At 37.4% G+C, this 72,089-nt stretch overlaps 1 protein-coding gene and 1 long non-coding RNA gene across 4 annotated transcripts; both read left to right on the top strand.

Annotated features, from left to right (window-relative positions):
* Positions 1 to 38,113: 38,113 nt before the first annotated feature.
* On the top strand, positions 38,114 to 41,746 carry LOC149241222 (uncharacterized). 2 transcript variants are annotated; one of them, XR_016245601.1, is made up of 4 exons: positions 38,114 to 38,314; positions 38,736 to 38,889; positions 41,179 to 41,322; positions 41,406 to 41,746. It is a non-coding gene; the product is annotated as an uncharacterized LOC149241222 (long non-coding RNA). The 2 variants fall into 2 exon arrangements; XR_016245602.1 differs by lacking the exon at positions 38,736 to 38,889.
* A 2,388-nt stretch (positions 41,747 to 44,134) lies between these two features.
* On the top strand, positions 44,135 to 46,050 carry LOC149241221 (ABC transporter B family member 25-like). 2 transcript variants are annotated; one of them, XM_089367465.1, is made up of 3 exons: positions 44,135 to 45,216; positions 45,393 to 45,588; positions 45,698 to 46,050. In XM_089367465.1, exons 1-3 carry the CDS (start codon positions 45,209 to 45,211, stop codon positions 45,899 to 45,901), a joined length of 408 nt encoding a protein of 135 aa, XP_089223591.1. In that variant the 5' UTR covers positions 44,135 to 45,208; the 3' UTR covers positions 45,902 to 46,050. The 2 variants fall into 2 exon arrangements, with proteins under 2 accessions (XP_089223591.1, XP_089223592.1); XM_089367466.1 differs by having other exon boundaries at positions 44,135 to 45,588.
* Positions 46,051 to 72,089: the final 26,039 nt, after the last annotated feature.

Genomic DNA, 72,089 nt, shown 5'->3' with positions numbered 1-72,089 from the left:
TATAAGGAAAAAGTCGAACAACAACATCTTCATTGGTAACTCCATTGAGATTTATGGATAGCATAAAGTTATTTATATGTTCTTCTGCTAGCATGCCTGCCTCAGGATTAAACTTAGGCAGCCATTTTTTAGGATGGGTCGGTATCTGACTCAAGGGTGCAGGCATTAAGACTACCCCTGGGTTATTCCATGGAGTTTGGGCCATTGCTGAACTACTAACAGGGGAAAGTGCATAAGATGATCCTTGTGGTTGAGAAGATGAGTATATTATGACTCCAGATGGTTGAGAAGGAGTTGAGGAAGTTGCAATAGGCTAATGGACGATGATTTAAAGTGGAGGAGTGGATGCTTGACTTCACGGTGAAGAGGTTGAGATGGATGATGATGATAAAAGAGTCTCACTATCATATCCTTTAGGAGACTTTCTTGCTCTCTTCCTAGTAGGTAGAGGTAATTCGGTTGGCTAAACACCAAACTTTTCACTCTTTAACCTAGTAAAAGGATAAGCAGGATTATATTGCGAAGTCACGCTGCCTTGAGATTTATCAGACTTTTGAGGAGATATTGAAAATTGCTGAAGTTTGTGAATCAAAGATTCAACTTCAAGAGGTTCAATAGTAGATTGTTCTGAAATGTCAAGGTTTGTAGCAGTGGCTGTTGATCCAGCGACTTATAACTCCGGAGTTAAGGTTTCTGAATGCAATGGAGAAATCAGAGGAGAGGGTGAGGGCGATTTACTCTCAGAATGGTATTTAGATTTAGATTTGTTTGCCATTCATAGTTCGGGCCCTCCTTCTAGCGCCAAATATGTTGAAGCCCCGAAAATCGGGTCTACAACAAGGGGGATACCCGCCCGGTCTGGACCTTGGTTGGTAGCTCCTTTTCTGTTTGGTATAGCGGGTCCGACTGGGGATATGGGACCAGTTTCCCAATTTCAGTGTGTGTGTGTGGGAAAGATTGATATTTCTGTTTCTAACAATTTCTAAATGGAATACTTCTACTCTAATTCTAATCTAATAATTATATTCTAATAAACAGGAATATGTAAATCTACACTAACCGGGTTTGTAACCTTTCCTCTATGCGATCTAAAATGATTTCAAATAACAACTGGTAATAAAGATCATTCAGCTATTATGAGAAAAGAATTCAATAAAGATGAAATACTTTGTATAAAAAGTTAGACGAAACAGTTTTTAAAAACATATCGCATAATGAGTTTTTCATACACTAAGCATAAATAAATAGCTATCACCGTACAAAAGTGCCAAATGATAACTCAGGCATTCATACATTAATATATAAATAACTGAACTGGAAATCACTCTAACACAAGGCAGAAATAATTAAGAGATAGAAATACCATTTATAACTAGTCCACTCATGAGCTTCAAGCGATAACGATTTATCTCCTCTTGATCTAACATCCACTAAGAGTAAAAAAGTGCAACATCATTAGCAGATATCAAATGCAAACATCAATAAGTCCTGTTCCATTCATTCATCAAAACCTCCTTAGAGGGTACAAAAGTGCATGTTCTGGGGATAAGTTTTTGATAAATTTCAGGACCCTTCTCTAAATGCATGAGAAGGGTTTAAATACTACTAACTAATTCTAAAAATAAATTATTACAAAAATACAGGATGCGGTTTAAATGATCGTCCTCTTTTCAGGCAAATAAAACAAAATTAAAGCTAAAATTGAATCTAAAATTAAACTACTTCTGTATTTGGTCCTTGAAATCGTACGCATGCAGCATCTGTTTGAGAAGAGTTGGCTGGCTGAATTCCTCTTTTAGCTGAGCTGAGAAAACCAAATCGACAAGAGCTGGCACCATCTTTTCGGCCGAATTAATGATACACTTAATAGTCATCCACTGGCTATGTGGCTTTACCAAGTATGCCCAGCAATAATCCCAGTTTAACTTGGTTAATCCTTGGATTGCTTTTGCCTTTTCTTGAGCTCTCTACTTCCAATCTATCTGTATCGTTACTTTCTTGCGATTTTCGGGGCTTGCAGGTGACTAGGCAACTAGTAGCTTCCCTTTTCTAGAATTTTTTCTCAGCGATGTGCAATTAGCACTAGGCGCTAATCGCGCATCCGAAACTGCCTCCGTTCCTTGATCCAAGTTTCCTTGATGCATTTTTTGCCTTTTGCGCTTTTTCCTTTTAGCAGATATAAAGTTCAAAATTTGTAAAAATAATACTTCTGAAATCTCTTGACCTTGAGTTTTAAACTGTCTGTTTCTGATCTCAACGTTGTCCAGTACCCACTTGACCATGTCGGTGTATGGGAGAATTTTGGGTCTTACTGCTCTCCGGTGTAAGAATGAGCAAGCTAGCTCCATAAGGGATGCTTCAGAAGAACCATTTGAGCCCACGGTAGCAACTACTTCCATTACTCTGGGATTCTCCCCTTCGAGCAGACTATACATGCCTTCCCACGTAGCTATTCCCGCGTCTCTGTTACAAGTCGTTTCTGTATACATTGGCGCCATTTCCTTTTCTTCAGTGCTCGGGGATTTGCTTTTCTTTCCCATTTTATCCGGCGTATTGCTTCATATTGGCCTCTGCTCTCCGTTCCTGCAATTCACAAGTGAAGTGAACATGAATGACAAGGAAGGTTGATGGGAAAGTTTTAAATGCTGCAGACATATGCAGTATACCACCTCACGTGAAATGATTCTTTCAATAAGCACGATCCCATATTCCATTAATAACTGGCAACTACCTCGTTGATTAGCATTAAAGCGCATAACTAGGTGTCATCTTAGGGAAAATACTTTTCTTGAATAACGTGCTTGAGAGATCTGCGATGGAACGATTTTGCGATTTGCTTCGCAACATCGCAGATTGCAACATCGCAAAATCACAGAATCGCAAAGTTGAGAGCTCATGACATCACATTATCGTATTATCGCTGTATCGCGAAATCGCAATATCACAATATCACAAATCATAGGAATGTTGTGTATGACAATCTTTGTCAACCTGTTTTCTGTGAAATACGATCTGGCGATCGACGTCATCGCATATCGGCAAATTTTAAAGTGTTTCAATGTGAGTTGTGCTGAATGCAATGCGATATTTGTTTATTATCGCATATCGCGATCTCACAAATGTTGGAATTGTGCTTGTAAGGTGGCATCCCGCTATCTTATGCGATGCGATATTTCCTAAGGAAAGATTTTCATTTTACCTTATCATAAAACTTAGCTTTTTTAGATTTTCCAAGGGGGTTTCCTAAGCTTATGATGGTAATTTTATTTGAAAAGGAAATTTAAACACTACTTTGATTTTTTTAGATTTTTTGAACTAAGGGTCCCCACTTATTTAGATTTAGGAATAATCCTAAATAAGAAGGGGGGTTTTTGCTGGCCACAACACAACCCTATGACTCTATTAAAACTTCACACTCCGTGCCCACAAATCATGGAGTCTTTACAATGGACTTAGTCAAAGCTTGGGCTTTAAGCCCCAAAGCTTGACTTGGGGAGATCCCACGCCCAACAAGCCCCCAACACAAACATCATGACTCGCCCATGATTCACTTTGTCAGTGCAGAGATCTTCATGTGGAGACCTCCCAACTCTACTCAGACGGCTACAAGGTCGACAACTCACTAAGCAGCTACCTGTTCTATCTCTTATACATGTTTTTCCGAGACTGCGGTGTCAGAACTACTCCCCTGTGTCTGTTCTTGCATCCCTACATCTGCTTATAGTCCCGCGCCTTCTTTCAGCTGCCTGGAGCATGAATACTATGCTTCCATCGGCTAGTCAAATAGTCGAGCCACCCATGTATGGCTTCAATCAACTGCCATTCACTTTTCCTGTGAAGGGTTCTCCATTCAGTTTTACCAGCTGCACCGCGCCTCCATTTGTGACCTCCTTAACAACATACGGTCCCAATCAATGCATTCTAAACTTTCCCAGGAATTTATGAAACTTACTGTCCTATAGTAACGCCAGATTGTTTACCTTGAAGGTGTGCAACTTAATATGTCGATCGTGGCATGCCTTTTTATGCTTCTTTTGTACTTGCTGATGGAATCCAGCCAAAAACCATTCCTCTTCGAGTTCCTCCAACTACACGAGCCTCTCCTCTAGGGCTCTACGGTCCGTCATACCTGTGAGTGTTGCTATGCGCTGAGTAGGCACGATATACTCCATTGGCATTATGGCTTCCACTCCATAAACCAACCAAAAAGGTGCCTGCCCCATCACTTTCTTGTAGGTTGTCCTATAAGCCCATAGTACTGCAGGGACGCGCAGGTCCCAATCACTTCGTTGCACATTGCATATTTTGGTCTGCATAGTCTCCAGTATTTTGTTAAATGCTTCTACTATCCTATTGGCTTATGGGTGATACATTGTGCTTTTCCGATAATACACTTGAAACTCTTCTATTAGCATGCTTATTATTTCATTTAGGAAATGTGTACCGTAGTCGCTCATCAAGATCTTCGGACTTCCAAATCGTGTTAATACGTGTTTAAACAGAAACTTCATGGCTATGGTGGCCATGCAAACTTTTACCGGCTATGCTTCTGCCTAATGAGTCAGGTGTCTATCGCAGTGATAATGTATCTCACGCCCCTCTTTCCCTAAGGTTTGATAGGTCCTATGAAGTTGATCGCCCACTTTTCGAAGGGTTGCAGTCTCATTTGCGGACTCAAAGGCATCTTGTCCCTCCACAATGGTTTACCTGTTCTTTGACATACATCACAGGCCATGCAATGTGCTTTTGAATCCTGATGAAGGGTTGGCCACCACAAACCTGTGTGGAGAATCTTTTGTGCCATCGCTCGCCCTGCATAATGTCCTCCCCCATCGCCCCCATGTGCATCCATGAGGATATGACTTCATTCAAATTTAGGTACATACCTTCACAATATCTCATCATTTCCCATCTTATATAAGTGCCCCACGATGACAAAAAAAATCTACCATGCGCACCACCAGTTCCTTCTTCTGCTGGATGGAGTATTCTTTCAGCACAGTTCCAGTAGTGAGAAAGTGGATTATGTCTTCAAAGTGTCCATTCGCTACATGCGCGCAAAGAGCTGCTCATTAGGTAATCCTTCCTCTTGACTAGTATGTTCCTCTCCTGTCTTAATGCGCGTCAGGTGATCCGGTCACGCATTCAGGTGCCCAAGCTTCACAACGACCTCAAAATCATATTCTTGGAACAATAAAATCCACCTGCATATGCGGCCCCCCAACACAGGCTTATTGACCAAGTATTTCACTGTCAAATGATCTGCATACATCTTGAAGTGTCCCGCTAGCAAATAGTGTCAGTATTTTTAGAGCGTGTACACCATAGCCAATCCCTCGCATTCAGTTGTCGAACAGTTCTTTTCTGCTTTAGACAACCTGTGGTTCGCGAATGTGATAGTATGATCCAAGCTCTCTCCACCCTTCAGTGTTAGTACCACTCCTAGTGCTATACACGACACATCAACATGGACATGAGACTCCTCGTCCCATTTCAAGAAGACCAGGATCGGCGTAGAGGCCATTTTTTCTTTTAGTACATCCAAGGTTTTCTTGCAATCATCATTCCAGCAGAACGTTACATCTTTTTTCAACAACTTCTCCATAGGCGCGGTGATCTGTGCATGGCTTTTGATGAACTTCCTGTAGTACCCCATATGTCCCAAGGTAGCATGCAGCTATTTCACACTTTGTAGTGATTCCAAATTCAGAATCACCGCAATCTTCACAGGTTCTACCATTAGCCCCTGTCTACAAACCACATGTTCCAATAGGTTCCCAAAAGGAAAGAGGGACATAAATTTCTTGAGGTTCAACGTGATTTTGTGTCTTAGATAAGTATCTAGCGTCAGGCATAAGCTTGCTACATGGTGCTTAACCAGTCCAAATATAGTCCAATCATCTAGATAAACCTCCAAGAACTTGTGGATATATTCTTTGAATGCTGCAACAACTATGCGCGAAAAGATGGCCGACGTATTATTCAATCCAAACAGCATAATAGTGTATTGAAAGCAACCCAACTTAGTTGTGAAGTTTGTCTTACGCCTATCTTTCAACGCGATTTTGATATGGTGGTACCTTGAAAATCCGTCAGTGAAAGAATATGCTTTCTGCCCACCAACATTTTCCAATACTTTATATATGAACGGATTTGAGAATGGATCATGCACACACATGTCATTCAATTTTCTAAGGTCCATGCATATTCTTATCTCACCCATCTACTTCTTTTCCTACGCCACCATAGGACTTACCCAATCGGATTCTTCCACCAACTCAATGATTCCAACTACGAGCATCTTATCTAGTTCTACGTGGACCTTCTCCTTATACTTCAGATTCAAGCGGTAAGGCCTCTACTTAATTGGCTTTGCATCGAGCTTTAATGTGATCCGCGTCATTCCTAAATCTTCGATGATTCCTTTCAAGTCTGTGATCTTGGTCGAGAATAGGTCTTGGTACTCGCGGAGTAACTTAGCAACCTTATCCACTGCGGTGTCATCGCATTAGTCGCTGAGCGTTGCATAGTTAAGTTCAGATTTCATATCAATGTTCACCTGCTTTGTCTTTACCTGCGCGGTTATGTCAGCGTCTTCAATCAGTGGTCCTTGAACCTCGCGATAGCCTTCAGTTTCTGGAATGTTAACTTTTCATGGATCCTCATCGTCTTCTTCAGTATTTACATTATATCACTCCAACACGTAGGTCAGTTGAGTAGCCCATTGAGGTTGAATCAATTCTATTGCCTCCTGGGGTATCTTAAAGACAACATCTTTTACTACTTGTAATGCATCATCAACAGTGTCCCACCAATGATCCTCAAATGTGAAGGTTAACAGGAACCCTTTGCGCAAGATATCCCATTCACTCGTCCCATGGCGGAGCACTGCCTCTGTATACCAGTTCATGGGTATAACATCTAGAGTATGACAAAACAAGTGCACCCACTCAGGTTGTGGCTCTTCCCCATAAACCTTTGTCCACTTGGTGAGGTGCGTGTGCGAACATCCCATCCATCATACTTGTTTGTTAGTTGCATCTGAGGCTTCCCAAAATGCATGCACATCATTCTCCTACATTCATGCCAGTCCTCAAAGCTTCCTTGGTGCATACCCCACCACCTTGTGGGTGTAGCACGTAGTACCCATTTCAAAGCCTAAAAACTTTGTTGTTCTGGCACCTCTCTTTCAAAGATGTTCAGGAAGGCATCTACCTCGCTTAACCCATCATAAGTAGGAAGATTCCTTACTTCCGTTGATACGCAACGCAACGATCTTGTTATCATGTTGCAGTTCAACGTGGTTACCTTGTGTAACTAGTTCTGCCATTGCTCTATCTCTTCATCCAAATCCAATGTACAGGAGCTTTTGTGCTCCCATGAGATTCATCCATCCATGGTGGGATTTACCCAGTCTTTCTCTCACGTGGTTATCTTGTAGATGCAATCTAAGTCGTCATCATTTTAATAGTCATGCACTAGCTCCATGTAGTGTGATCCTCCTCTAGGGTCCAAAAGTAAGACTACGTGCAGAGAATTTTTCTCAAAAATCATCTTACGCTTCTTCAGATTTATCACCTTGTTCATGTCAGTGGCCAAATCTATTCCTAATAGTGCGGTGTAGGGATTGTTGTCATCAACAATCTCTATCACTTCAAAGTCTGCTAGCGTGCTTGCTCCTTCAATATCCATGGTGATTCCCTGCAATCTCCCCATAGGTATGATCTTTTGCTGGTTCGCCATTCACAGCTAGATAGGAGACCATTGTAGCATAAGCCTTCCCATGCGCTCCCATGTCTGCTTCGGCAAAACGTTCGCGTCAAATCCTAAATCCAGAATCACGTGGTTTTCTCATATTCTCCAATGTGCGTATTCAATCTCATTTCTCTTCTCGTCCTCGTCGCATGCTTTCCAATCTTTCAGACTATGTGGGGTTCTCCTGGCATCATCCTAATGCATCTATTTATGAGTTCCTGCAATCCCTTTACAGCCTTGCTATCGTGAATTAGCTTCATGCATGTTTCTAGGAATGTTGTGAGCATTGATGGGTCCATTTCTGGCTCCAGTCTGTCTTTTCTTCCTGAAGTGGAGGCAGCAACGACACTCTTCCTAGCTTCTATGAAGGTTTCCTTAGTGCGCTCCAAATCAAACTCTGGTTCTTTCATCGAAGCCTTGCGAACCCAAGTACTATCTTTAGCTACTTGCCTTTATCATCCCCTATCGTAATTCCACTTCGAAGCACATTATTCACATTAGGGTCTTCATCGCGTGGCTTAGACCTAATCATTTGCAGGTTCTGAGACGGGGGAGGTTGGAGTGCTCCCTTGTCATGCAGCCTTGCTATCAATGTGGGACAATCCTCTGTCTCATGATCAAATAAGGTATAATACAGACATGATGGATGCGTTGGATTCGTACAATCATGGGTATAATGTCCTAGCCCCCCGCAATTGTAACATATCAGCTATCTGCGACCTCTTCCAGGTCCTCCTCCACCTCAGCCTCGTGTGCGCTCCTGAAATCCGGTTTGCGCCACTCCTGCATTCTGGTCAAGGGGTCGTGTTTCATCCTGAACTCTGTAGGTGGGAGTCCTATCCATCATTAGCTCATAGATTCTATAGGTGCACTCATCGTGTCCCATCGATCTACAAAAATTATAGAACAACTATTACGGATTTTTCATGTACTTCTGCAACAAATGGTAGTTGTTCGTAGCATGCTTTCCTCCTATTTGAGAAATCACGCACCACAAAGCAGGAACCGCGCTAGGTCCTACTTGTGCCTCTTGTGTAAATGGCATCAGTCCTCCTCCCATGAGGTGTTTTTCGAACACTGGGCAGTGGTCCTTGTCATGACCCTAACCATTACATTTAACACACCATACCTCTTCACGCACTTCCAGGCGAGTTGTCCTTTGCTATTTCAGACTCTACATCTCAAGGCATAAGTTTTTCAACTGCACGTGGATCTACTAAACTCCTAGGTTAGGATGCTGTATTGGGGTCTCATGTAGCCTCATTGCAATCTCCGAGGCCTCTGCCTGATTTGTTAACCTTTGTTGTGGCAACGTTTCCCTTAAATGTACCGTTAGTGATGCTACAAACCATTCACAGTGTTGTCCATCCATCAAAGTCATATTAGCTTCGCAAATCATGCACTTAAGTCTCTGATCTAATTCCCAAGGGGTCTCACATAGTAGCTTCATGATCTACTTGAACTCAATGATCTACTGCGCTTCTGACTTCAACTTGCTAAATTTGTTGTTCAATGCAATTTGGATATCTGTGATCCCTACATTCGGATTGTCATTAGAATGCTTAATATACTAGGTCAGTGCATGATCCTGCAAAGCGCTGACCAACATTGCTTTCTTTATATTGTCATCTATAACTCCCTGTGCTTCCCATGCAACTTTTAGCATGAACCAAAATTGGTCTGGGTCTTCATTTCCTACTCCCTTGAACACCGGCAACTTTATCGCTCTCGCCATATTGACTCACGATGGTGGCGAAGGTGGTACAGGCGAAGATAGAGGTGAAGGTGGTGAAACTGGTGGTGGTGTGGGTGGGGGTGGTATGTGCGTAATCCTCTACCTTATCAACTTGATCGCACTTCTTGGTGAGACCTTCATGAGCTCTTCCTCATCTCCTCTCAGAGGTGAAATCAAGGGGCTAGTTTCTAGTTCTGCACTACTTTCGTTTCTGTAAATTCTCCCACTTCGCATAGCCCCGAACATCAATGTATTTGCATAATCTGCTTTTCACATAGTATCATTTTAATCCAAGTGTTCAGAGAGTTAATGTGCTTACCTCGCGGTCCTTTGAGGAAGCATCTTGCTATAGGTGACTGAAGTATCTACTGTGAACTCAGTAATGAATCATCCTATAATTTGATCGAGCTAGTCATCAACAACATGCACGATCTTATCCTTTGATGCTTCCAATCTGCGCACCAACTCTAGGGTCCACACAATTAGACTGTCGAGCTTGCACCTTCCTTGGCTATCTACTAACTTCATGATCCACTTGTACAGCTCAGTAGGGAAAGATCCGAAGAAAATTTCGTGGATCTCTGTGTATAGGTAGCAGTCTAACTACCATAGGGGCTTCACTGGGGGAGAAATACCATATCACGTGCATTCATATTGGGGGATATAAATTGAGGGAAAAATGACATAATATATTGGGGGATATATAGGGGTAAAGGGTTTTTTTTATTGGCAGTATAAAAAATGGAGCTCAAAGTTAATGAAAAATATAAAGGGGTATAAAAAATGTTAATGAAAAAATGGATACCTACAATATCTAGTGAAAGTAGGGGTCTTTTAAATAGGGAAGGTGTATTGGGTTTGTATTGTTAGGGGGTTAAATAATGTGAATTTTAGAGGTATTTCCCAATATGTAGTCAAATTAAGGGTATTGTTTAATATGCGACGAGCGTACATGATATGTCAAAGGTTAACTAAGTGAAGCCCCCGAGATAACCACTCTTCTTTTGATAGTCATAGATTCATGTTCTCCTGCGCTGCGAACTCATGAATTCTCCTATCCAACCAACCTTCAATTTCTTTTTTAGTTGGATTCCAATGATACGACATCAGACATCTTTATGCAGATTCTAGTCCCGGCAACAGAACCATTTGTTCGCCTATTGGGGCCTCACCCAGGTTCAAAGATAATTAGCCAAACAAATCCCTCTACTACTAGCCCTTTCGGCAACAGTCCATAGAGCATGGACTGAGGTCTCACTCAAAGTAGTATGGGGGGATGTTGGAACCAGGCTTCCGCACCCTGGAGATGTCTGAGGGGTGATTTAGTCATACTATGATTACCTTCATGCAAGTTATTTTTGTGCACTTCCCTGACCTATGGGGCCTTCACGCCCTATTATATTTGCCTTCACGCTGCCCTAAGCAGGGGCTGTGGGGCTTTTGCGCTGCAGAGATATGCACTATTTCCCCAGGTCACACCATACATCTTACTTATCTTCTTATAACAGTTAGTTATCTTCACATAAACAGTTACCTTATATTATATTCCCTTAATCAGCACATTCATATAAGTTCGCATAGTAAATAAATAGTAAACTTGCAATTCATACCCAATATACTTCAATGCATAAAACAGGAAAAGATACATAAAAATATGGTAAAACTTCTCTTTTTTAATGCTTTCAATGGTTACGGACTCAACCAGCCATGTGCTCTCAACTGTAGGGGTCTGCGCACTCATTTCCAGAGTACTAGGCCTCTATGCACTCAGTTGCAGAGCCTTCTCCTACTCTACGACCCAAAGACATGACTCTACACTTCAACTCAATGCTTCATCGATTGATTTCCTTCTATTCCTTCCATATCATCTCTTTATACTTAGAGCCTTGCTCTATTTATACAATCCCATGGTCCGTGGACCATGGGTAGATCTCTCAAACCAACACTACATTTGCAAAAGTAAGGGCAGACAACCCTATGACTCTATTACAACTTTGCCCTCTGTGCCCACAAATCACAAAGTATTTATAATGGACTTAGTCAAAACTTGGGCTTTAAGCCCCAAAACTTGCCTTGGGGGGATCCCATGCCCAACAGGCATAGTGAAACTTGATGAAAAGCCAAAAGCAAAAAATGTGTTGTATGTGGAAGGTCTCAAGAAAAATCTTCTTAGTGTTAGCTAAATGTGTGATAATGGCTTTGATGTGACCTTTCAATCCAAATACTATGAGATCCGCAACATGAAGAATGGAAAGCTAGTTGGAAAAGTAATTAGAACCCATAATAATGTATATGTGTTTGATGATTCCAGGGTTAACTGTTATTTAAGCGAAGCGAATGAAGCACGCTTCGAACACAAGAGTCTTGGGCATATGAATTTTGAAATTTTGATAAAAGTTAGTAATACGGGAGTTGTGAGAGGATTACCAAGATAGTCACAGCCTAATAACTCAATATCCAAGCCATGTCATTTTGACAAGCAGATTAGGACTCATTTGAAGCCAAAATATTTATCCTTATCTAGACCACTAGAGCTCACTCACACAGATATTTGTGGCATGATTATAGCAAAACCCCCAAAAGGAGAAAGGTATTTCATCCTTCTCAATGATTATTTTACCAGGGCCACTTGGATTATGCTCTTAAATTAAAAGTTAGAGGCATTTAAGCATTTTAAAACATTTAAAGCTAAAGTAGAAAATGAGATAATTTTAAAGATAAAATTCTTAAGATTAGATAGAGGAGGAGAGTACACTTCAAGAGAGTTTGAATAATTTTGTGAAGAGCACAACATCATGAGGCAATACTAAGTGACTAGAACTCCACAACAAAATGTAGTGGATAGAAAAACAAAACAATTCAGGAAATGGGCAGAGCAATGTTGGATGAAGCAGATGCATCTCACATCTTCTGGGGAGAAGCAACACGAGAAACAGTGTATCTATAGAAAATAACTCAACTTAAGCCTAATAGTAATGTTGTAGCAGCTACAACCACCCTCCAAAATTTTTCCTTAGCTTTATTTTGGAGCCTCCCTACCAACCTTTCATAGCAGCATGTCTTGCTTCATCAAGTACACAAGCTTCAGTGATTTTCTTGCATAATGACAAGCTATCCATCAGAGCTTGTTGAGTTCCCCTCATAGGCTATTCCTCGAGACTTGGTCTAGCTATAGGCTGAGAAACTCCCTCAAGAAATTGTGCAATTCTAGAGGGCAACTAGCCTTCCCTCCAGAAATTACGCAATTCTGTCTGGGCGCCTGCTGGGCCCTAGAATTGCGCAATTCTATAATTCTTCCTAGAATGTCTGCTTAGACTAGGATTTTCGCAATCCTGGGCAGTATTCATCTGCTCCACCAAGAAATTGCACAGATCTTCTGGGAAACCAGCCCAACTCCCTTCCAGAAATGTGCATTTTCTTGCAGCAGTTGAGCACACTATTGCATGTGCAATTGAGTTGACAAGTTCCCTCCAGGACCGAGTAAAACTAATTTTCATGCATGGGCTACTTCTCCCAAGGCAGCATGCAAAAGGCATCCCTTGATTCAGGGATCTACTTTTAGCAGCTGGAGGTTGCATGAAAGGATAATTTTAGAAACCTCCCACCAAGTGTCGCTCTTCCTAGATTTGTGGCATGAGCATCACATCATCAATTTTATCAAAACTCATGAACCAGACACTTCAAAGCTCATTCCTCACATCAACCTTACAGCTTTGACATCCCACATTGCATCTAGGATTTGTCAGCACATTCAGCTTAGTTTTTTTATGGTAAGCCCTCTTTCCATGTATTATGTTGCATTTCTGGTGCTTTTTGTGTTTCACTTCACATGAACGTTTTCTACTTGATTTCAGTGAGCACTTGCTGTCGTTTTGATACATACTATCCTGGACTAGCACCGTTTCATTTTTTGTTAACATCTCACTGTTGTTGCATGCATGAAACTTTTTTTCACGAATGGTCGCCGATTCGGCGACTTGCCTCATCCACATGCATGTTGTTCCTTTTTCGGAATCTTTCATCCACTTTTTCCATGCATGATCATTCACTTATTTTTACACTTAGTATCACCATGCATTCACATTCACATTCGCTTTCAGTCACCCGTCGACGGGTCTGGGCAGCCTTGGCCCGGAGTCTACCTCACCAAGACAGCATTGCATAATCCTAAGAGGGAAGGCTCTATCTTCCTCTCTGGAAATGTGAATTTCTTCCCAGTGACTATCCTCCAGTCTTGCATTGCGCAATTCTAAGGGACAATGATTGTTAGCCCAGAAAATTGTGCAATGTAGCTACTGAGCCTGCAACCATTGCTAACTAAGATTGTTCATTGCACAATTCCAATACTTAGTAGCTAGGTTGGAATGTGCATTGTGTAGTTCTAGTAGTCAGTCAGCCTGGACTGTGCCTTGCACAAACTTGGCAGTTAGTCTCCTAACCTGTTGGCAGAAATTGCACAAACTTCATGATCAGTCATGTTAGCCTCCTGTTGCGACAGGTGTTCATTTTTCATGATAGACATTTTACATGCCAAATATGTCATACTTTGCATACTGCAATGTTCCATATTTCCATAAGAGACCAAAGAAGAAGCCATGAAGTGTGCTAGTCCAAATGCCACTGCTGAGTTCCAAATTTTGGTGACTTAACCATTTTTAAAAGAATGTTCTATAAAAGGGAAGGCCAAACAGCTTAATCTTGGCCTCCCTAGGTTTCAATTTCCTATCTTAGAAAATAGAAAATGATATCTGTCCAAACAGTTTAATCTCGGCAGATCTATAGATAGGTAGAGAATCAAAGGAGACCAACTGCTTAATCTGGGCTCTTGGAAGAAATAAGTATAGACTTAGATAGGAGAACAGAAAAAAGAAAAAATTGTAAAGTTGGGTCTGCAAGTCTAAGTGCACCCACCAAAAGAAGAAAAAATGTTAGGAAAGTAGGCTGGGTAGGCAGTTTTCGAGGTTGCAGAATGATGATCCATAATCAATTTTGTGGTTCTAAGTGTTATATCTTTTCATATCACAGTCGGGATGCAGTTTTTCATCTGGAGGAACTCAAACTGGACATAACTAACTCCCCTCTCTTCTTATTCCCCAAATCACTCACTAATTTTCCCAAAGAGGTCAAGATTTTCTTGAGCCTCTTAGTCTCATCATGTTCCATAACATTGGCCTTGGTGAAGATTTGCCTCACTCAAGGATTTCCATTCTTCTTTTACAAAGTTCTATTTCCCCAAAATAGCCTAAGGTTCCTTACCTTAGTGTTTTCTCATCATCTTCATATTAACCACTAACTCTATTATGTAAATCCCTATCTGTTTTTCCCTTCCCCTACTAAATCTATGTTAATAACTCCCCTATGTACATACCTCACCTCATAGCACTATAGCTATATATTTTTCAGTTCTAGGACAGAGTAGTCCACCTGGGACTATTGTGAACCCACCCGTGTCATGAAACTGGGATTGGTCTAAACATCTGGTTAGACCAAGAACCTTTACCCACCTTGTTGTCCTTAAAACCCTATAACTTTACCCCTCCGCATTCATTTGCACAAAGATAATGTTTAAAGTGTTATTAAACATTAAATTTTGTTCTCCCCCGCTTGTATAAACCCACAAAACCAAAGTATAAACCCTCCCCACGGCGTTTATGAAGATCTGAATATTCGTGCGCCCATCCATTATTCCCCCGCTGATTCACCTGTTCCATCCACCGTCGGATCGGGCCCTCCCCATCCGACGACTCTCGGCGATTTCAGAGGCGCCCCACTGCTAGGCCGTTAGCTTCTGATGGCAAGGCGGTTTCTCCCCCATACAAAAGACACTTATCCACTTTCTATTGCATCGGAAGTGCTCTGACGGATACCACCCTCGTACAGAAAGCAGTCCGATGAAACCGCTTTCCGCCTTCTGTATACGCGCCCCATGTCACTTATCCAGTTCTACGTGCCTGCCTCGTCACCGCGCCACGCTATCTACACAACATCAGCCTCCTGCCGAGTCACCCCTGCCACGTCATCCACCGTACATGCTGACGTCACCCTGCTGACGTCATCCTGCCACGTCATCCGCCGTACCATGGTCCCACCCGCTGACGTCATGCTGACGTCATCATCAATTTTGAGGCGAAAGGTGAAAATCGTGCTTAGGAAGCCTGGATTCAAATTCCGAGGCAGTTTTTCATGCGCGATTAGCGTGGCTATGGGAAAAGGGCCGAAGTGGAAAGCCCCTCATTGCGCAGCCCCCAGCAAGCCCAAAAGGCGCCGAATGACCCGTTTTTCTTCGCAAGGCATACAGAAAGGATCAAAAGATAGTTCTAAAGGAAACAGAGGGCCGAACAGCGGCCATTAAGTTTTGATTTGACCCACAGCGAAAGAGAGAACTGGCCCGATTCCTTCGTCAAAGAGTATCCGAGGAAGGATGAAGCGGCAAAGAGTATCAGTTAAATTTTTTAATGAGAATCTTCAGTTCCCAAAGCAGGTCAACATTGAATGGCCTCCAACAAAGTCAAATCAGGAGGTGGAAGCCCATCCTAGCTCTCAAATCACAGTTAAAGCACTTAAAGCCACCGAACTACTATAGAGCAGAAGCCCATGCACAGTTATTGTAGAAGCACTGCACCGAGCCACCAAGGACAACGCATTAATGCAGTTTTGATACGGCTGCCCTCAGCGCAGCCCATAAATATTTTCTTGCATTTATTTCTGATAGGTTTAGGTTAAAGTAATCTTTTACATTCAAACCTGTTTAGGTCATAGCTATAATAAACAATTTTGGAGAATTTTCCCTATATATACCACCCTCTGTATTGTTTCAAGGGTTGGTCGATTGATAACTTTTCATGAGAGACTCGCACTATATGTCTGAGACTTTTTCTTTAATCAAAGATTGTTGAAGAGATTGGAGGAATGATTGTCTGATGTGTTTTTAATGGTCTCTGGAGACTAAATGATGGAATTCTTGTGCTGCAACATGAATCAATAAGTGCTTCTTACCTCTGTTTTCATTTTTCACCATCTAAATAGCAAAAAGAAAGATTAGCTTAGAACTTGTTTAACTGCACTCTAGGCTCAATTGCTGTTGTTTCTTTATGTTTTCATCTAAAATGAATTGGACATGAATATGAATTCCCCATGGCTCATATTTACCCTAATTCACATGTGTTTGACAGTTATCTAGGAATTCTTTACTACCCTTAGATAGAGCTCATCCGCCCTTCTGTGTTAAACTGACTGAGAGATTCTTAATTGCCTCTCCTTCCTTAGCATTCTTTCCATCCATTAGACTTTGAAAATTGTTCCGTGTGCAGCTACCTTGCTCCTTATTCCTCCTGTGACCAAGAAAACACACCAGCAGTCTTACTCCTTGACTCCATGCTCAATGGTTTGAAACTTTCACACTATACCTGCCTCTTTACCTGAAAACATCAATCTTCCCACCAAAACACAAACGAAACCCCAGAACTCAATAGCTAGCCTAAAATCATCATCAACAGAGCTAAATCAAAAAGAGAGAGCCCTCTCTGATTGCAGGTGGGCTAGAACCTGCAGTCCAAAGTTGGTTTGTGGTTACCTCGGCCATATCCCTTTACTCCAACCTGAGGGACAACCTGAGTGATAACATAATGGCGACTCCACTGGGGACTCCTCAGTTAAATTCACGTAGCAGGTTGGAAGGATCCACTAAGAAATCAATTTTCTAATTGTTGTATATTCCTTAAAACTATAGATGAAGCCTGAATGTCAGCCAGGTTGCCTTTGAAGCTGTTTTTGCTTTGCACTGACAGAAGTAGACAAAAGCTACTTTAGTCAATCTTCATGCTAGTTTTAAGCTATACACAGCCATTCTAAAAGCATTCCCAGAAAAATACCAAAAAAAAAATTCGGAAGCTGACTCCTAAGAAGAATCCACGATACACAAGGTCAAATCTTGACCCAAATCCCCTAGTTGCTTTGGACAATCTGAAATTAATCCCAAAGATTCCTAGGAAGCAAGAAAGGCAAGAAGATTTTGTTGAGTTGAGTCCTGAAACAGCTCTCCCAAGTTGTGTTCCAACTCCTGTTAAGGTTTTATTTCATTCGACCCCTACTTCCCCTTGTTCATCATCCACATCTCAAAGCACTCCATCCACACCTCCATTCACTGCACATACTACAAATACCACAACTGCTATTCCAGTTACTTCTATTATCCCTATTATCCCTGTTGTTCATGTTATCCCCGTTGTCCCACTTATCCCTGCCAATATGGCTAATAGATATGCACCCCTGCAACTACCCGCTAATTTTTGGGCTTTACCTCAGGAGTACCAGTCTAAAATTACCTATTTTGACAGTACCGGTCCTTTCACAGCCCTTCAGCATACCAAAAAGATGCAAGACTATTTTGAAAACTACGAAATAGATGATGACAGCGTGAGAATGAGAATTTTTTTTCAAAGTTTAACAGGTGATGTAAGAACTTGGTTCAGATCACTTGCTGCAAATTCCATAACTACTCCGGATGAGCTTTACCAATCCTTTACCAACAGATGGGAGAAAAAGAAAGACCCCTTGCACATACTAGCTGAATATGATACAATTAAAAGAGGTCCTCAGGAGACTGTTTTGGAATACTGTGCAAGGTTCAACAATGTCTATAATGCAATACCACAGAACTTAAGACCCCCACCCGACCTTGCCTTGTATAAATTCCCTGACGGATTCGACCCGGATATGGCATACCAGTTAAAAGAAAGAGCTCCTCAGACCCTTGCAGATATGCAAAATGTTGCTGTTAGCGTAGAGGCCAACCTAATTGCCAAAAGAAACAGAGCTAGAGTGGAAAGAAGAACCACCTTTAAGGAAGAACCCTCAGCCTTTGATCAAAAGCTTGATGCTATTATCAGTGGCCTACAAAGGCTGGGAGAAAGAGTAGAAAGCGTTGAGAGGAGATCATCATGGGAAGGACAACAGTCCAATACCATAAGGAACCCAAATTTTAGGAAAACACAGAACACAAATGTTGGTAGGTCAAGCCCAGAGCATGACATAAGACCCCCTTTTCAAGATAACTATGTTGAAGGATCTACATCCAACGAGCAAACAGAAGACACTCACATGAATCTGATGGATCTAAAGGGTGAGCATCAGACTTTCCTAAACCAAGAAGACCAAGATGAGCATAACCTAAGTCAATTTCAGACTAATTCTAGTGAGTCTTTTGATTTTAAACAAGGTTATGATACTATTGTGTATGAAGTACACAAACAATACGAGCTGAGAACTAGGACCATTGACATTTCTGAACCTAGCAAAACAAAGGATGGCAAACAGCCCAACAAGATTAAGAGCAAGGTTGTCATAACAGAACCAGCTGATACAACTGTCCCAAACCCGCATCAAGTGACTGTAGAAGACATTACAGAAGTGCAGCCTTCTGTATATCAGTTTTGGCCACCTTCTTCCTCTGAGCAAAACTCGAACAGCGTTCCAAAAAGCCCTCCTGAAGTTAAAAAACCACAAGCAATCAATTCCCATAACGCTGATAAACAAGAGAAAATAGTAGATAATCCAAATGAAACAGAAAAAACTGCCATTATCAACACCAATACTCCATTGGAAAAGCCATTTAATTTAGAGACAAAAATAGCTAAGTTGAAGATATCCATCCCCGTTTCAGAACTTGCCAAGCACGATGTATATAGGCAACAAATTCAAAGATCACTTCAAATACCAGAGAATAAGGATGATGTAAATATTCTGGATGATACCCCTGAACTGTTGTTTGGCCCAGAAGTTAATGGAAAAACAACCTATGGACCTATTCCGCCCTTTTATGTCAGTTTGCATATACATGACAAAGTTTTGCACAACGCTATGTTTGATTCAGGAGCATCACACAATCTGATGCCCAAAGCAGTTATGGAAAAGTTGAACCTTGATATTACAAGACCCTACAAAGATTTGTACTCATTTGACTCAAGTCAAGTCAAGTGTTTAGGCCTCATTAAAGACCTGTGTGCCTCCTTAGTCCAATATCCCAATAAGACCATCCTCATGGATGTGGTGGTGGCTGACATCCCACCAAAATATGGTATGCTCCTGTCCAGATCATGGGGAGCAAAGCTCCAAGGATCCCTTCAACTAGACCTCTCCTATGCTACTATTTCAGTCTTTGGGCAACCAAAGAGATTGTACAGAGAAACACTCATGAAATATGTGGTAAGTAGTGAGAGTAAGCCTGAAAATTTCCCCATTCACTCTATCCATTCTGATATGGATTCCTTTATTTTGTTTAATGACAATACAAATTCTCCAACTGATGATGAGCCTTTGGCTCTAGAACAAAAAACACAAATCAACGAAGAATCGGTTGCACATACCCATGAGACTGTCACAACAATTAATGCAACCAGCATCCTAGAACAACCTCCCCAAACAGAAATTTCAAATCTGCCCGCTGCAAGAATGACTGAAACTCTCAGTACTAAACACAAGTAAGAAATCACATGGTATTTAGAGTTTGATGGCTAAGTTAGGAGCAGGGGCAGGTGTATGGATTCACAATACGCATAACAATCATGCGGAAGGTCATGCCTACAGACTGAATTTCAAATGGACAAATAACATGGCAGAATATGAGGCTTTGCTTTTAGGCCTTAAACTGCTCAAAGCTCTAGAAGCTGCAAAAGTGTCTATTTTAGGGGACTCTGACTTAATCATACAACAGATGAAAGGTAATTTTGTAACCAATGACAATAGAATGAGGTCCTATAGGACTGCTGCCACTAATATACTTAATGCGTTCACAGAATTCAAGCTGGCCAAAATTTCAAGAGAGCATAACATTCATGCACACAGCCTAGCCACCTTTGCTAGTACATGTAAGCTTCCTTTTGAGCCAAACCATCACTTTACTGCTGAAATAAAACATAGGCCTGCTGTCCCAAATAACGTTAAAGACTGGCAAGTTTTTGAAAATGATGCCCAGATCAACAATTTCCTCACCCTTGAGCAGGAGTTTTCGAATATCAACATTGACATGGATGCTATGAACGATGTCCAATAGTAAACAAATGAAAACCAGCAGGCTATAACAGCTGCAACAGCCAAAGAAATCCTAAACCCCACTGCTTTTGACAAAACAAACATAGAATGGCTAAAACAAATGCATTTGGAAGAAATTGCCAAAACAGAGGCAGAGATCATTGACTTAAAGGACAATTTTCTGCTTGCTGGCCTAACCCAATTAGAAGACATGTTTGACGCTAATGATGTTCCCAGAAAGCCAAAATTACAACCATTGAACGATGCTATAGAAGAACACCACATTGGGATAGCAGAGAATCCCAAAATGATCAAATTGTCCAAAAATTTACCACCCGATCAAAAGCCCAAGTACATTGATTTGTTTAAAGAGTTCCAAGATGTATTTGCTTGGAGTTATGAGGACTTGAAGTCCTATGACACTTCAATAATTCAACACACCATTCCCTTAAAACCAAACTAGAAACCTTTCAAACAGAAACTTAGAAGAATTAACCCTATGCTTCTTCCCATGATTGAGAAGGAAGTAAAGAGGATGTTTGAAGCAGGCATAATAGCACCCATCAGATTTTCTGAATGGGTATCCAATCTGGTTCCCACAAGAAAGAAGACAGGTGAGATTAGACTCTGTGTAGATCTGAGAAATTTAAACCAAGTCTCCCTAAAAGACCACTATCCTTTGCCCAAGATGGATCACATCCTACAAAGAGTAGTGGGGTCATCTAGAATCTCTTTGCTAGATGGCTTTTCAGGTTTCAATCAAATACTTGTTCACCCGAATGACGAAGACAAGACAGCCTTTACCACACCGTGGGGAACATTTAAGTATGTTAAGATGCCATTCAGACTTAAAAACGTTGGTGCTACCTTTCAAAGAGCAATGGATATTTCTTTTGCCAAAGAAATACATGACTTCCTAGTTGTCTATCTGGATGATCTCACCCCATTTTCCAAATCTGATGAAGAACACCTCAAGCACTTGAGGCAAATATTCATAACATGTAGGAAATATGGCATTTCCTTAAATCCCAAGAAGTCCCTGTTTGGCCTTGAAGAAGGCAAACTACTTGGCCACATCATATCAAAAGATGGGATTAGAATAGATCCTGAAAGAATCCAAGCCATCCTCCAAATACCTTATCCCAGAAATCTAAAAGAGCTGCAAGCATTCCTTGGAAAAATCAACTTCTTAAGAAGATTTATCCCAAATCTAGCTGAACTAATACGACTATTAAACAATATGTTAAAAAAGGATGCCAAGGTAAAATGGTCTCTTGAAACCAAACAAGCATTTGAGAGTATCAAAATGACCTTAACCCAAACCCCTGTCCTCACCAGCCCACAATTTGACAAAGATTTTATCATTTTTTCTTTTTCATCTGATCATACTATAGTTGCTATCCTTTTGCAAAAGGATGAACAGGGAGCTGAAAAGCTGATTGCATTTTTCAGCCGAGCCTTAAGAGACGCCCCTTTGAAGTACCCAATCATGGAAAAGCAGGCCTATGCGCTCGTTAAGGCCATCAAGGATTTCAGAGTGTACATTTTATATTCACATGTGATTGCCTATGTCCCAAGTGCTGTTGTAAAAGACATACTAACCCAAGAGGGATTAGAAGGCAAAAGAGGCAAGTGGATAGCAAACATCCTTGAGTATGACATAGAAATAAAACCAACCAAGCTGATAAAGGGACAAGGTTTAGCCAAACTGATGTCCGAAACAAACTTTCAAGCCTTAGACATTAACCAACTGGACAATGAACAGGAGTTGGCGACTCCACAGATCAGTGAGACCTTTTTGCAATCTCCATGGTATGCTGATATATGTTTTGTACTGTTAAACCTGTTTGCTCCCCCAGGATTGTCCAGAACCAAGAAAAGATTTTTGAAAATGAAAGCTTTAAAGTTTTGTGTCATAGATGGTGCATTATTTTGGAGAAATCATGAAGGTATATTGCTTAATTGTTTAACCATGAGTGAAACTAACAATGTCATGAAAGAATTCCATGCAGGTGACTGTGGAGGACATCTATATTGGAAGTCCACTGCTGATAAAATCTTAAGAGCTGGTTTCTATTGGCCCTCTCTTTTTGCAGATGTAAAGAAGTTTGCCATGTCATGTCACAAATGCCAAATCTTTGAGGGCAAAAGAAAGTTGTTGCCCCTGCCCCTGAAACCCATCTCAACCGAAAAGCCTTTTCAAAAATGGGGTCTTGACTTCATTGGAGAAATCCATCCCTCTTCCCCTGGCCAGCACGAATGGATCCTAATAGCCACCGACTATTTCACTAAATGGGTTGAAGCCGTCCCCTGTAGGCAAGCCAATGACACCATCATCATCCAATTTCTTGAGTGCAATATCCTTTCCAGATTTGGCTGCCCTGAGAAAATTATCACTGACAACGCTGTTGCCTTCAAATCCAAAAAGATGGTTAGTTTTTGCCACAAATTTCATATTACCTTGGGCCACTCTACAACCTATTACCCTCAAGGCAATGGCTTGGCCGAATCATCTAACAAAAGCCTCATCAACATCATAAAGAAAGTGTTAGAAGAGAACAAGAAGAACTGGCACAAAAAGCTGGTAAATGCCCTATGGGCAGACAGACTTTCAAGCAAGAAATCCATTGGAATGAGCCCTTATGAGCTGGTATATGGCATGGAGGCCAGATTTTCATCATCCCTGGGCATTCCTACTATTAGACTGTTACAGGAAATTCAGGCTGAACCAAATCACATTCAAAGAAGGATTAATCAGACCATTCATCTTCAGCAAACCAGAGAAAAAGTTTATGACAGAGCTCAAATTTTGCAAGAAAAACTCAAAAAGATGTTTGATAAGAGAGTTAAAGCTGAGGATTTCTACATTGGTGACAAAGTTCTACGGTGGGACTCACAAAGAGAAGACAAGGGCAAACATGCCAAGTTTGATTTTTTATGGAAGGGACCATTCGTTATTTCTGTTGTTTAGCGAAATAACACTTATTTTCTCAAGTCTGTAGAGGATAGTTCTACTGAAGAAGGCCCTGTCAATGGCCGTATGCTGAAACACTACCATGATCCCTTTTAAGGGATACAATGCAGCTTTGTAGGTATCTTTTGTACAGTCATATTTGTATATATCAACGTTTTGTTTTATTTTTCTGAATGTTAGAGGAGCAGCAATAAATCTTGTGAAGACACAGACAATACAAGTGTTCCAGTTTCAAAAGCTCTGTCTCTATACTAATTTTCAACAAAATAGCAAGAGTGGCACAATCACATAACAACAATTCAAAACAGAGGAGTATTTTAGTTCATATCAGCACCCTTGGTCAAAGCAAAAGTAAAGCAAACACATCAGTTTTTGATCCATGTTTTGAGAATGTTTCAAAGGCAATGCTCAAGCAACATTCTACATAATAGCAAGCACGCAAAAGAAAGCAGGCAGTGCTATGCATTTCACAATATTTCAGTTAAGGAGAAGGGTGTTCATATTACAAAGTTTCAATTATCTAACAACCAGCATAAAGAAGCTCCTTCAATCCACAGCAACCACAGAAGATCAAGGCAGTCTGACCTGCTGTTCTTAGTTTTTCACAAGGAAAAGCCATCCCCAAGTGGAGCCACTGTTAGCCTCCTCTTGCGACAGGTGTTAATTTTTCATGATTGACATTTTACATGCCAAATAGGTCATACTTTGCATACTGCAATGTTCCATATTTCTAGAAGAGACCAAAGAAGAAGCCATGAAGTGTGCTAGTCCAAATGCCACTGCTGAGTTCCAAATTTTGGTGACTTAACCATTTTTAAAAGAATGTTCTATAAAAGGGAAGGCCAAACAGCTTAATCTTGGCCTCCCTAGGTTTCAATTTCTTGTTTTAGAAAATAGAAAATGATATCTGTCCAAACAGTTTAATCTCTGTAGATAGGTAGATAATCAAAGGAGCCCAACTGCTTAATCTGGGCCCTTGGCAGAAATAAGTATAGACTTAGATAGGAGAATGGAAAAAAGAAAAAATTGTAAAGCTATGTCTGCAAGTCTAAGTGCACCCACCAAAAGAAGAAAAAATGTTAGGAAAGTAGGCTGGGTAGGCAGTTTTCGAGGTTGCAGAATGATGATCCATGATCAATTTTGTGGTTCTAAGTGTTATATCTTTTCAGATCACAGTCAGGATGCAGTTTTTCATCTGGAGGAACTCAAACTGGACATAACTAACTCCCCTCTCTTCTTATTCCCCAAATCACTCACTAATTTTCCCAAAGAGGTCAAGATCTGCTTGAGCCTCTTAGTCTCATCATGTTCCATAACATTGGCCTTGGTGAAGATTTGCCTCACTCAAGGATTTCCATTCTTCTTTTACAAAGTTCTATTTCCCCAAAATAGCCTAAGGTTCCTTACCTTAGCGCTTTCTCATCATCTTCATATTAACCACTAACTCTATTATGTAAATCCCTATCTGTTTTTCCCTTCCCCTACTAAATCTATGTTAATAACTCCCCTATGTATATACCTCACCTCATATCACTATAGCTATGTATTTTTCAGTTCTGGGACACAGTAGTCCACCTGGGACTATTGTGAACCCACCCGTGTCATGAAACTGGGATTGGTCTAAACCTCTAGTTAGACCAAGAACCTTTACCCACCTTGCTGTCCTTAAAACCCTATAACTTTACCCCTTCGCATTCATTTGCACAAAGATAATGTTTAAAGTGTTATTAAACATTAAATTTTGTTCTCCCCTGCTTGTATAAACCCACAAAACCAAAGTATAAACCCTCCCCGCGGCGTTTATGAAGATCCGAATATTCGCGGGCCTGTCCATTATTCCCTCGCCGATTCACCTGTTCCGTCCACCATCGGATCGGGCCCTCCCCATCTGATGGCTCTCGGCGATTTCGGAGGCACCCCACTGCTCGGCCGTTAGCTTCCGATGGCAAGGCGGTTTCTCCGCCATACAAAAGACACTTGTCCACTTTCTATTGCATCGGAAGGGCTCTGATGGATACCGCCCTCATACAGAAAGTGGTCCGATGAAACCGCTTTCCGCCTTCTGTATACGCACCCCATGTCACTTATCTAGTTCTACGTGCCTGCCTCGTCACTACGCCACGCTATCTACACAATATCGGCCTCCTGCCAAGTCACCCCTGCCACGTCATCCACCGTACACGCTGACATCACCCTGCTGACGTCATCCTGCCATGTCATCCACCGTACCATGGTCCCACTCGCTGACGTCATGCTGACGTCATCATCAATTTTGAGGTGAAAGGCGAAAATCATGCTTAGGAAGCCCCGATTCAAATTCCGAGGCAGTTTTTCATGTGCGATTAGCGTGGCTAAAGGAAAAGGGCCGAAGTGGAAAGCCCCTCATTGCGCAGCCCCCAGCAAGCCCAAAAGGCACCGAATGACCCGTTTTTCTTCGCGAGGCATACAGAAAGGATCAAAAGACAATTCTAAAGGAAACAGAGGGCCGAACAATGGCCATTAAGTTTTGATTTGACCCACAGCGAAAGAGAGAACTGGACTGATTCGTTCATCAAAGAGTATCAGAGGAAGGATGAAGCGACAAAGAGTATCAGTTAAATTTTTTAATGAGAATCTTCAGTTCCAAAAGCAGGTCAACATTGAATGGCCTCCAACAAAGTCAAATCAGGAGGTGGAAGCCCATCCCAGCTCTCAAATCACAGTTAAAGCACTTAAAGCCACCGAACTACAATAGAGCAGAAGCCCATGCACAGTTATTACAGAAGCATTGCACCGAGCCACCAAGGACAACGCATTAATTCAGTTTTGATACGGCTGCCCTCAGCGCAGCCCATAGATATTTTCTTGCATTTATTTCTGATAGGTTTAGGTTAAAGTAATCTTTTACTTTCAGACCTGTTTAGGTCACAGCTGTAATAAACAATTTTGGAGAATTTTCCCTATATATACCACCCTCTGTATTGTTTCAAGGGTTGGTCGATTGATAACTTTTCATGAGAGACTCGCACTGTATGTCTGAGACTTTTTCTTTAATCAAAGATTGCTGAAGAGATTGGAGGAATGACTGTCTGATGTGTTGTTAATGGTCTCTGGAGACTAAATGATGGAATTCTTGTGCTGCAACATGAATCAATAAGTGCTTCTTACCTCTATTTTCATTTTTCACCATCTAAATAGCAAAAAGAAAGATTAGCTTAGAACTTGTTTAACTGCACTCTAGGCTCAATTTCTGTTGTTTCTTTATGTTTTCATCTAAAATGAATTGGACATGAATATGAATTCCCCATGGCTCATATTTACCCTAATTCACATGTGTTTGACAGTTATCTAGGGATTCTTTACTGCCCTTAGATAGAGCTCATCCGCCCTTCTGTGTTAAACTGACTGAGAGATTCTTAATTGCCTCTCCTTCCTTAGCATTCTTTCCATCCTTTAGACTTTGAAAATTGTTCCGTGTGCAGCTACCTTGCTCCTTATTCCTCCTGTGACCAAGAAAACGCACCAGCAGTCTTACTCCTTGACTCCATGCCCAATGGTTTGAAACTTTCACACTATACCTGCCTCTTTACCTGAAAACATCAATCTTCCCACCAAAACACAAACGAAACCCCAAAACTCAATAGCTAGCCTAAAATCATCATCAACAGAGCTAAATTAGAAAGAGAGAGCCCTCTTTGATTGTAGGTGGGCTAGAACCTGAAGTCCAAAGTTGGTTTGTGGTTACCTCAGCCGTATCCCTTTACTCCAACCTGAGGGACAACCTGAGTGATAACAAGTCACAGAGGTATGTTGCAAGTTAGTTCTCAAGTTCATTTTGGTTTCTAACTGACAGATTGCTTGCCATGAGTGTTGCCATGTCTCCAGGTATGATAGGTGTTCATTTTACTCTCAGCAGTACAAGTACAATGGTTTCCAGGAGACCAGAGTCGAAGACACCGTTCAGAGCACACTTGGGGATGCAGTCAATCAAGTGTCTATGGACCTACCTACACATGAAGACATCAAGTTTTTCATAGACAAGGACATCAAGGTATGATGGTAGCAGCATGACAACATGTAGCACTATAAACAGCAGCTGAAGGTAGCATACCAGATGAAAAGAACATAAGAGAAAGGTTGTTGACAACACATAGGTGAACAAAGTTGCAAGCTCAAGCAGATCCACTTGTAATGAAAGCAATTTTGGAGACTCAGGCTATCAGGTGACAGAGTGACATGAAGATCATGCGAAGGTAGAGAATGTGATAGAGAAGGAGTTGCATGTGATCAAGCAAAAACTCAAGGAAGAATATGAGATTAATAGAAAAGAGAATGAGTTGCAGTAGGAACAAGTACAACAAGGGGGGGCAACATGCACATATGGATGAAACTGCACTCGTACAAGTTATAGATTCATCCCAGCAACTAGTAGGGAGCAGACATGGTGAGTGGTGTTGTTGATTGCATTCAAGGGAATTCAGCAGAATGCATGTCATAGTGCGCATGCATGTGATCCAACCGATTTCGTACACTTACCGAGGCAAAGACAAGAGTCAAGTCCAACTGGAGCTGAACATGTAGTTGATAGTTGATGTGCATGACCACCAACACACACTGGAAGATCAACACAGACACTATGCATTAGTGTGTTTCCAATTCGTATGCACCCAAGAAGACCATGTGCATGTTAGTAGACGATTTTGATGGAGGAGACACACCAATGCACCTGGATGCAACGAAGGCAAGAGTTCACTTCAACAAGATGTCACCATGGAGTGCATGCACACCATCACGGACGACCAAGCTTGGCATCATCTCACCACCTTCACCATCACCATCATGTCAAAGAGCTGGTCCCACCACAATGGACCAATTGTCAATGATGTCTTGCATGGTTTGCTCAATCCATTTTGTCTGACATGGGCACATGTGCATTGTAATGTAATGTCTTGTCAAGTCAAAGTTCAAGTGTCGATATTTGGATGTAATAGTCATAGAGTAGGTGAAGAGTCGTGAGGGTAGATGAACTGTCACAAAGGGGAATGTCAAGGGTCACCCCACCCTTTGCTATAAATAAAACCTTATAACTCATTGTAAAGGCTTTTGGTCAGCCAAGCTTCTAGTAGGACTATCTTAGATAAATCTTGGATAATATTGTAATGAGCCTTGGCTTCTCCACTACGCAAAGCTAGTACATATCTTTGGAGGAGCAAGAAGTTGTGGCTATAATGTTACACTGTTAGAACTAGTGGTTGGACATGGATGTATTGTATGACTAGAACTTACACTTCTTAATGTAATAGAGCCAACATGTTTCATGCATATGCTGTATTCTATTCTTGCTGTCTGGTTTACTCTAAATGATATATGTATGTCTTGGTTTACGCATGCATGTATGGAATATTCTATATAAGTATGTATGAATCTTTCTAAAATGTGTTTTTGGTTTAACCATCACTTTGGATTTCTTGCTAACTTGCTTTCTAGCGTGTGATGCATCTTCGCTCATGTGTTCCCTTCCAATATGCATACTATTACAGGTTTCCAAGGGGCACACTCACTTCACCCTCAGTGTGTTAGAACCTCTCATGCACCTTCCTTGAGTTACTACAGTTGTCACACCCTTTCTACCAATAATGACATCTTACTTGCCTCTGTGCGAAATCACAGTCAAGGCATTACTGTACGACTTACTACTGGGACTCCTACACCAAATGGTCTAAGGCCTAAGTCGGACTTCTTACCGATGAGATCCTCGTACATTTTGGCGGGTCTAGCACCATCAACAAGTAATAAAAATCCCTATGAGTTATGGAAGGGAATATCTTCCTCAGTTAAACACCTCAAGGTGTTTCAGAGCAAGTTCTTCATCAAAAGGAATGACAAGAATCCTTCAACGTTTGACTCTCGCACTGACGAGGTAATATTTTGTGGGTACTTTTCTCGAAGTAAAGGATATAAGTGTTATAACAAGTGAAAAAAGAATATTGAGGATTGTATTGATGTGATAATAGATTAAATCACTTCACAACCTGAGTCCTCTAAAATAAATATGAACTCAAATGATGAAGAAAATCCATATATGAGGACTGCAGATATAGATGAAATAGATTCAATTAGTGAAGGTGAGGAAGCAGGCATAGCTCCAAGGCAAAAGACTCCTTCTAGGTATGTACAGAAAGAACATCCTAAGAGTGATATACTTGGAGATCAAAGACATGGTCTTCAAACTAGAAGGAAACTTGTTGACAATACAAGTTACGTGAATCTAGATCTGTTGTCAAAGATTCAACCCAATAATCTCAGCTAAGAAAGTGAGGACAATTTTTGGGTAAAAGCTATGAATGAAGAGCTTGACCAGATTGAAAACAATCACTTGGGAGCTTGTTCCAAGGCCTGAAGAGAAAATTTTACTGGAATGAAATGGGTTTTCAAAAATTAGCTAAATGAGTAGGATCAAGTAATTAAGAATAAGGCTTGATTAGTATGTAAAGGGTATGCCCAAATAGAATGGGTAGACTTTGAGGAAACCTTTGCACCAGTAGCAAGACTGGAAGCTACCAAAATCTTTCTTGCTCTTTCTTTCCATAAAAACATCAAGGTATACTAGATGAATGTGAAGTCTGCATTTCTCAATGGAGATTTGGAAGAAAAATTTTATATTGGGCAGTGAAAAGGATTTATACTCACCAGGGATGAAGGGTTCGTATGAAAATTCAAAAAGGATCTGTATGGACTGAAACAAGCTGCCAAATCTTGGTACAAAAGGATAAAAAAATAACTTCAGCCACAAAGCTTTAAGAAAGGTAGACTTAACAACAATTTATACATAAAGTCTGAAAGCGACCATCTACTAATTGCAGTAGTGTATGTAGATGATATAATCTTTGGCAATGACATGGAACAATTGGGGCATTAATTCGCAAAATGTCTGTAGACAGAGTTCAAAATGTCCATGATCAAAGAGTTGTCCTTCTTTCTGGATTTTCAAATCGCTCAGTCTCCACAAGGAATGTTTATATGCCAATCCAATATCTCAAGGAAATGTTGAATAAGTTTTGGCTTGAAGATTGCAAGCTAGTGAGCACACCTATGGCTACAGGATGCAAATTATGCAAAGAAGATGGGATACCACTAGTAAATCAGATTGCATACATATCCATGATAAGAATCTTATTGTATATTACAACTTCAAGGCCAGTCATCATATAAGTTGTGGGTCTTGTGGCCATATTTCAGGCCTTCCCGTGTGAAAGTCATGTTTTTGTTGTCAAAAGAATTTTCAAATATCTTCAAGGAACTGCAAAATATGGACTGTGGTATGTTAAGAGAAAATAATTTAAGTTGAAGTCCTATAATGATGCAGATTGGTTTGGCATTCCTGATGACAGGAAAAGAACCTCTGGTGTTTCTTTCTTATTGGGGAAATGCCTGGTGTCATGGGTCAACAAGAAACAAACCTCCATTTCCTTATCGAATGCTGATGTAGAGTATATTGCTATTGCTACCTGTTGCACATAGATTCTATGGATGAAGTATAATTTAAAAGATATTCAAGTAGAGTTGATTGATCCTATTCCAATTATATGTGATAATACAAGTGCCATCAGCATCGCCAAAAATCCAGTCATGCATTCAAAGACTAGGCATATTCCTATCAAGTTCCATTTCTTGAGGGAAGAAGTTACAGCCAATATTGTCAGACTTGAATACGTGGCCACTAAAGATCAACTTGTATATATCTTTACTAAGACACTCACAAGAGAACCCTTTGAATATCTCAAGAAGCAGATAGGAGTTGTGACTCCTCCTTCCAAATGACTTCATTTTGGTAGGTGTTGGAAACTACTCAACACAATGGATCCATGGAAGAGTAGGCTGTATTGGTTTAGGGACTAGTATTCAAAAAGTTTTCATTTCCACTGATACGAAAGGGGGAGAAGATTATTGGGAGGTCAATCAAAGAAGACCTTGCCTAGCTTCAGGGGAAGCTTATTATGTTTCCATCAATGCCAAAGGGGGAGATTGTTGGACAACTGGTAGTGTTTGGATGGTTATTGGCTGTGATAGTGTTGGCATTGACGTCAAACAAGATCAACATGATGATTGGGAGTCCAAAAGGAATCTCATTATAGTTGCAGGCCTCATGTAGATAATCATCATAGTAGCAGGCTTACTAGAGAAGCCATACAATTATGACTATGGTTGTTTGGAGTTTAGGATTTCAGACATAAGAAGAAGAGTCAAGGAGAAAAGAGTGGAAGAGATTTTAAAGTCATCTTAGAGGTAGCAGATATGCTCAAATCCTACATCAGACCCTCTCCATCGGAAATTGCTATGAAAGTGCTTTCCAACAATGTGTGGAAGTCTAAAAATGGCCTCCTAGTGTTGCGGGTGAGAACACCCTAGGGGCTTAGGTTGAGAACCCCAATAGTGCGGGGGGGGAACCACAACAAGAAATGCTCAAGAAATCAACCTAAATGCTTATTCTACTGATCTGTGTAAGAATTTCCTTACCTGAAAGTCCTACATTTGAGTAGATCCTGCTAGGTGAAAACCCTCCGCTTCTCTTGATATCTTCGAAACCTGAAAATTATTCAAATGAAACATATACAACAATAAAGACATAAAGCACATTCATGATATTAACTTTAAATCATATAAATTAATGAACAATTACGCATCAATGTAATATTCATAAACGAATTAAAATATAAATAAATACATAAACACATTTAATATCAGAAACATTACAACATTCCTTTATTGAAGTTAGCTACAAGTAAAGTGGAGAAATATGACCTGACTCCTTCTCCGACTCCAAGCGGAACCGTCCTCCAGATCTGTCCTTTCCTAGCCTCAACAATATTCCTCCATCACCAATACAAGGATATCTTCAAGAAAGACAAAGGATACCTCCAACAAGGAAACAAGGGTTTCCTAAAGCTTTGGGGAGTGTAGGAGGCACAAGGATTTCGTCAGACTCAACCAGGGATAATCTCACTATAGTATCAATATCTAATATCTTCTCCCTTAAGGCCTTCCCATGGAGGTTTATTTATACTTCCCCAAATTAGTTTTTTCAATTGGGAAACAGTTGGGCCACGAGTGATAGGAGGTGAGTAACAGGTAAAACCCTTAAAATCTACTTGAAATTAAAGAAATTTATTTTTTTAAGTGTTTTAACATATGTACATGGGTTGGGTATATGTTGACCCACGTGTACATGCTTTTATCACAGGCCAAAGTAGCATATAGGGAATAAAACACTGTTTTTAGATTTTGGACCAAGTCTAGAAGGAAGGGTTGCCCTAGGCCATAATCAGAGCATCAGATCTACCAAGAGTGGTAAATGGTGTTATAACAGCTAGATCAAAAGTTATGGTGTTTCGATGTTAGGGTCTTGAAATTCTAAGAAAGCTGAAATATTGGAGGTTAGAGCAGATCAGGACCTAATATCGAAACTCTAGAGCATGCTATATCAAAGACTAGAATAGCAAAGCATCGAAGCAAGCCAGATCATAGCAGGTGATATTTGAGACTGGGATATCAAAATATTAGAGTCCATCGGAATAATGAAGGTCTGAGCATATCGGAATATCAAAAATTCTTATCAGTATTTTAAGAAGTTATGATATCTAGCATTGTGGATATTGTTAAACCACCAAGGAATGATGAGAATAATTAACAAAGGACCTTTTGGAAAACCAAGGCTAATTATGACTCTTTATCTCTCCTATGGTAAGACACATGGCGACATGTCATTGGCCTCATGAAAATGAAATGGCTAGTGATGTCATCATGACGTGATAGTACAATGGACATGTGGCATCTTCTTTTGGAATTTTCAATGGCCTAATGGGACAAATTAGAGTGACACGTGTCACCTCTCAGGAGTCACCAGATGTATAAGTGATTTCAGCATATCAGAGGTCATTATATTGGAGGTAACTAATATGAAAATGATGGTTAAGAAGTTGCGATAAAGGGGGCTCCAATATTACCTGAAACATGGTCCTATGGAGCTCAAATGAACCAAGGGCTGAACAGAGGGAGCTAAGATGCAATCGTAACTTTGTTGAAGTTACGATACAGAGGGGCACTGATATAACGCTATGCCAATGGTCAAAGGCCCAATCATATGAGAAAGAAAACACTTAAGGAGATAAGTGCCAAGGGGGATAAGGAAATCGAGGTTGTGCAATATTGTAACATTTTGGTTTTTTAAGTTACAATATGTTGGAGCTTCGATGAAGCAGTACAATGAGTTTAATGGTTGAATGAGTTGGTAGTTGAAGATTAAATGCATATTGGCAGAGTTGGTTAATGGAGTTAGTAGATCTGCAGAATGTGCTGACACAATGCAATGAGGACAACAATTCACAAAGAAGAAATGAAGAAATGGAAAAAGGAATCGATTTCTTTGCGTGCACGCTTGAGAGATTCAAATGAGGAACAAAGTGGACATTTGAGAGTGTTTTCAAGCTCTATGGAGCAATAAATAAGAATGGAAGTCACGGTAGAGTGTGCAGGTGACCTGAGATTAAATTATTAGTATGGAGAACTACAGAGTGAGTCAGAAAGGAACTCGAAAGCCCATTTTTGTGTTTAATTCCATGGCACAGTTCAACCAACAGATGTAACAATAGGAGGAGGAGCCATGCCGAAGTACAATTGGGCAGTATGGACACATACAACAGAGATAAAATTGTGCAGTGTCCATCATAGGATCAAAACCATCGATTTCTATCGAGCAAAGTGGGGTATATAACATATTGTTGAAGTGCTGAGGAGTGAGTGTTGTGAGAGTAGGAATAATGCTGAGAAGCAAGAGAAGTGAGAGCTCTATGAGCAGAGAAAGTGCTTGAGCAGTGTGATCATATTACTAGTTGGTGCAATCCTCAATAACTTATATGCCATGTTAATCATTATGAAGTTTTGAATTTCTCTTTTTAATCTTTCTAAGAACATTTGTTTACCCTGTAGATGGTTTCTTTTGTAGTTATAAGAGCTAGAACCATTCAAATCATAACATGATAAAGCATGACAGAAAGTTATTTGTGTGCCCAAAGGAGGACTACGAACTATATGTCTAATTTGAATTGCCATATGAAGCATCAAAGAGAAAGAGAGAGAGAGAGAGAGGTTATTCATGCTAAAGTCTAAATTTAAAATCTAGAGAGGTGAAGAACTATCCTTTCCCAAAGTCGTGTTGTGGGAAGGTCTTTAAAACTCCAACAAGGGAAATGAAGCATTTGGATGATGTGCATTCTAATTTCTTACCCCCTCACTACAAATATTTCTCTTTTGTTTTCACTATAACTAAGTGTTTGATTGCTTGCTTAGAATTATGGAGCTACAAATTTGTGTCTTAGTTTCATTAAGAATTTGATATCTATTCTAATTAGTTATATTTCTACACCTCTACATGAATTGAGTCATGGGCTTGCAGGTTTGATTCTTACTTTTGTTAAGAATTTGATATATGTTCTTCTTATTTATATTTCTACAACTCTATATCAGATCTTAAGTGTAGGGGAAAACATGTTTCCCCATATCCATGCTGAAAACTCTACATGGGCTTTGTTTTGTAGTGAAATTATTAATTGATAGGTTTATCTTTTGGAAGATGAATTGGTTTTTTAGAGTACCATTAAGATATTTATGATAAATCATAATCTACATGGTAATATGGAAAGGATTGAATGATCTGGTATTCACTTGATATCCAAAACTACAACCAAGGGGCAATTGTCCATCTTCTACAGATTATTTATAGGGCATATTATCAAAGGTTTAAAGCTTGGATATTAATTTGGTGGTGAAATGTTATCCTTTATAAAAAAATTATGTAAGTGATCCATAGGTTAGTGAGAGGTGGTTTATGAGACATTACCCATCCAAAAAATATTTCTAATATGGATCCTCTCTCTAGGATGCAAGTCCCTGTGTCAATGTGATAAAATTATCCCATGATCTAGTACCAAGCTCATTTTTGGTTTCAATATTACACACTTGGTACTAGCTTTTGCTCATTGCTATTAACTACACATTGTCTGTAATAATTGCAAGTCTTTCTATTATTACCGTGGCTAGGATATTTTTCCGCATTAATGCTTCTAATTATTAATGTTAGGTGTGTCTTATGAATGCTTCCACATGGTGAATGATTGTGAGAGATTGCTAATTTATAAGACATTCTTTGTGATTCTAAACCACATGTTTTTCTAATCAATATGATATTAGAGTTAAAGTCCATGCATTGACACAATAACATAACCCCTAGCTCTCGTACTAACACCACTAGAAGTTTATTTGTCATTCCTTGTGAGCCTTCTATGTTTTTTGGTTGGTATTTTTCTAATAATTAGAAGTCTTACTACTACTGCAACATACCAATTTATTGGGCCCTCATTGGCTTGTGGCCGTTAAGTCCATAACAATTGCAAGTCTTAATACTACAACAACATATCATCATATTTGGATTTTGTTCCAAATTAATAGTATCCTATATCCATTTTTTTGTTATATAGAAGATTTTGAAAACATGGATAGTTCAAACTTCATCTGCGAATTGTAGACTAAGTTATTGGATCTTCCCTTCCTACATGAAGGGTCCAAAATTGGTAATTATAAAAATCAAAGTCCTCATGTTTCCACAAACTTGTTTGTAGCCAAAAAATGGGTGAAAAAAGCAAGTATTAATGTGGAACATGGTGATGATGTTGGTCTGTGGATTTGATAAGTTCTTTAAGAAAAATAAGTTATTTTTTATTAAGTTAAAAAATGGACTACATCATTATATATTTTACAAAGATTAACGATTATGTTTCGAGCATTTTTAAAAAATCAATGCCTATATATGCAATTCCAAGGACTTCCATAACTCCTCATATGATTCTTTAAATGTTGTTAGCTCAATGGAAGAGCACCTATCTTATAAGTAGGAGGTTGGTGGTTCGATTCCACTATGTCCTAACATGACTTAATCAATGATATTGTAGTATTTTTTGAATTAAATATCTTTTGTATTGATTTACTTCAACGATGAAATATTTTTCTAGATTCATTAATTTATATTGCCTAGAAAGAGACAAAAGTTATATTGTATCATCTTTAAATATATTTTTTATCATTGCTAGAGAGAGAGAAATGAAATTGTCTCCTAACAAACAATAATGAGTGTGTTATATATTCTCTTTATAGAGACAAAAAAAATTGTAACTCAGAGGAACCCATTAGCCTGCCTGACACGTAACTACCAGTAAACCTCTTGGGGGCTATGATATGTCCTCCTCCTCGTAGCCCGAGTCACAACAGGTGGGATTTGAACTTGCGTCTTTCGAGTTTCAACAATTTCACATTTCTGGGATTAACAAATTGAGTTGCCCCACAGGACTCTAAGACAATAATTTGAGACACTTGCTTAAATACAATATTTAAGACAACACAGAAGACTTTTTTGTCTAAAGTTAAGACAATTTACCTAAAAATTGTTTTAAAACACCCTCTATGTTGTCGTGTTTGATCTCAAGAATGAAATCAAGAGAATCCTTAATATAAGAGGAAAGTGGGATAGGTGATCCCACAAATTACTAAAAAAATTACCGCATACCCACCGAGAGCATGAGTAACTAATTTTAATTTTCCATAAATTTTAAAAATTTGGAGGATATGGGAAAAAGACATTGTTGAATGGAAACTTCTATAAAGAAAGAATAAAAACAAATTAAACATTATGTAAATTTATAATAAATAAATTAACATATTTAATACAAATTAAAAATATATAATTTTAAATAAAAAAAATTAATTTAATTATACCAAATAAAATATCAAAAAATATATAAATTTACAATAAATCAATAAATATTTCATACAAATAATTCAGACACTTACAATTAAGTTTGAAATGTTCATAAAATTTGTTAAATTGGAGACATTTTTCCTTCTATTATATTAAATAAAATAATATGTAAATTTACAATGCATGGATCAATATCTAATGCGATTTCTTAGACTCGAAATATTTTTGTTTCCTTTCACCTTGACGACATCATTTAACAGAGAATTGGAACAATCGTCATTACTTACTATTCGACACATATATAGCAGTTGAGAGCAGTTAAGGATGATACTGTGCGGTTTACTCCGTAAATTTACTTCCTCGCCCGGTATCCATTGGAGTGCGACATAAATTTACTTCTTACTAAGGTATTCATAGGTATCCATTGGAATGGGACACAAATTTACTTCTGTTGAGGAAAAAACTGGATTGGGATAAGGAGTAAAAGTTGTACTCTCATTGTTTTATTTTTATTTTTGAATTTCTTTTATATATATTTTTATAAATTTAGAATTTTATAAAAAAAAAATTATTTTAAATGTTTTTGATATATATTTTTATAAATTTAGAAATTTTTGAAATAATCAATTTGAAAAATGAAATTTTATATTATTCAAATATTTCAAATTTTTTTAATAATTCTAAATTGATTTATACATTTTAAAATATATTTTAATTATTACGCCGTAAGGCGTTCCCTCTGAAAACAACTCCCCTCAAGTGCCACGGTGTGCAATTGTGGAACGTTAGATTACTTGTTAGACGATGAAATAATGTTCAACCGTTGGATATTGGTAGTTATTGCTTGAGCATCTTCAACCCTATTTTCTTCTACAAACCCTCGAAACTAAGCGAGCCAATTCCTCCTTGCGCGGCTGAAAGCTGTCTGGATACTCAGCCTCGTTTGCAAAATATCATCGTCCTCTGTGCTCGACGAAAATCCGAGGAAGCACCAGAAGCTAATGTCGTCGTGGGACACGTCCCTTCTCAGATTCAGGTTGATTTTAGTTTTCGGAATCTGTCACACCCCTTTTCCCCATAGATCTATGCTAGAGCACAGGGATTCCTCCTGCCATTCAGATTGCTGTGAGATTTTTTCAATTTCTTGAACATACTGATTTTTGTATAAATGAATGGCTGTGTAGGTCGAGCAGTTGCAAGTATTTACTATATATTTTAGTCTACCATCTCACCAAGGGTTTTTAGGTTTACTGTTTGATACCACGACCTATATTACAAATAATCATTTTCCTTAATGTATTTTGCTCATATGTCTTCCGCTCTATGCTTTACAGATAAAATACTCAGTAAAATGAGGCAAGGTAAGGATTAGGAAACATTGTATGTTGGATTTTTTTGGTTATAAATCATGTATTAGATGAATTCTGTTTTGATGGGAGTATGACCAATATTTGTAGGTAGAATTGGGCAAGTTTTGGAGGGCTGGCATTGAAAGTCGAAGGGTCTTGTAGCTATCAAAATCATTCGTGGCTTGAAAAAGTACCCAGGGACAACAATGATTGAAGTTGATGTCCTTCGTTAAGTTGCCAAATATGACATAAGTAGCACACGGTATGAGGAAGTATTTGTTTCGATTTTCTACTGTGCATGTGTTATTTTTACATGTAGAATTTAATAGATGAGTATCTTGGGCATGTGACCCAAGTTGCCTGGATACTTTTTTTTATTCAAAATATACATGTAGTACCTGTAAATGGTTGTCTGAAATGTATGCCATCTCCCCTTACAGTTGTGTGCAGATGCTATGGTAATTTTTTAAGGCAACCGATGAATGTGACTTCCTCAATTCTGCCTAAATCACATAGAATGTATGTGATTTAAATATCAGAAGATCATTTTATAGTAATCTTGAAAAAAAGAATCTTATGTATATAAACATTTGTTGTGGTATTTTATTTTAATGTTGGCATTATTTATTAACATAAATATATTTTGCAGTCGTTCTTCAGAAAACTTTGGTTCTTCTTGAAATTTAGTATATGAAGACCCAAGAAAGAATCTTATGTATATAAACATTTGTTGTGGTCTTTTATTTTAATGTTGGCATTATTTATTAACAGAAATATATTTTGCAATCGTTCTTCAGAAAACTTTGGTTCTTCTTGAAATTTAGTATATGAGGACAGAACGGCATCAAAATTTCAGGGTTTGGCATTGAAATACTAGACTTCAGTTCACCTTTCCTGCCATTGAGACAAAGATGAGAGTTTACCATGTTTACAAGGAAGGAGGGTCAGAATTCAAAGGTTCCTTGCTCTAGAGTTTTGTAATTTTTTGCTACAATGAGTTGTTCGAGGTTTATAAAATGGATTACTTAGAGTGATGGAGCTTAAAACAATTCAAATTCTTAGAGTGATGGAGCTTAAAACAATTCAAATTCTTAGAGTGATGGAGCTTAAAACAATTCAAATTCTTAGAGGAACAATACTTACTTCTCATATCTCTCCCTGAAATATCTCTTTACCTTTTGGTATGGCCTTAGAATTGTATTCGAAATTTTTTTTTGCAATAAAAAATTATATTTATTCACATTATATTTATAAAAACATTCAAAATATTAATCACTTGAATCTTGACATATGCATTGGGAGGGCTGAAACTTATATTTTTATTTTATATTAAATGCTTGTCTGTGACTCTGCTTCAACGGTGAGGTTAACTCCCAATTTATGAGATTGGATTGTCATGGGCATTTTTAACGGTATTAATAATGTCTATCCAGGCTTTTATTCTCCTAATGTTGCCAATTATGAGTGGCCAATATGAATGAGTTGAAACTCGTTCACACTAACTTAAAGCCTGAAAATATCTTCAGACTATGTGAAGGTTCCATATTGCAAGGTAGTTTGTCCATGTTTTGTGTGTAAGTGATTATAATTGAAATTGTATTGGTTGTCTTAACCTCTTTATGTCAATGAGGGCTACTTACTTTATAATATTTGGTTTATAATGTTTTTGCTACATCCATCAGGTAATAGATAGAGTTAGGGTTCTATTTCTCTGTGCTTTTTCTTTCCAGTATTACTAGCTAGAACCCTTTAATTTATTAGGGTGATAGTATTCTACCAAATTCTCACCCTGCAACGACACAATTTGGCAATCCCATATTAAGAATTTCAAACAATCAAATTTGGTTTAGTGTTTCTGTCATATTTAGAACTCCTTCTGCTAGATGCCCTTTAGTATTGGGATTCTATAAATTTATTTCCATTATCCTTACATCCAAGGAATATTAACACTAAATTGAAAGTAGTTTTAGGTCTTTATCTTGGACCAAATGACAATTCCAACCTAAATATCTCATGTACTCTCATCCCTGAGACCACAACAAGGGAGTCATGTGCTTTCAAATAGCTTACACAGTTTATAACCGTATTCCACTGAACAAACAAATGTATAACTTTAGTTATGTTTGCCTCACAGCAGGAGCAGCAAGGCTTGTTTTCTCGACCTATTATCTTCTAGTATTTCTCAGCACCCATGGAAATACTAAGATGACATGTATCTAGCAGTGAATAATTCAATATAATTACTCAAATCCATATTAATCCATGATCTGTGATGTGGTTAACGGTATCAAATTCCTTGATGCAATAATTTCAATGTTAAGATGGATGTGTTCTAGCATTCTTCTGAATAACTTCATATGATTGTCAGGTTGGATAACTAATAGGCAAGGTATATTTTTAAATACTAGATATATAAGCCCTATTTGATAAACCTAACCTGAAGTGTATATGAATCCCCATTGCAAAATAAATCTATTGAAATGAATATCCAATTTTGCAATGACATTGCATTTCTCCCTTACAGTGTTTGTTGATTTTGTTGATTTTTCAGATTGATATTTGAGGTTTAAGGAGACCATTTTTTCTCCTTGAATGGATGGGAATGAAAGCGATGCTTATTTTTGTCATGGCAGCCCAGGCTATATTCCCAGCATTTGTTAATGGATGGTATTACAAAACGCCTAACAATAACTTGGTATGTATCTCTCTATCTTCATCATCGTTGTCATACTCTCTCAAACTCACACACGTCTCTTTTACAATTTATTTCACTTGCAGTTTGTGCTGGAGAAGGCCAGGGAAACTATTGCTGGCCACAATTTGGGTTTTGTTGGACTAGAAGCTGCCAGTAAAGAAATCTAAGAATTGGCTTCAAAAGTCTCTAGTGAATGCCTCAACAATGCTTTTTCTAGTTTACCTGAAATGCCATCATTATACAAGCAGCATCAACATATGTTACAAGCTATGCATAGCCTTAATCAGCAATCTCAAGTCACATATTTTTCAATGGAGAGTTGTTTGACATCAAATGAGAGTCCTGAAAAGAATTTAGTTCCGATTATGCAGAAAGCTGTCAAGAAAAGATTGAGAAAATTACAGAATATAAATGTACCTTTTTGGCAGACTGACACTTCAACATCATTGATTGTTGTTAGTGAAGTGAGGAAGTATTTGTTTTGATTTTCTACTGTGCATGTGTTATTTTTACATGTAGAATTTAATAGATGAGTATGTTGGGCATGTGACCCAAGTTGCCTGGATACTTTTTTTATTCAAAATATACATGTAGTACCTGTAAATGGTTGTCTGAAATGTATGCCATCTCCCCTTACAGTTGTGTGCAGATGCTATGGTAATTTTTGAAGGCCACCGTTGAATGTGACTTCCTCAATTCTGCCTGAATCACATAGAATGTATGTGATTTAAATATCAGAAGATCATTTTATAGTAATCTTGAAAAAAAGAATCTTATGTATATAAACATTTGTTGTGGTCTTTTATTTTAATGTTGGCATTATTTATTAACAGAAATATATTTTGCAGTCGTTCTTCATAAAACTTTGGTTCTTCTTGAAATTTAGTATATGAGGACAGAACGACATCAAAATTTCAGGGTTTGGCCTTGAAATACTAGACTTCAGTTCACCTTTCCTGCCATTGAGACAAAGATGAGAGTTTACCATGTTTACAAGGAAGGAGGGTCAGAATTCAAAGGTTCCTTGCTCTAGAGTTTTGTAATATTTTGCTACAATGAGTTGTTCGAGGTTTATAAAATGGATTACTTAGAGTGATGGAGCTTAAAACAATTCAAATTCTTAAAGTGATGGAGCTTAAAACAATTCAAATTCTTAGAGGAACAATACTTACTTCTCATATATCTCCCTGAAATATCTCTTTACCTTTTGGTATGGACTTAGAATTGTGTTCGAAAATTCTTTTTGCAATAAAAAATTATATTTATTCACATTATATTTATAAAAACATTCAAAATATTAATCACTTGAATCTTGACATATGCATTGGGAGGGATGAAACTTATATTTTTATTTTATATTAAATGCTTGTCTGTGACTCTGCTTCAACGGTGAGGTTAACTCCCAATTTATGAGATTGGATTGTCATGGGCATTTTTAACAGTATTAATAATGTCTATCCAGGGTTTTATTCTCCTAATGTTGCCAATTATGAGTGGCAAATATGCATGAGTTGAAACTCGTTCACACTAACTTAAAGCCTGAAAATATCTTCAGACTATGTGAAGGTTCCATATTGCAAGGTAGTTTGTCCATGTTTTGTGTGTAAGTGATTATAATTGAAATTGTATTGGTTGTCTTAACCTCTTTATGTCAATGAGGGCTACTTACTTTATAATATTTGGTTTATAATGTTTTTGCTACATCCTTCAGGTAATAGACAGAGTTAGGGTTCTATTTCTCTGTGCTTTTTCTTTCCAGTATTACTAGCTAGAACCCCTTAATTTATTAGGGTGATAGTATTTTACCAAATTCTCACCCTGCAACGACACAATTTGGCAATCCCCTATTAAGAATTTCAAACAATCAAATTTGGTTTAGTGTTTCTGTCATATTTAGAACTCCTTCTGCTAGATGCCCTTTGGTATTGGGATGCTATAAATTTATTTCCAGTATCCTTACATCCAAGGAAGATGAACACTGAATCGAAAGTAGTTTTAGGTCTTTATCTTGGACCAAATGACAATTCCAACCTAAATATCTCATGTACTCTCATCCCTGAGACCACAACAGTGGAGTCATGTGCTTTCAAATAGCTTATACAGTTTATAACCGTATTCCACTGAACAAACAACTGTATAACTTTAGTTATGTTTGCCTCACAGCAGGAGCAGCAGGGCTTGTTTTCTCGGCCTTTTATCTTCTAGTATTTCTCAGCACCCGTGGAAATACTAAGATGACATGTATCTAGCAGTGAATAATTCAATATAGTTACTCAAATCCATATTAATCCATGATCTGTGATGTGGTTAACGGTATCAAATTCCTTGATGCAATAATTTCAATGTTAAGATGGATGTGTTCTAGCATTCTTCTGAATAACTTCATATGATTGTCAGGTTGGATAACTAATAGGCAAGGTATATTTTTAAATACTAGATATATAAGCCCTATTTGATAAACCTAACCTGAAGTGTATATGAATCCCCATTGCAAAAAAAATCTATTGAAATGAATATCAAATTTTGTAATGACATTGCATTTCTCCCTTACAGTGTTTGTTGATTTTGTTGATTTTTCATATTGATATTTGAGGTTTAAGGAGACCATTTTTTCTCCTTGAATGGTTGGGAATGAAAGAGATGCTTATTTTTGTCATGGCAGCCCAGGCTATATTCCCAGCATTTGTTAATGGATGGTATTACAAAGCGCCTAACAATAACTTGGTATGTATCTCTCTATCTTCATCATCGTTGTCATACTCTCTCAAACTCACACACGTCTCTTTTACAATTTCTTTCACTTGCAGTTTGTGCTGGAGAAGGCCAGGGAAACTATTGCTGGCCACAATTTGGGTTTTGTTGGACTAGAAGCTGCCAGTGCAGAAATCTAAGAATTGGCTTCAAAAGTCTCCAGTGAATACCTCAACAATGCTTTTTCTAGTTTACCTGAAATGCCATCATTATACAAGCAGCATCAACATATGTTACAGGCTATGCATAGCCTTAATCAACAATCTCAAGTCACATATTTTTCAATGGAGAGTTGTTTGACATCAAATGAGAGTCCTGAAAAGAATTTAGTTCCGATTATGCAGAAAGCTGGCAAGAAAAGATTGAGAAAATTACAGAATATAAATGTACCTTTTTGGCAGACTGACACTTCAACATCATTGATTGTTGTTAGTGAAGATAAGTACTTGTCTGCTCTGAGTGCAGTCTCTGGAAGAATGGCCTGCTGTAATATCTTGTCCCTCAAAAGCATATCTGCTATCTCCCTCCTGATTTACTGTGCAACCATCTTGACTCTCCTTGGATGAGCCATGCATATAATCTGGTTCTGTTTTGGGAATTTGTTAAATTTGGGTCCATGGGAGTACAGGTAATTCCGATTTGGGGTTCTGTTAAATTTGGGTCCAATGGAGTATTCGAAATGTTTGAGAGCAGACAAGTTTAAAGAATGTATGGTTTTTGTCGTCTAGGCATCAACCACGATTGTGTGGAGGCACTGTTGGGTTGCAGGCAATGACTATAGACTTGCTTGATGAGCCAGGAGGTGCACCATGTTTCGAATCAACAGTGAACGATGTGTTGATATTATCTAATCTTTGTTCATCTATTGCACCTGTTAATGCGAGTGCCTACTATAATCAGGCATCATTAGAAGATATAAACGAGTGGCAATCTCTTTTCATGTTTACTATACTCGATTTTTCAAGGGAAATTACCAACCTGGAAGCAAGGTTGATTTTCATGCACTCATTTAAAACCAACTAGCAAATTTTGCGGGTAAGTATTGTGAGCCAGGAACCTGTTCTTTTCAACTGTTCAGTAGCAGACAATATTCTATATGGACTGAAAGGCAGAGCCATCACTGTTGACATTGAAAATGCTTCCGTACGTTTCAAAAACCTTTAGACATGTTTTAAATCTGGTTTGATTTGAACTAGAAACATGCGACTTGTATTGTCAAATTGAGAGTAAAATTAGCTGCTTCATTTGACTATTTCAATGAACATGGGATTCTCCTAAATTTGAAACATTGTCCACTTCCGGCTCAACAAATTGCAAAGAATGGCCAATGCCCATGAGTTTGTATCAAATTTTATGGAAGGGTACAATACACTTGTTGGAGAGCGTGGTGTGAGGCTGTCAAGAGGTCAAAAACAGTGGATTGCAATAGCAAGGGCATTACTGATGGATCCTCGTGTACTTCTTTTGGATGAAGCTACGAGTGCTTTGGATGCAGAGAGTGAATACCTGGTTCAGGTGATACCATGACCCGAACCATGATAGCCTCTTTGTTCTTCTATTACTCTTGATTTTTTGTCTGATCTTATTTTCTTCCTTAACAATTCCCTTGCTTGTATTTAAACAGGATGCCATGGACCAATTGATGAAAGGACGGACGGTTTTAGTTATAGTACATCGACTTTCAACAGTCCAAAGTGCAACTATTGTGGCAATTGTGTCAGGCAGTCGGATAGTTGAAAGTGGTACTCATGAGGAATTGCTGAAAAGGAATGGTATCTATGCATCTCTAATTCGAAGGCAATTGCAAGGATCCAAAACTGAAAATTAAGTTTTCTTAGCCCGAACGAACATGGAGAAAACTACCCGAGCTGAGTCTCATAAATCCATACTACATTGATGGCTAATTACATCGAGTCTGAATCTCTGATACCGGAGTCACTGACACAGAAATTTGACGATTAACAATAGTTAGATGATCCTTTCTTATAATTTGATGGAAGGAAATCTTGTTGAATATTTCATGTGTTTGTGGCTGTCTCCTGGACTTATTGCAAATCCCGTTTACTATTTCTTTTATACTTCTTAAAGAAGATAATGCTCTTAAAAATCACGGGAAACATATTGATCTTCTTATGCATGGACTGGTAAGAGATGTAATATATGGTTAATTCAAACTCTCAACTTCTCCATATTCCTTAACCCATCACATTACCTTCCAAAATATTCGAGGAAAAAGTTACCAAAACTTGTTTAGAGTGCCACACAATGAAAGGCTGATGGACTCAAGGCTAAGAGAAAATATCACGAGAGAATAAAACTGTCTTGGCTGAAGAGCATGTTGCTAATTGCTTTTAAATTGTTGAATCCATTACAATGTAGTCACTGAAACTAAGAGTAAAGTACCTTTCCAACACAGATTGCCTCTTAATCTTCAAATATGGTCTTTCAAGTTTCAATAGCAAAATATTTGATAGATTTTGAAAAAATACACGTAGTAGATGACATCAAATAAGCTAAATAAAATAATATTAATTCATGAACAATATGATGGTTATCTTTCCAAATCTAAATTTGAATTACATTTATAATCAGGTTGTTATGGTTACTAGTGGTTGGCCCTTACATGCTGCCCATCTCTCTTCCTCCAATTATCTCCCATCACCAACACAAGAAGCAACACACAACATCCTTCTTTGCTTAGAAATTGTCTTGCATCCATTCCCAAGTATTTGATGATCTTGACACCCTCTAGACTTTCTATAAATCACTCCATGACAAAAACCAAATGTTCAAATGTTCAGACCTAAGTAACACACAACATCCTTCTTTGTTTAGAAATTGTCTTGTGTCCATTCCCAAGTATTTGATGATCTTCACACCCTCTAGACTTGCTATAAATCACTCTAGAACAAAAACCAAATGTTCAAACCTAAGTAATAAATTGCAGCCTGTTACAAGCCCTTTGTGTTCACTACACCAAAAATAAACAGTGCAATTCTTATTTGCATGTCCTACAACACAGTGATAATCAGGTTGTTATGGTTACGAGTGGTTGGCACCATACAAGCTTCCCAACTCTCTTCCTCGAGTGGTCTCCCATCACCAATGCAAGACATACCATAGGGCATCCTCCTTTGTTTAGAAATTGGATCACATTCATTCCCAAGTATCTGATGCTCTTCACACTCCCTCGCCTTGCTACAAATAACTCCATAAAAGACATCAACTGTCTATACAATTTTACATAGGTGACTGAGCCTAATTTTATCTAGATAAACTTTGTTTTAAGGGTAAGTGACATCATATCCCCAAGCCCATCTACTATGGCCCCTGTACTATTCTGAAGCAGGTAAGCAAGTTTGTGTGAATTCATGCCATTTAGATTTGCCTTGCTAGCTTTGCCTCCACAATGTGGTTAATGTTAATCATCTCAAGCCCTATGAAGCTCTTATTTTGGAAGAGGAAGTTCACATTTCCCACCCACCTAATAAAATTATGGATTTTCAGAAGTTGTTGGAGGAAGACACACTACTAGACCTGTGCACTTGCTCCACTTGTTAGCATTTGAGAAAGTGGGGTCATTTTTGCTAAAACAATGAAGAACTGATGTGCCACATCTGACAATCATTTATAGCTATTCTTAATAGTTAGTTGTAGGATAATAAAGGCATGGTTCATTTTGAGCACTACGCATTTTCAATTTATATTATTTCTTACTTAAAGCCGACTTTGTCAAAACTAATCAAATTTGATAAGTAAAATCTTATAAAATGCATTTGCTCAGAAACATAAGATACGAATGTTTTGGGAATCAATATTCTTATGCATTTTATGTTTTTTTCAAGTTTTCGTCTTCAACATTTGACTGTTATGGCTTATCAATTAGCTAAGTCTAGCTCTTTCCAAATGGGAAAGAGGTTTATATCACCTCCATATCTCCCAACATCTGCAGTGATCTGGGCCGTCGAATCTAAGAGAACAAATTAATGACAAAGTATGCACCTACATAATGGATTTTTATGTCATGATTCTTCTCCAATTTATGTCTTACAGCATTTCCTTTGCAACATATGTTGCAATTGCTAGTATATTTATTTATAAATTGCATTAAAAAGAAACTTATTCTCATAATCTTTTTTATACATTAAAACTCATTTTACAATGATTTAACCAAAAAATTTATTTCTATCAGATTAGAAAATAATTCCAAATCTAATTGAATAATTAAACAACTCCAGAGGTATAGAATTTGTTGATTGAGCTATTCAATTTGTGAATTTTCCAAAACATTTATTAAAAATGACGCTCGTTTACAGTGTTTAACCTTTACTTCATTTCGTTTGGAATTCGGTGGTTATATTGCTAAAAAATATTCAGTGTTAAACCTATTAAAAAGACAAATTTCGATTACACTAGTTCAATTAAAACGGTCTCGAAAATAATGTCCCGAAAATTATTACTGCATTAATTTGTACAATCACGCTAATTAAAATGCACAATTCCATAAAAACTAGAAAATCCCCAATTTAAACTACCATATAAGAACATTCCATTATCATTGGCTTCTTGTCCTTGGTATATCACGACTGTCTGTCAGTGATGTCCTTCGCGATTCGGAGCTCAATCAGATTTGGTACGTTCAGTCATTCTTTTGTTACGTAACAAGTTCTGTATGGTCGAATCCAGTTGAATTGCACCAAAAGACACCCTTGATCACTTGTCTTAGGTAAGCATATTTTCAGGGAAAAATGTTGAGGTTTTGTTGAAGCTTTTATACTGTAAGTGTGAGATCGTCGTGAAAGAAATCCTTTCGCCTGTGTGTACCTATTTTTTTCCCAATATTGATATCATTTTGATTCTCGATCGAGCTATTTGCATATATGAACTAACTGTGACATCCGGAGATTCCAGGTTTTGTTGAAATATTATTTTCAACTGCACGGCCAGTCCTTTGCCATACCCCTGTACTGTTGAATCAACTGTCATACCTCTGCATTGATGAATATGCGATTAAACAGCCGCAGCTCCAGTCCTTTCTTGAATCAGCCATTACACAGCAATTTATTACGGAATGGCGGTCACTCACGGAATGATGGTAATTTGTTGTTGTGGTTGGTAAATGTAGGTAAGATTTTTATTTTATTTTATTTTAATTCACAGGTGTAGTTTTTTTTTATAGCACAAGAAAAAAATGTGATGTTCAGTTTTTGTAAAACATGAAAAATGTAATGTGAGACACAACAGTGTGTTAATCTTCTTTTGAACAGAGACAGAGTTCTCTTTGTAATGCACAGCAATGCAGAAGTTTTTTTTTTGATGTACACAGCAGCGTGTATGTATGAAGGAAATTTACACACAGCAATGTAAAATGTTTCAAGAAAGAAACAGAGTGTTACAATAGTGTTCTGAGCAGAAGCAGAGTGTTACAGCAGCGTTCTGAGCAGAAACAGAGTGTTACAACAGCGTTAATTCTGAGCAGAAACAGAGTGTTCTGTAGATGCACAGGAGTGCAAAGTGTAGACACAACAGTGAAAACAACGTGTTGATTTTTCAAAGGAGACATAGTATTTTTTTTTCTGTAATGTACATCAGTACAGACACAGTAATGTAATTTCTATTTACAGCGTGAAGTTTTTTTTAAGTTTTTGAACTGTCTTTAAAGTAGTCTTGTAGAAATCCCTCTGTTAGAGGAAGTATTGTAAATGAATACAATTTCCCTTTTGTTGTGCACTGTTGAAATTCAGTTTTCAGAAAATATTTTTTTGTGTTGCTGAAACACCAGTTTCAGCATTGCTGCAACACCAAACTGCGTTGCTGAAACACCGTTTCCAGCAAATGATTTTCAGTTTTTTGTGCTAAAACAGAGTGTTAAAACAGAGCATTTTTTTTGTCTGTCTGTTATGGAATTATCATAAATTTCCAACATGGTATCGGAGCTAGTCCAGGCTCTTTGAAGTGTCAAAGAAGCTGAAGGAATGGTTTATTGCTGTAGAACCTTCACCAGCAGAGTGAAGACTCAGCCAAGAAAGAATCCAAGGTATTTCTTAAGAATTTTTGTGTTGCTATTGAAGACAGTCAATGATTTTTTTTACACAGTCAAGTATTGAAAGAATGGCCAGCACCAGCGTGGGTATGTTTAATACCCAGCTCCCACAGTTCAATGGAAAAAACTATGACTATTGGGCCATAACCATGAAGGCTGTATTTGCCTCACAAGATTTATGGGAATTTGTTGAATATGGATTTGAAGAGCCAGCAAATGAAGAAGAGTTTAATGGATTAACTCAGGCAGAAAAAGAGCTGTTGAAGAGCAATAAGAAGAAGGATTCAAAAGCCCTTGTATTCTTATATCAAGCAGTGCATGAGAGTGTGTTTCCAAGGATAGCAGCAGCCAAGACATCCAGAGAAGCATGGAAAACTCTCAAGACAGCCTATCAAGGCATGGAGAGAGTGAAGACAGCAAAACTACAGTTGCTGAGGAAAGATTTTGAGAATCTGCGCATGAAGGAGTCAGACAATATTGACTCATTCTTCACACAAGCAATTGGATTGATCACACAGATAAGGTCTCATGGAGAAACTCTTGAAGAAAGGAGGATTGTGGAGAAAATATTGAGGGTCCTACCCTCAAAGTTTGATGTGATTGTCACCACCATAGAAGAGACAAAGGATCTCTCAAATTTTTCAGTTGATGAACTCCATGCATCACTGATAACACATGAACAGAGGTTGAGTAGAAATGAAAACTCATCTCTAGAGCAAGCCTTCAAGACCCAGATGTCCTTTGGAAGAGGAAGAGGTCAAGGCAGAGGAAACAAGAGAGGAAGAGGCAGAAGTCAAAACAGAGGTGGAAGGAACAACCCAGCAAATGCTCAAGGAAGAGGCAACAATCCAAATCAGAACCAAGGCCATGGCAGCAGCCAACAAAGTGGACAACATCATGCTCAAGGACAAAGGTATGAAAAATCCAATGTCCAATGTTATTATTGTAAAAAATATGGGCACTATGCCAGTGAATGTAGGAAGAAGCAGCATGATATGAACAATAGATCTAATGCAAATATTACTAGAGAAAATATCAGCCAAGATAATGTATTGTTAGCTTGTAATATGGCTGAAACAAACAGTGAAGATATATGGTTTCTAGATTCTGGTTGTAGTAACCATATGACAGGAAACTTAGCCATGTTTTCTGCTTTAGATCAAAGTGTGAAATCACAAGTCACACTTGGGACTGATAGCAAAATCTCTGTTATGGGAAAAGGAGAAGTTAAAATATTTACAAAGAAAGGAGAAAGGAAAACCATAGCAGATGTCTATTATGTTCCTGGAATGAGGTGTAACCTCTTGAGTATTGGACAGCTTGTCCATAAGGGGTACAATGTTTTCTTTGAGAATGATGTATGCACCATCATGGACAGAGCACCTAGCAAGCGATGCATTGCTGAAGTGAAGATGACAAGGAACAAAATGTTCCCTCTTAGAATAAGAGCATATTTGAAAAATAAAGAAGAAATTGCAGCAGTGACACAAGAGGCTTTCCAAAGCGTGCCAAAGGATGAAAATTGGTTGTGGCATTTGAGATTTGGACATCTCAACTTTGGAGGTCTTAATTTGTTGAGTAGAAAAGGAATGGTAAGAGGATTACCATTGATAGAGAAACCGGACAGCCTTTGTGAAGGCTGCATATTGGGGAAACAACACAGAGAAAGTTTTCCAACCGGGAAAAGCATAAGGGCAAAGGCACCCTTAGAAATTGTCCACTCAGATTTATGTGGACCGATGCAAGCTCCATCACTTGCAGGCAGCCAATATTTTCTAACATTTATTGATGACTTTACTAGAAAGACTTGGGTTTATTTCCTGAAGAATAAGAGTGAAGTGTTTGAAAATTTTCAAAATTTCAAAGCACTTGTGGAAAATCAGAGTGGGCTGCGCATCAAAGTTTTGAGAACAGACAAAGGAGGTGAGTATATCTCCAAAGAATTCCTGCGGTTTTGCAGAGAAAATGGAATTCACAAGCAATTTACAGCCAGCTATACCCCGCAGCAAAATGGAGTTGCTGAAAGGAAAAACAGAACAATCATGGATATGGCGAGAAGCATGTTGAAGGAAAAGCATTTGCCAAATGATTATTGGGCTGAAGCTGTACACTGTGCAGTATATATTTTGAATAAGTGTCCTACAAAAGCAGTGATGAACAAAGTGCCAGAAGAAGCATGGAGTGGGAGAAAGCAAGGAGTCACCCACATGAAAGTTTTTGGTTGTGTGACTTATGCACACATTCTAGATCAACTAAGGAAGAAATTGGACAGCAAAGGGAAGAAATGTATTTTCATTGGGTACAGTGAGGAATCCAAAGCTTACAGGTTGTATATCCCATCCACCAAGAAGTTTTTTGTGAGCAGAGATGTTCAATTTATTGAGGAGGAAGCTTGGGATGGAAGCATAGAGAAAACAATTAATGTTAAAAATTGTTTGTCTCATGATGATGATGAGGAGGAGATGGCTGAAACACTTCCCCAAACAGCACCGCCAACAACAGAACAGCAAGAGACACCCTTGAGGAGAAATGAAAGTGCTTCTCCAAGCACACCACAAGGAGGAAATTCAAGTGCTTCTTCAAGCACTTATACACCAAATGAAAGAGGTAAGAAGTTCAGAAATTTAAATGAAATTTATGAACAAGAAGCAGCAAATGAAGGTATGAATTCTTTATTTGCTTTATATTGTCATGTTGAAGACCCTATTCATTTCGAAGATGCAATTAAGGATAGGAAATGGATAGAAGCTATGGATGAGGAGATGAATGCCATAGAAAGAAATAAAACATGGGATTTAGTTGAGCTACCAAAAGGTAAAGAAGTCATTGGAGTTAAATGGGTCTACAAGACCAAGAGTAATGCTGAAGGCAAAATAGAAAGACACAAGGCAAGGCTGGTTGTCAAAGGATACAAACAGCAGTATGGGAGAGATTATGAGGAAACTTTCGCACCGGTTGCTAGAATGGAAACCGTGAGAGCAGTGTTGTCCATAGCAGCACAAAACAAGTGGAAAGTTTACCAAATGGACGTGAAGTCAACATTCCTAAATGGAGTGTTAATGGAAAAGGTTTACATTGAACAACCTCTAGGCTATGAGAAGAAAGGTGAAGAGCACAAAGTGTGCAGATTGAAGAAATCTCTTTATGGGCTGAAGCAAGCGCCAAGAGCATGGTACAGTAGGATAGATTCCTATCTACTGGAAAATGAATTTGACAAATGTGAGGGAGAACCCACCGTCTACATCAAAGAAAAGGATGGTAAGATTTTAATTGTAGTGTTGTATGTTGATGATGTGATTTTTACAGGTAATGATGACTACCTCATTGAAAACTTCAAAACAGTCATGAAAGAGGAATTTGAAATGACTGACATGGGTTTGCTGAGATACTTCTTAGGAATAGAAGTAGATCAAAATGAAAATGGAATTTTCATCTCACAAGCAAAATATGTAAATGAAGTGTTGGGCAGATTTAATATGCAAGAGTGCAAGGCAGCAATCACTCCCACAGTAATGGGATTAAAACTCAGCAAAGAGGACAGCAACAAGGATTTTGATCCTAGTTTGTACAAGAGCATAGTTGGCAGCCTCATGTATTTGACTGCAACTAGGCCAGACATAATGTATGTTGTTAGTCTAATTTCCAGATTCATGGAGAGACCAAAAGAAGCACATTGGCAGGCAACAAAAAGGATTCTGAGGTATGTTAAAGGTACTAAAATGTTTGGCATTTTATATACTATCTCAGAATGTTCAGATTTAGTTGGATACACAGATAGTGATTGTGCTGGAAGTGTAGATGACCGGAAAAGCACATCCGGTTATGTTTTTCACATGAGTTCAGGAGCCATTTCACGGGCTTCCAAGAAACAGCTAATTGTGGCATTGTCCACAGTAGAAGCAGAGTACGTGGCAGCTAGAGCAGTAGCATGTCAAGCAGTTTGGATGAGAAGGATGTTAAGGAGCTTAGGCCAAGAACAGGCAAAAGGAACTGTGATTTATTGTGACAACAGTTCTGCTATTGCATTATCCAAAAATTTTGTGTTTCATAAAAGAAAGAAACACATTGACACAAGGTTTCATTATATTAGAGAGTTGGTAAATAATGGAGAAATTGTCTTAGTACATTGCAAAACTCAGGAGCAGGTTGGAGACACTCTAACCAAGCCTTTGGGACAGAAAAGTTTTGAGTTTTTGAGGAAATGTCTGGGTATGACTGATAACCCAGCAATTGAAACTAAAGAGGAGTGTTGAAATATTATTTTCAACTGCAGGGCCAGTCCTTTGCCATACCCTTGTACTATTGAATCAACTGCCATACCTCTGCATTGATGAATCTGCGATTAAACAGCCGCAACTCCAGTCCTTTCCTGAATCAGCCATTACACAGCAATTTATTACGGAATGGTGGTCACTCACGGAATGATGGTAATTTATTGTTGTGGTTGGTAAATGTAGGTAAGATTTTAATTTTATTTTATTTTAATTCACAGGTGTAGTTTTTTTTTTACGGCACAAGAAAAAAATGTGAAGTTCAGTTTTTGTAAAACATGAAAAATGTAATGTGAGACACAGCAGTGTGTTAATTTTCTTTTGAACAGAGACAGAGTTCTCTTTGTAATGCACAGCAGTGCAGAAGTTTTTTTTTTATGTACACAGCAGCGTGTATGTATGAATGAAATTTACACACAGCAGTGTAAAATGTTTCAAGAAAGAAACAGAGTGTTACAGCAGCATTCTGAGCAGAAACAGAGTGTTACAACAACGTTAATTCTGAGCAGAAACAGAGTGTTTTGTAGATGCACAGGAGTGCAGACACAGCAGTGCAAAGTGTAGACACAGCAGTGAAAAACAGCGTGTTGATTTTTCAGAGGAGACAGAGTATTTTGTTTTCTGTAATGTACATCAGTACAGACATAGTGATGTAATCTCTATTTACAGTGTGAAGTTTTTTTTTTAAGTTTTTGAACTGTATTTAAAGTAGTCTTGTAGAAATCCCTCTGTTAGAGGAAGTATTGTAAATGAATACAATTTCCCTTTTGTTGTGCACTGTTGAAATTTAGTTTTCAGAAAATATTTTTTGTGTCACTGAAACACGAGTTTCAGCGTTGCTGCAACACCAAACTGCGTTGCTGAAACACCGTTTCCAGCAAACGATTTTCAGTTTTCTGTGTTAAAACAGAGTGTTAAAACAGAGCATTTTTTTTGTCGGTCTGTTATGGAATTATCATAAATTTCCAACAGGTTTGGGCAGGAAATTAAAAAATTTGTTTCAACTCTGGAGAAAGCAGTTCAAGATCGCTGACAATCGGTTTCCACACAGTTTATTTGGCTGAATCCCACTGGAAGATCTTCTAATTAATCAACTGATTCTGTTCTAAATCATTAAAGATGAGTGACGCTGTTGAGAAGCCTTTTGTAGCCACCGGAGGTCTTGGTGTTGGAGTTGATCTTTATTTGTCGGGGCAGTCCCACCAGGCACTAGCGCAGATCGAGTCGAAGTTATTTGAGAAATTGAAAAGCATGGCCTTTCTTTAGACTCCAGCGAGAATAGATGATGTTCAGTGGCAGTCTGCCAAGGTGTGCTCTATTTATTTTATGAATGAAGTTCGTGGAATGTTTGAAATGGTTGAAGTGTCTGTCTTAGCCAGCATTGATGTGAGTACAGGTAGCGATGGATGCTCAGGCCGAGAAAGATGCAGAAAAAGGAAAGTTGCGTTACAAAGATGTCAAAGAACTTTTTGAACTTTACCAAATCTATGAGTGTCTTATGAATGATTCAAAATCCCTACTCGTGAAGCCCAAGCACAGATCATCCGAGTTTTAAGAGGCGTAAGAGAAAATTGAAACGTTGTTGCATCAAGCGTCTCATAGAAATGCCTCCCTGAAACTCGACCTTCACGGGCTTCTCCTCCGCAGCGTTCCAGATGCAATACAAAAACTGTCATCCACGCTTGTCAGGCTCGACCTTTCTAATAATGACCTAGATGTATGTTTATTTCTAGAATGTTCTTTATTTGTAGTCGAGGGAGGAATCTGTGTAAAGATTGATAAGATTTAAATGTTTATTGCAGAGCTTCCCTGAATCTGTGACCAGTCTAGTGAATCTGGTCCATCTGGACATCCATTCAAATCAGCTTACATCGCTTCCGAATTCCATCGGGCATCTTTTGAAGCTTAAGATCTTCAATGTTTCTGGGAATAACCTTACTGCGCTTCCTGATAGCATTGCAAGATGCCGGTAAATTATTCAAACTTTGGATGTACTTCACAATTTTCATTATTTATTTTATTTGTATTACAACCTGCCATGCATTAATATTGCTTGCGGCTGGCCATGACATTAATCTTTTAAATTCAGAGAATTAGAAGAGTTGATTGCCAATTTCAACCAACTGAGGCGGCTACCTGAGACGCTAGGGTTCGAACTGTTGAACCTCCGGAAGCTGTGTGTTCATTCGAACGAGATCACGTGTCTTCCATATTCAATCTCCCACATGACGTTTCTCCACATTCTAGATGTCCACACGAACAAGCTTGGAGACCCTTCAGAAGATTTTGAGAACTTGATGAATATGGAATACCTGGACGTCAGCTGCAATTTTAACTATCTTATGGCTCTCCCGGAATAGATTGGGGGTCTCATGTCTCTTATTGCGTTAAACATCAGTTATAATCACATTACTGTGATGCCGGACTCTATTGGTCGCCTGGAAAAGTTGCAGCATCTGAAGGTGGAAGGGAATCCTCTGGTTGTAGCCCCACCCCAGGTAATAGATCAGAATGTGTACGCAATCAAGGAATACATGGCAGAGAGGCTGAAAACCCAGAAGAACAAGTGCGAAATGAAGAGTGCGCATGAATCTTGGTTGCAAAGAATAGTACCAAAATTGGTGACATGTGTAACAACAGGCTCCGATGTTTCAAAAGCCTTTTGCATGGCAAGAGTACCGATCCGAGGGCAGCAACAACGAAGAGAAGGGAGCCCAATTTTGCGTTTCCACAATTGCTCGTTGTCGACGTGCTTCCTTTTCTAATTGAAATTCGTCGTCCCCACTTAGCGCGTTGGGACACCTCGCCGTACTTCCCACCACTTGTGACATCTCAACTTATAAATCCTAAATGCTGAGGAAAGAAAGCAGCATCGACTATCGACTATTCTTGTGGATGTTATATTAATACAGGAGTGTTATCGAACATTTTACGTTTACCTTGCGAGTCAGTCTGTGTTTATGGCATATATCGTATATTTAAATTATAGTCTTACGTATTATAGGTTTTATCAGAAGCAGTTAAAGATGAGACTAGTCTCATCTTGGTGAAGGAATAATATTCCATTGTATTAATTAATGGTATTAATGGTGTAATCAATGATATGGAGGGGATATTTGAAATTCCGCAAATGAATATTAGTAATTGCATCAGATGTGGTGAAGGAAATGTTGTAAGACATAAATTTGAGAAAAATCTTGAAGAAAGATCACTGAATCTAAAAAGTAATAAACAAAATGTCATTTAAATTTAGAAAATAAAGATAAATCATTTCATAATGCTAAATTTACAGATTCTATAACCCTTCCAGCATATATTGTCTCTCAATCTTCAAAGATGCTATTTCAAGTTCAAATAAGAAATATTTTATAAAAAAGATGCTCTTTTTCAATATTGAACTATACCACTTTCTCTTAAGGTGATTGAATTTTCCTTTGCTTGTCCTTCTTAAAATATTTTGGGAATTTGGATTGGTTTGTGACATAGGAGGTTTATTCAAAGCTTTTTCCCAATGCTTCAAACAAATAATTTTCAATTTTTGCTTCACATTGTTCAATCGAAAAATTATGAGCCTACACCATGTTGCATCGGGATCCATCTTGGCTAAGACAAGGGAGTCAACTGTACGAAGCTACTTTGGAATTTTATTATATGTTGGTTCTAATGCTTGGCAATGCCCACACCAAGGTGGGTATATCTACCAAGAACAAAAATTTGTCAAACAAAGAAATATAGATTGACTTGCGCAAAGCCATATGAAAGTCCCTTGTGATTTTTAAGGATGCCAAACCTGGATTACCAATATGAATAACACAAGAAACTTCAATTGCAATACAATAAAAAGCTAGAAGTTTGAGTGACAAATCATCAAAAGTATCCTAACCTCAATTACAATAAAACAAAGAGCTAAAACTTTTGAATGTTATGGATGAAAAATCAATGAAGAGTTTCAGACTCTATTAATTGTTTGATTGGTTGTTAATTACTTTTAGGATAGATTTACTATTGTGGAAAAAATATCATAAGTATCCATGTTATGATTTAAGAGAATGCCTAATATGTGTAGACCCCAAATGCTAATAAAATGGGAGATAGCCACAAGAGAACTTTTACTGAGTAGAGACCCCAAATGCTAATAATAGGGGTGATACCCACAAGAGAATGCTTATTATGCAGATACCCCAAATGCTAATGAAATAAACAAATCTTGCACATGAGCGAGTGCTTCTAGAAGAAATTATATGTATAGAAAACCAAAAAATAAATCATGATTAGACTTAAGGTGTTCAATCTATGTTGTATTTGCAACAGTTGAGAAGTTGTGCAAGAGATAGTCAGTCTAGATTTGTGTTCCAAACCCATGATCAACTAGACCTGTGAAACTCAATAGATGGTCTTCTTTTTATATGGACATTAATAATCAATGATGTCTAGGTACAAGAGGGAGAAAAAGAATGCCCATTGTGAAGAAACCCCAAGAATGCCCATTCTGAAGAAAACCCAAGTGAAGTGGATGATTATAATAGAGATACTGCTTTTGGAGGCACTATAGTAGAAAAGTGTATTGCATGGAGTAGAAGTTGAGATTGGATGGTTGAAAAATGTAGATAAAGGATTGGATGTGTTGTAATCCCATGGTGATATAAGAGAAAAGTGACCATTGCACCGAAAACCAAGGAGGTGACGCAGAGAAGAGCAATACCAGAAGGATCCAAATTGCCATTCCACCCAAAAATCCACATACCAGCATAAATCTGGTGGCAGCAAATGATAATATGTTTTGTGGGTCAGTTAGTATGGGGAGCGATGGTACATAATAGCAAACATTGTCGCAGAAGGGTATGTTCGCTGATTGGAAGTACAAGCAGCTCAATAGTGTCTTAGCGGAGTATCCCAAAAGCCAAGCGAAAAAACAAATGCAAACATCGACCATTGCAGAGTTATCTTGTCTCTAACTTGCATGCCATTGTTATTTACTATTTCAAAATTGATTTCAGTGTGCTCTCTCTCTCTCCCTCCATATCTTAACGAAATTTATGAAATCCTCAGTATGCTCTCCCTCTCCTTCCATATCTTACGAGAAGAAATTTATGAAATCCTTTTTTCAAACTGCATGATATTGATGAGAATATGTTTTGGTTCAAAAAATAAATCTCCACTTAATTAATTGAAGGTGAGATTGTCATGATAACAATTGTGTGGCGAGTTCTCCATCCAAACTGTTATTTTAATATTTGTTTCCAAACTGTTATTTTAATTTCTGTTTAGTTGTTGAGTTTTCTCCTTCCAAATTGTTATTTTAATTTTTGTTTGTTATTTTAATTTTTGTTTGATGGTAGGGTCGACATCTCCAACAAAACTCTTATTTTAGTTTTATCATGATTCTCTGATTAGATAATAATAAAGAGAATTATCGTTGATATATTTAGACTATTCCATCTTAGCTAATATTCTTATTGTCATTTCTTGACAAATGTCTTTCAATCTTTGATATCTAATCCACTATTTTATATCAAATAAAAATAAAATTTAAATATTATTCCCCATATATATATATATATATATATATATATATATATATATATATATAATTTTATAATTGTTTTAAAAAAATTTAAAAATTTCTTTGGTTAATTATAAAGTTTCAATAAATTTGAAATGTATTCTCACAAACTCTATTTAATCTATCAAATGTTTCAATTATATTGAAGAAATAATTTCCTCTTATTTAAATATTATAAACAAAGGTTATAAATCATTCAATATCATGAATTATAAATCACAATAATATACTCATTAATATATTGAAAATTACCTCAAAGTCTTTTTATTTTTATACTATAATTTTTTTTACACATATTAAAAAATTTAATCTATAACTTATATAAATTTGAATTTTATATATATATATATATATATATCTTTCTAAAATTTTATTTGATATTCATAAATAATTTTAAATTAAATTAATTAATTAATGAATTAATTATAATAAAATTAATTACCATATCATAAAAATACATATATCAATTGTAAGGTTAATTTTTTATTTATATATTTTGTTCTGAAAATGTCCATCGGAAATGACTTTATTTGCATTTAGTTAGAGGCATTCAAAGATATTTAGGTCTCATTTGTAATATTAACTTTTGATTTATATACTTTGTTCGGAAAATGTCCATAGGCAATGACTTTATTTGCATTTAGTCAATTTGTTTTTGTTTTTTATTTATTTATTTAATCTTTTAATATTTTTCATCAATTTTTTTTAATTTATTAATTTATTTATTTACATTTTAATAGTTAATATTGAGCAATAACTTTATTTGTATTTAGTCAATTTATTTTTGTTTTTTATTATTTTTTAGATCTTATGTATTAATTTACATTTTAATAGTTAGTATTGAGCAATATTTCACCATTCAAGAAAATATGTGTTTTCCATAAAATCATAATAATTTTCACAACAATTCTGAGAAGAGAAGGACAAGGCCGATCAAACACACAAATTCGTTTCATAATCATGTCAGGTTAATATAAGAGACAAGGCCACCAACAATCACATCTGTTGAGAGATATTATGGTAGCCATTTTAGAATATTTCAAAATCTGCATTTCATATAAGTTCAGCTCTATCAAGATGTCTTTCTTGAAATCTGTAATCTGAGACAAGTTCAACCATTTGAAGATGTCTTTCTTTACATCTGTAATCTGAGATAAGTTCAGCTATTTCAAAATGTAACAATTCAAAAACCAAAATATTACAACTCAAAAACCAAAAAGAAAAAATTCAAACACTATTTAATATTCAAAATGTTAGTAAAAACTATTTCACAATAGACATAAGTTCAACTATTTCAAGAAGATATGTGTATTCCATAAAATGATAAGAATTTCAACAACAATTCTGAGAAGAGAAGGAAAAGGCCAATCAAACAAACAAATCCATTTCATAATCATCATGTCAGATTAATATGAAGGACAAGGCCGGCATGGTAATTTGTCCATGAATTCAATGCAATATAAAGGTATTGAGAATTGTTGCCATCACGTTATCTTTATTATGTAAGCACATAAAGAATATTGAATTCAAACATCTTTTCATTATAATTGGCATGTTTTTGTACAGAATAAATTAATTAAAGTATTCATATGTTTAATGGCATTGGTACACAGCAAACAGGAAATACGACAATAATTAATGTATTCATATGTTTAATGGCATTGGTACACAGCAAACAGGAAATACGACAATAAGTTGAATCCCACTGTAAGATTAAATAGTCACGCAACCCACCTGTGAATAATCAACGCACTCGGTCTTGTCTACATGCGACCTGTTATGCTTGACTTAACTCTTTCCATCCCAAAGAATACTCTCGCATTTCGCCATTCCCTGTCTAAATCACGAATCACTCGGCCTTAAATGCAGCCTGGCACAATTCCTTCGACATTGCCATCGCCAGTCACGGACTTTTGACCAAATTCCATATCATTGCAACTCCTCAAAAACCTCACACCGTTAAATTATCCTGTCAATCCAAACTCCTTTTCTTTATCACTCAGTCTTAAAAGAGTTCTTGTAATCGCGAGCACTTGGATTCGTAGCACTCATGGTAAAACAAAGATATTCTGGTGGAAGAGTTGAGGCAATTAAAATTAAAATTTAAGATTAGATGTAAATTTTAATTTACACATTAATAATAAGTTTTAATTAAACATATCATAACCAGAAGCAACATACATCCGATCAGATATTCTATACGCCAACCAATTTGTTGACTCAACTGAGAAGAACAACCCCACTATCCTCATTTGCAACGAAGGAAATGATAGAAGCAAATAAAGGACTTAGGTAAATTAGACAGAATAAAATACCCAAAGTATATATGCAAAGCCTAACAAAGGGCCTAATAGCAAGTAAAGGGCAGCGTTTAATGCAATTTCTAGACAACAGCAATGCCATGCTTTGTCGACCCAAAAATAAAAATTGGAAAGTTAACCGCTCAAGAATTTTTTTAAGATAAAAAAATTAAAAATTAACTACGCAACAAGGTTGGGATCTTACAAATGAACGCTTCTATTTTCAACATAACTGTAGAAATAGAAAAAATAAGAAGGGAATACGCTCCTCCCTACATAAACCAATCATTAAATCCAGAAACACAAGGAAATAATAATATATGCTATATACATAATGCAAAATAAAAAATAATGCAAAACAGAAAACACTCAATATTGACTCGCTACTAATCATTGAATGTAGATACACAATGAAATAATAATCTATTGAAATCTGTAATCTAAGACAAGTTCAGCCATTTCAAGATGTCTTTCTTGAAATCTTTAATCTGAGATAAGTTCAGCTATTTCAAAATGTAATGATTCAGAAACCAAAATGTTACAACTCATAAAGGAAAAAGAAAAAATTCAAACACTATTTTACAGTTTGAGTGGGCTTAATGGTTAAGAGCATATGTTTCCTCCTAAGAGGTCATAGGTTCAAAACCAGAGGGGGGTAGAGTATGTATGCCTTCGTAGACTTAGCAGTCAAATCGCTGCCGGGAGTTGGGTACCTTGTCCCACAAACAAGGGGGTCTCATACACCAATTTGGTGCTTGGCCGTGACCTTAAAAATGGATATTATTATTATTATTATTATTATTATTATTATTATTCAAAATGTTAGTAAAAACTATTTCACAATGTTGCGGGGAGTTGGGTCCCTTGTCCCATAAACAAGGGGGTCTCATACACCAATTTGGTGCTTGGCTGTGACCTTAAAAATGGATATTATTATTATTATTATTATTATTATTATTCAAAATGTTAGTAAAAACTATTTCACAATAAACATAAGTTCGACTATTTCAAAAAGATATGTGTATTCCATCAATTAATAAGAATTTCAACAACAATTCTGAGAAAAGAAGGAAAAGGCAAATCAAACAAACAAATCCATTTCATAATCATCATGTCAGGTTAATATGAAGGACAAGGCCACATCAATGTGATTGAACCAGAGCATGTATCGTTCCTCGCATCCATAGGCCGTGATCCCATTGCCATAAACATTGGTCTGGATTCTACATCCTTTGCCTCTAATATTAGCAAAGAATTCAAAGTCCAGCTCGTCATGGGTACCCTCGAACATGTCCCCATTTGATCTCTGCAACACAGAGAACTAATGTGAGGCTTTTCCTTCCAATGAGCATCGAGACAAATAAGGACAAAGAATTAATGTCACACTTTTCCTTTCAATGAGCACCGAGACAAATAAGGATAAATGAGAAAAAAAATGATGCAAAATCAATTACATAAAACGTAGCCACAATGCCTGCATTGTAATCATCTGGATTCTTCATAGAAGCACTGAACAAGCCATACATATACATGTCTCGCTACAGCAATCTAGAGCATGCAAAGTACAATAATTTCATAATCAAATTCAATCAAAATTTGTTACCCCAACACACGAGAGGAATGCAGAAAACATAAAAAGAAACTTACTAGTATTACCCAAGAATTCAAAGTCCAGCTCGTCGTGGGTACCCTAGAACATGTCCCCATGTCCCCATTTGATGTCTGCAACACAAAGAACTAATGTCATACTTTTCCTTTCAATGAGCACCGAGACAAATAAGGAGAATTGAGAAAAAAATGATGCAAAATCAATTACATAAAACACAGCCACAACGCCTACAGTGTAATCATCCAGAAGCTTCATAGAAGCACTAAACAAGCCATACATATACATGTCTTGTGACAGCAATCCAGAGCCTGCAAAATACAATAATTTCATAATCAAATTCAATCAAAATTTGTTACCCCAACAGACCAGAGGACTGCAAAAAACATAAAAAGAAACTTACGAGCACGCTTATCGAGTGAATAAAAATTTGTTACCCCACAGACGAGAGGACTGCAAAAAAACATAAAAAGAAACTTACCAGTACGCTTATCGAGTGAAAGCATGACAGTCTTGCCATCCTCTGCCACCTTGACATTTTCATCCCCAAACAAGGACGTATACACTTCCTCGAACTGAAGGCTTGCAAAATTTTTAGTCACGAGCTTCCCGACCAATCTTGGCTGAGAACTCCCAACTACAGAACTAGATTGTGAGAAAAGCCCATAGAGCCACTACCAACACTATTTTAATTTCTCCAATACTTCAACCCATAGCCCAACAACAATCTTTCAAAGAATGGTAGTCGCAAAGCATCTAGTTTAAAAAAGAAGTCTCCGAACCGTTACACGTAACCAATGCATACCACTCAACAACTAATTTGTAACTATTCTGTAACTAATTACGTCGAACAGTTGAAATTTTTGCAATCGTCTAACATCTAATGCTATGGCACACAAGGATGACAGGTGGGAAAGGAGAGGAGTTTATTTTAGAGGGGAATTCCTTAAGGCGTAAATATCTCATTGTATTAATCAAGGAGATGGAGGGGATAACATCTTATTGTACCAATTATTGGGTCATCCCACAATAAGAAACTACAATTATAAGAATATTACCATGCAAATTATCAAATAAGGAATCACATTCTTAAGAAAATGATATTAATCTACCTATATCAATTACATTTATTAATATGGTTGTGTTAGTTATATACTATTGGATTGTTAGAATTGCAAATTTTAGTTGTTGACACTTGTTGAGAGAGTGTAATGTGATTGTTTCAAATATGGAAAATGATATTAATCTATCTATATCAATCACATTTTTTAATATGGTTGTGTTAGTTATATACTATTGGATTGTTACAATTACAAATTGTAGTTGTTGACACTTGTTGAGAGAGTTTAATCTCATTGTTTCAAATATTCTAGTGTAATATCATAATGTTTCAAATATTCTTTTGGTTCTGAATCAATTTATATATTCAATAATGCTATTTAAACTATAAGACTTTTGCCCATATCGCAAGTCAATTAATAGCTATGATATGAAACAAGATGTAAACAAATAACATTCAAGATTCAAATCTCCATGTATCAAACCAACGAAAAAAATCAATAAAATTTTTTTTGGTCCTCAATCAATTTATACTTTCAATAATGTTATTAATGTTATTTAAGCATTAGTAACGAAAAAAAAATCAATAAGATTTTTTTGGTCCTTAATCAAATTCTACTTTCAATAATGTTATTTAAACAATGGGAAATTATTGTTTGACCAACAATTATGTGCTCATAAAATAATTAGATATTGTCATTTCACAAATATTTATATCATTGAATTCCCATAGTAGTTACATAGTTGTCGAGGCAAAAAATGTGAAACCTATAGAATTATTCTTTATTATCAAAGTTAAAATTTCTAACAGTAAAAATATATATTTAAAATTTAAAATTTATTTAAGAATGATATATCTATGATGATGATGATGATAATGAGGAGGAGGAGTTGTTCACTAAATTATGATTAAATACCAAAAGCAAGAAAGTATCTGAGATTTTTTAAAAGTTGATTTCTATGCTCTAAAAATATTAAGAGAAATGTTTTAATATCAACATAATTTGTTAGGATCGTGATTTCCCTTATACCAAAATTTGTAGCCTTTCAATATCACCATAATGTGTTAGAATCAAGTGTTAGTAAATGGACACATAATCAGAGTTAACAGATCCACAAGAGGTAGTTAAGTACATGTCGCAAAACACACGGGGAGAACTAATTTATCGAATGCCCAAAAATCTCCACCCCAGCGCGAGCTGGGTGTGATTTGAACTCAAGACCATTGACTCTGAAACCACTTGTTGGAATCAAAATTGTCATTACACCAAAACTCACAGGTGTTGGTAGACATATGCATCACCAGAGTTAGCCAATCCACGAGAAGTGGGTAAGAACATGTCGCGAAACTCAGGGGGAGCACTAGTTTATCGAATGTCCAACATAATTTTGATGAGTTAAAAGGTTAGGAAGGTTGGTAGTGTCAAGTATCTTTTGAAATATAGATGCAATTTAGTTATATGTTAGAGAATATTAGAGAAAGTGCTTCCATCCATAAACACCGTCATCCCATTGTGTTTTTTGGGAATTGACTAATGTCAAATTTCAATATGCAGATAATGAGAATTCGTTCTTATTTTCAAAATAATTTTTTTCTTTTACATTAATTGCAACATGGAGACTTTTGATTTATCTTCATTTGGTTTTTCCTCATTTCTATATTACATCACAATTTCTTCCTAAGATGTAATAATATTTTTAATATTGTGCTTATTTTCCATTGCTGTAATAATATTTTTAGTATTATCCCCATTTTGAAACATGATGTCTCCCTTTATTTCCCAATGGTTTAGTCAACACGTGGCATTATTATGTCATCCTTGCTTGAATTGAAGGTTATTTTGGTTAGAATTTGAACAATTTTATGAATCCATTTCACTATAGAACCAAATCCTATGTAAAATAAATGGTAAACATCGATTAAATGTTGAATAAGAATCTCTTAAATATCAGTTGTATGTCAAGGCAATGATGTCAAAAATTAGACCATTAAATGTTGAAAAATCTGCTATATTTACATGTACAAACATTCATTATTTATGCATTAAACATGAGATAACCAAAATAATAACAACACCAAATCAACATTAACAACTTCATTAAAATGACAATAAAATCCATGTTCATTCAACATATAAGTGAAACTCATATTGTACCTTCAATAACAACTTGTATTTTTAATCATCAATTTAATGTAGTATATCCTATGGATAAATGAAATAGTGTTTTAGTAAACGTCAATTATGGAAATTTGTTAAAATGATGATAAAATCCATGTTTATTCAACAAATAAGTGACACTCATATCGTACCTTCAGTATTTTAATCATTAATCTAATGTCATATATGTTATGCATAGTAAATGTCAATTATTGAACGAAAAACTTCTGGTTTGTTTTTCTTTTCCTTTTTAAAGACAAAAAAAATATCATAGCTAATATATTCATAACACCTAGAGTGTAAAATTTACTAAGGTGATTTGTAATTGTTAGTAAGAGTTTTATACCCCACATTTAGAATTACTATTATATAGAAAAGAGGAAATTGATACTTCATTATATTCATTTCTAATATATGAACATTTCCTTCCAAACAACATATTTAAAGTCAATGGCATGTTTTCAAAACATAGTAATTTGCAATGACTAATAAAAGGTGATAAAGGGATATTTAATGGCCATGATATTTTATATAGATTGTGAGCTAATGACTAGTAATGTAAAATATAGATTTGTTTCATTAATGCTTAGTCTCTTTATGATTCTAAGTAAGATGAAGTTACATCAAGAATTTATGTCTAGGACATGGTTATGTTAGACATATGGATGGAGTAGGTCAAAATTTCTTCTACAATGTCACTACATGTGGTTTACATGAGGTTTTAAGGGATCTATATAATGAATTTAATTGTTGAGATGTGTATTAAGAATACATTCAAATCATACTATCACTAATCTCAAAAGGATCTTCAATGATGTTGTGTACCTAATGTAACACCCTCCTCCCACATTTATTGAAGTTAACCAGTCCGCTAGGGTAAACATGTGACGAGAGGCTACTATGATTTGATTTAACTCCCCATGTATAGTTAAGGAAGTGGAAATGGAAAAGAACAACCAATCTGAACTTTTACACATGTTACAAAACCTTCAGGAGCCAACCAACCCTTCCAAGTGACCAACCCTTGAGGTAACTTGACATTTCACTACCTTAGAGCCTTAGTCACTGCCATGACATGGGAATGAAATTGAATGGGACCCTCTAGTCACTCCCACAGAAAGGGCATCCATGCGACTGGGGTATTTTTCAGGGCCAAGACTCAAGCCACTACCCAAAACTCCATGGAAATTTAAGAAATGATAAATGACATACAAACAAAGGTACTAATTCAGGCATTTGATTAGTGAATTGAATGGACCCCTTCTAGCCATTGCAAAAATTTCATCAAACATGTCACAAATATGCATTCTACAGGTCATAACAACATATCTGAGCATATGAGTCTCATACTTATCTGAGAATGACTAAGAACCATTGATGCATTATCACATGACCTGCATTATCATCTATTAGGTCATATGTTCATTATTCATTCATTTACAAATCAAAACATGATGAGAGACATACATTGACACTTTAATAAAACATATTCATAACTAACATATAAACAATAGAAAGAACAAGGCTACAATAGCCATAAAATCCACATATAAACCAGTACATTTACACATGGAATACCAAGGAGAAGGAACTCTTATTATGAATGCATAAGACAACCACGTTTGGGACTTTCACATACCACCCGACCATAGATTAGCTTAACCAAATGTTTCTTTCAGCCAATCACACCCGTACCATATTCCAAGCATGACTGTGGGACTCGTAACGAAAAATAAACCAAGGCTTCCCGAGGCTAAAGCACCTCACCCTCATCAATAGAACTAGGCTTTATCGAAATCCCCACCAGATCACTAGGCCCAAAACAAGCATGGATGTGACCAGATTTCTCCACATACATTGTGAGGAATTTTCCTATCTCCTAGTCTCTAGGCTTTACCATACATCCCACCATATAACAGTGGAGGATCCTTAGGACTAATAGAGGCTCCACCCTTGAGGATTTTCTGTATATATTGCCATTCACCTATCAAGAATTCCTAGACCTTATCAAGGGAACCCGTCTATAGGATTTACTGTATATCTCATCATTCATTGATTGAGGATTCCTTCGCCCACTGAGATACACAAAATCTGGCTTTATCGTAACCCACGGTCCAATTCAGGTGTTACCGGGCCAGGGATTTATCACAATCCACAATCTGATTCATGGATCACTAGGCCATGTGTTCTTTCGTTCCTTGTTCTTTCGTTCAGGGATCACCTCACTCAATTTTGAATCCATCTGGCAATCCAGCTCAACCAAAACATGAGAACCCCATCACGCCATGGTTATCCGAAAATGAAAAGGCTAGGTTGAAAAACACTATCACACCTGGAAAAACCCATTCCCATGAGAGAAAGAACCAATAATACACATGCATAACCATGCATGCAAAAACTAGAAAAGAAATCGTATATGCAACTTGATACCTGTAAATAATCCCACTATAGCCACCTGATCCCACTCTTACTTGCTTGATATTTTTCTTCCTCTTTCCTTCTTCGCTTTTCTTGATCCAATGTTGAAGTTCTCCAAGAAAACTCTTAAGTGTCCAAGAGTGTGAGAGAGAGAAAGAATAGAGAAAGAGATCCAAAACTGAATTGACAAAATGTTACAAACTGATCCTTAGAAGCCCTTTTATTAATGAAGCCTCAATTTTTTTTATTTTCCATTATTTTCCTTAATTTTCCTCCTCACATGAAACATGTGACCTTTCACGTTACTTTTCTCCTAATTTCCATTTTTTTGATAAATAAAGTGCCAATTAATGCGTCATGCCTTTCCAAAGCCCTTTCCATTTCCATTTCCAATTTCCTTAGCCATAATAAACCAAATGAACACCCACGCTAAGATATTTTTCCCAACATTCATCTTGGAATAAGTGTCCCATGACCATGGTTATTATTTTTCCTTTATTAACTTTATTTACATGGAATATTCACCGGGTTTGTTACATAACCCTCCCCCTTGAGGGAAAATTATCCTCGGTGTTCAATGACACCTACAACCAACAAGACTGTTGAAAGGAAAACATATTGCCCATGGAGCTTTATAATTTGGCTCATTGTAGTATTTACAATGATCAACTTGATTAGAAACAACCAACATGACAAACATAATGAAAGGACACCCATATCTCTTATTGGAGCCTTATAACACAACTCATGGTGGTATTTACATACATATACAACCACATCACACCAAAACATATACCAAAAATATTTGCTCAACTAGCGAATAGTGAAGGATATGTAGCCCTCATCTAATCCACCATATCCCACATAGCTTCATGAGGCCCAAAGTGCTTCTATTGCACCTTAACATGCTCGATTTCTTAGTTTTGGGGCATAAGCATCTTTCTCTATAATATACACTAAGATTCCCACTCAAATTCTCCATCTGGCTCCACCTGCAATACAAACTGATCAATCACGTGATCAACATCTTTAACATACTTCTTAAGTAAGGACACATGGAAAACATCATGGAATTTCGATGTTGGAGGTAGTGCAAATCGATAGGCTACTAGTCAAATCCGTTCAAGAATCTTGAAAGATCCACAAAACCGAGGTGCTAGCTTGGCACACGATCCAATCTGCAAGGAGTTCTTCTTCGACTTGATGTGCAAGTACAATTATTCCCCAACCTGAAACTCCTTAAACAACCTATTCCGATCTACATAGATTTTATTCTTCTCCTCTATACCTTTATATTCTTATTTATTACTTATATTTCTTATTCAGTGTTTATGCCAACATGTCTCATCCAATCAATACCCTGTTCACCGGATCACTCCAGTTAATCGAAGTATTACAACTATGCCCATATGGTTTCTCAAACAAAATCATCCTCAATGACTCTTGATCCCCTTTATTATAAGAAAACTCAACCAATGGAAGGTACTCATCCCATCTCCTCTGTTGGTGCATCACATACATCATCAACATGTTCTCTAATATCTTGTTGACCCTCTATGTTTTTCCATTTGTCTGCAGATGATAAGTTTTACTAAAGGCAAGCTTTGTTCCCAATCATGCAAACAACTCCTTCCAAAAATTGGAAGTGAGCTTAGCATCCCTATCTGACACAATCTTCTTCGGAACACCATGTAAGCTGATCACATCTTTGATGAAGACATGAGCTACATCACTAGTTGAATAAGTAGAATTCACTAGAATGAAGTGCGCTACCATTGTCAACCTATCCACCACAACCATGATGGAATGAGGTTGTCTACATGTCCTCAGCAAACCTGTACTGAAATCTATAGAAATGACCTCTGATTTCCACTCTGGAATCAGAATTGGTTGTAGTAATCGACCTGAATGCTTACATTTTTCCTTCACCTGCTGACAGTCCAAGAATTTAGCCACAAACTCTACCACGTCCTTTTTCAGATTCAGCCAATAATAAAACTTCTTCATTATTGTCAATGTCTTTTGATTTCCCTGGTGGCCTGAATATAGTTTCACATGAAAACCATCTCAAGATAGTCTATTTGAGCCCACTACTTTTTGATCAAGCGATCTGTTATGAAACGATAGTCCACATCCTTATCACTTGTACCTTCAAAAATTTGTGCATAATCTCCACGTACCGGTCATCTTGCTAACCTCCCTGTAAGATCTAATCCTCTAATTTTGTCCCATAAGAACTCATAGTTGTTATATTATTCACTTGTATTCTCATGCTAAGAGCATCTGCAACCTTGTTCTCTTTACCCTTGATGTAACTAATCTCAAAGTTGAACTCATTGATCATGGCTGACCATATAGCTTGTCTTGCATTCAAATTATACGCATCAAATAAGTATCTCAACCCACTGTGATCGCTTAGCAATACAAACCTCTTGCCAAGAAGATAGTGTTGCCACATATTCAATGCATGAATGATCGATGCCAACTCAAGATCATGTGTTAGGTAATTCTTCTTGTGCTCATTTAGTTTCTGTGATTATAATCTTCAACACTGGAGCACTTGTCAACAACTGCTTCAACTACTCAAAACTTGCTAC

The sequence above is a fragment of the Pinus tabuliformis genome, chromosome 8, assembly GCF_031772625.1.
Source record: "Pinus tabuliformis cultivar Carrire ecotype Pingquan chromosome 8, CPIR1, whole genome shotgun sequence".
NCBI classification, from domain to species: Eukaryota; Viridiplantae; Streptophyta; class Pinopsida; order Pinales; family Pinaceae; genus Pinus; species Pinus tabuliformis.
The sequence above is the reverse complement of the archived record's forward strand: the minus strand, read 5'-3'. Positions and strand labels throughout refer to the sequence as shown.

Excerpts from the sequence above, each read along its gene's own strand:
- LOC149241221 (XM_089367465.1), top strand. Across the intron at positions 45,589-45,697 it reads AGAGTGAATACCTGGTTCAG|GATGCCATGGACCAATTGAT; the intron begins GTGATACCATGA and ends GTATTTAAACAG.